At 43.4% G+C, this 72,089-nt stretch overlaps 1 pseudogene; it reads right to left on the bottom strand.

The window, feature by feature from the left end:
- Positions 1-33,455: 33,455 nt before the first annotated feature.
- LOC124616834 lies at positions 33,456-33,573 on the bottom strand (annotated as a pseudogene).
- Positions 33,574-72,089: the final 38,516 nt, after the last annotated feature.

The raw sequence follows: 72,089 nt of genomic DNA, 5'->3' as shown, positions 1-72,089 counted from the left end.
CAGGTTTACTTGACTTTTTTGCTTCGAATGACCAACCCTGTCATATCCCTGAATATTAAGCATCACTTCTGAAACACCCTCTATACCTACTGCCTGACAAGAAAAGCTGAGCATCCAAAACAGAAGGCGTGGTCCGATGCCAATGAAACTTGGTACACGTACACAGTCAGAGGCTATGTAAATCTCTGTGACTGGTAGAACGAGCACCCCTGAAGAGTGTTGTTTCCAGGTCTGGTAGGCTAGACAAGAGGTGTGAGCAGCGTCAGATGTCCAATGATCACTGTGAAGGACAAGAAGATCCCACGTACTTGTCTGAAACAACTTTATCAGCAAGTGACAGAATGTGAAAGTGGCCTCATTGTGGGTCTCCATTTGGGCAGAGTCGTATAGTATCCAGATCTGTAGGGAATTTGTATGTGACTGAGCCGTGCTGCGGCTCGCGTTGGTGCTGTTTGTATGTTTCCGCCCTCTGTTGGAGGCCAGACGGTATCGTTGAGTTGGCATGGTTGTGGTTGTTCGTCTTCTTCTCGTTTTGACTGGCGCCATTCGGTTTCGCAAGCGTTGCCTGTACGCTAGTAGCAGCAGCGGCGATTATCGATATGTAGTAACTGTTGCCCAATCTTTGGGGCGACGTCGTTGATTTCCGGGTCGTGTGAGTGGGCAGTTCGGTTGGGGACTCAAGAGAAGCCAGGTCCGCGCAGTGCCAGAACATGCCGGGACTGATTGCGGGATGCATGGACTGCTGGGCAGAAGAGCTGTGGTCACGAGGGTGCACGACCTCGTCGTAAACCGGATCCAGCAGGCTTTAAGATGAGTGCATTTCAACCCAAGTAGAGAAACCTCCACCATTGTGACATCTCGCGATTCTTCAGTGACTGGGTTTCGTGTTGCTGCTCGTATTTCGCCGAGGCGAAGAGCAGCGAGTGCTTGGGGAGGGCGGACCTGGTTAGCTTTCCTCTACTATTTACTCTGTAATTTTTCTTGCCTGGTGGCCGCTAACGCTCCAGTTACCTGGCCTGGTGGTAAGTGTATGTAACGGCAGTGTACATTTCCTCGCCTTGCCGCTGCTGTCCGGTAAGGCGTGTAGTTTTGACAACTTTCTTAATTGTAGGCGGTTTGGTGAGCCTTCTACTCCGGTGGTAGTGATTCCTTTCTCGTTCTAGGCACTCTAAGCACAGTATTCTGGGGACGTAGTGCAGACCTCCAGTTCCGGCTTTGGCGTATTGTTCCATCTTTGCATTTGGTTTATCGCACGTCAGGTAGCTTCAGCAAGATTATCATTAGTCATTCGTTAGGCTGCCACTAATCTGAGTTACCATCTTGTGAAGTGAATGCAACTCTTGGGTGCCTATCTCATCACTCGCGAAAGTGTTTGTTGCCGGACCTTCTCAGAGGTCGATTCCTGGTGCACCTTCTGTGGCCCCTTGATTCTTGTAAGACATGTTGTAAGTAGGCTGTTAAGGTTTATGTAAGTAGGCTGTTAAGGTTTTTCTGTTGGTAACGCCACGTAGCGCTCTGTATGAAAATCACTGACTGTGCTGTGTGCGATCTGTGCCTGGTTTAAAATTATTAATTTTTTTTAATTAATAATTTTAAACCAGCCACAGACTGCACACAGCACAGCAGTGATTTTCATACAGAGCGCTACGTGGCGTTACCAACATAAAAACCTTAAGGGGCTCCGGAACGCCCTATACTTGCAACGTTAAAATAACGCTTATATATTACATCTTTCCTCACAAAGTATTTGAGGTAAGAAGTTGAACTTTTTACAGATTATTTATTGGAATATGGGCTACAACTTAACACAGGGATTTTACAAACTTTTAGTTCAGTTATTAAAGATGATTTTTTTTCAATTGTAATGAAAATTCACAACACTTTTTTGCAATTTTTTATTTATATATTCAAAAATATACAGTTTTTTGGAAAAAGGCTGTGTTAAATTATGCAGAAGGTACTGTGTAACATTTACTGAAAGTTTGAAACAAATATGTTTGGAAGATCCTTAGAAAACATGTAATTAGTATGAGAAAATAAAAGTTTTGGGAATCGAGCGACAAAGATTGGATTAACTTTTTAGTGCATTCCAGGTCCATAGGATGGATTATCTTCATCCTCTGCAAACTCCTCCTCCAGCTTCCTCTTGTTCCTCCTCCTGTTTACTCTTGCTTGTATTTCTAGACTCTTTACAGCCCTGTCTGCAGCCCGAAGGCGTTCCACGTCTAAAGCAAGCATCGCTCGTTGTTGTGTTCGTAGATTTTGCTACCATTTTCTTCAGTTGCAGTTACTGCAACACTGTTCCAAAAGGTGGTCATGTATGAACACTTATCGCATTTCAGTTGTATTTCACTAGCAAGTCCTACGTGCTTTATTATGGAGAGTTCCAGACCAACTTCACTACAATGAATACATCTTACACAGTTTGAAAAAATTCCTTTGAGAACCGACATATCAAATATTTCATTCACATCCGATTCGCCCATAAAACATTCATAGTTTTCACTCATTGAACCAAGCTTCTTCTGTGAAGTATTTTCTTTCCCACTTTGACTGCTATGGGCAGGTGTACTTGAGAGGTTAGGTTCACTCACTTGGTTATCGCCTTTATTGTTTACAGTAATAACACACACCTTTGGCTTTCCAACATTTCTCCTTTTCTTAAATGCCTTCAGAGGATTTCTAATAACTTTACTTTTACTCATTATTATACTTCAACAAAACAGAGACTCAAGAAACAGAATTAATTACGAATATTTTCGAGATAACGACAGAGTAAATAAACATGAAACAATCGACAATCACACCAGCGATATATATTGAACCATCACAGGTTAGCCACAACACATACTTTATCTTACATCACTAAAATGTACCTGATGAACACGGACGTTAATAATAACACCATTTGACAGCAGTTTAACAGCGCCACAGTGGGTCACGCCCATGTAGAACACATTTCAAAAAAAAATTAAAAATAGTTGTAGTCTTCGGAATTGAATAAATTATATATCTATTAAAAGGTAATAGTCTGCAGATTCAGAAAACGCAAAAAAGTAAAAATTGAACTTTTCGTGATTTTGAGCCTTTCCGGAGCCCCTTAACAGCCTACTTACAATGTGTGTTCCAAAAGGAGGTCTGAAGGCCAGTAGTTGAGTATAACACTCCTTCAGTCCCCGCCTTCTACGGGTATAATCTGCCTCAGTACCTTTCAAGGAACTTATGAATTGGTCCATGTGTTTTATTATTGTATTATTTATTACAATACCTTGTAATGCCTATATTAAAGGTTATATATGTCTAGTTAATAGTTCTGGTCACCTTCTGGAATAAATCTAGCAGTGTTGTATTCAGTGGATGTTAAGGGTTGTGTTACAAAGTGTACCATCGTTTTATTTCACCCGTTTGGTGATCAGTTGCTGTTTTTTTTTTTTAACTTTGCTACAGTATTTGCTGTTTTACAACAGGTTTTTTAATTTGTTGCCATTCCTGGCGTGTAAGGCTTTCAGCCATAATTGTGGTCATTAGCCTTAAAATTCTAATTTGGTATTTGTATTTTAGGAGTAAGCCTTAAAACCCTATTTACTGCCATTCCTGATCCATTTGCTGTGTTGGCGGCGAGTTGCCTTTAATATTTCAATACCTGTAATTTGTAAGTTGCAGCGAGTTTTAAACAATTCTTAATTTATTGCCATTCCCAGCGTGTAAGGCCTTCTGCCAAGATCACAGTGGCTTGCTTTTCAAATATTATCTGGTGTATCTGTATTTAATCGTGATTTGCTAAATTGTAACTCACTAAAAACACAGTTGTTATTCCTTCATTAATAACGTGTGGTCTTTTTATTTATTGAGTCTGGAATTTCTGGTTTAAAATTAATTGTGTGTAACTGTAAAAGACAACCAATAGTAACTGATTACGGCCCCGTCCACAATCGTAACCGAATCCTGCCTTCCCTTGACCACCAGGTTTCAGTGACGGTGAATCCTATGTCGGACTGTATGGGACCATGGGGGCAGGGACACTAGCTGTCAAGGTTCCGGTTGGCCACTTGTGAGCTTCGCATCCCCATCCCATCTGAACCTGCCTTCCGAAAACAAGCAATGTACTCCTTGCAACATTCCGCGTCATCCAACGCCAATGGTCTTAGATTAATAGCAGTCACACTAGGGAATCTCTGCCGGCCGGTGTGGTCGTGCGGTTCTAGGCGCTTCAGTCTGGAACCGCGTGACCGCTACGGTCGCAGGTTCGAATCCTGCCTCGGGCATGGATGTGTGTGATGTCCTTAGGTTAGATAGGTTTAAGTAGTTATAAGATCTAGGAGACTGATGACCACAGATGTTAAGTCCCATAGAGCTCAGAGCCATTTGAATCATTTGAACCAAATCACCGCTCCATACGTAGTTCTGCTGTTAACACAAGCCGGCCGATGTGGCCGAGCGGTTCTAGGCGCTTCAGTCTGGTACTGCGCGACCGCTACGGTCGCAGGTTCGAATCCTCCCTCGGGCATGGATGGATTTGATGTCCTTAGATTAGTTAACTTTAAGGGGGGTAGGACGTCAAACAGGCCGACTTGGAGCAGGAGAGTCACCACAGGAGATTTTAATTTCCAGTGCCTATACTTTTACAAATAAATTCATAAAACTTTGACAGTATGACGAGGAATGATTCAGGATTCACACTCATAGCAGTGGAAGTTCAAAAACATAACAAAATAAATTTTTTTACATGTGAAATTTCATCATTTTTTCACTTACTATTGGCTGCATTTGTTGCTATAGATACACTTTTCTTCACAAGTAAGAGAGATTCTTTGATGAATTTTGCACAACATACAAACCATACTTGCAGGTGTATGAAACTCTAGAATTTTCCAACTCTATTAAAAACTATGGAAAACATAGAGGTAATTAACTACAAAATTTGATTTTTTTCTAAACATAAAGCATAAAACGTAACAGCTCATTCATTTTTTTCATAAATTAAATAGATTCTAGAGTTTCAGACACCTGTTAGTATGGTTTGTATGCTGTGCAAAATTTATCGAACAGTCCCTCTTACTTATGAAGGAAAGTGTACCTATAGCAACAAATGCAGCCAATAGTAAGTGAAAAAAATGATGAAATTTCACATGTAAAAAATTTATTTTGTTATGTTTTTGAACTTCCGCTGCTATGAGTGTGAATCCTGAATCCTTTCTGGTCATACTGACAAAGTTTTATGAATTTATTTGTAAAATTATAGGCACTGTGGTTCATGGTGTGGGTTCCTGTAGTCATGTCCTAGTTCATGAACCACGGGCAATGTATGAGTGGCCAAGTAAGTGGTCCCGACAGTCGGGATACCAGTTACTTTGGAATAAGGCTGGGCATGTCGGACATATTCTGAGTCGTGGTCACCTTTGTGCTCATACGGCAAAGACTACCAAATTCACCGGTTAGTCCCTCAGCCGTTAGGGGTAAAACCCAATGGGACTCGGGGCAAGTAAGGCTAGCAACCTGCTTCCCTGGTACTTTAAATATGATGCTGGCAACAATCAGAGCAAAATGCCTCGGACCTTTGGAGGTGACGGAGTCCCACCTCTAACTGACAAATCAGGGACTCCTAAGATACGACTTGGCAAACAAATGGTAATGAGATGGGGAGCTATTAATATCAATGGGGGCTACTCTGGGAAAAAGGTAGAGCTGGCAGAGGCTGCAAGTAAGATGGGGCTGGACGTTTTAGCTGTTAGTGACATTCGGGTAAGGGGTGAGAAAGAAGAGGAAGTGGGAGAATACAAGGTCTACCTGTCAGGAGTCAAAGCAGGAATAGCACAATGGGGTGTAGGGCTTTACATCAGGAAAGAAATGGAACCCAGCGTAGTTGCAGTAAGGTATTTAAATGAACGACTGATGTGGATAGATTTGACAGTGTCTAGCAAGAAAATTAGGATTGTGTCAGTATATTCGCATTGTGAAGGGACAGATCAAGATAAGATGGATAGTTTTTATGAGGCACTCAGTGATGTAGTTGTTAGAGTAAAGGACAAGGACAGTGTTCTGCTCATGGGTGATTTTAACGCCAGGATTGGAAATCGAACAGAAGGGTATGAAAAGGTTATGGGTAAATTTGGAGAGGATATGGAGGCCAACAGGAACGGGAAACAACTCTTGGATTTCTGTGCCAGTATGGGCTTAGTAATCACAAACTCCTTTTTTAAACATAAGAACATTCACCGGTATACTTGAGAAGGCAGGGGAACCAGATCTGTCATTGACTATATAATAACAGATCAGGAATTCAGGAAGGCTGTGAGGGACACACGTGTATTCAGGGGATTCTTTGATGACACTGATCATTATCTAATCTGCAGTGAAATTGGGATTGTGAGGCCGAAAGTGCAGGAGGTCAGGTCCATATGTAGGAGGATAAGAGTGGAGAAACTTCAGGATAAGGAAATCAGGCACAAGTACATAACAGCGATCTCAGAAAGGTACCAGTTAGTTGAATGTAGTCAATTACAGTCATTGGAAAAGGAATGGACAAGGTACAGGGACACAGTACTAGAAGTGGCTAAAGAGTGTCTTGGAACAGTAGTGTGTAAAAGTAGGAGGAAGCAAACAGCTTGGTGGAATGATACACTCAAGGCAGCCTGTAAAAGGAAAAAGAAGGCGTATCAAAAATGGCTACATACCAGAACCCAGGTAGACAGAGAAAGTTTTGTTGAAGAAAGAAACAAAGCCAAACAGATAATTGCAGCATCCAAGAAGAAATCGTGGGAAGACTTTGGAAACAGGTTGGAGACTATGGGTCAAGCTGCTGGAAAACCATTCTGGAGTGTAATTAGCAGTCTTCGAAAGGGAGGTAAGAAGGAAATGACAAGTATTTTGGACAGGTCAGGAAAACTGCTGGTGAATCCTGTGGATGCCTTGGGCAGATGGAGGGAATATTTTGAAGAGTTGCTCAATGTAGGTGAAAATGCGATCAGTAATGTTTCAGATTTCGAGGTAGAATGGGATAGGAATGATGATGGAAATAGGATCACATTTGAGGAAGTGGAAAAAATAGTCAATAGATTGCAGTGCAATAAAGCGGCTGGAGTGGATGAAATTAAGTCGGAACTCATCAAATACAGTGGAATGTCAGGTCTTAAATGGCTACACAGGATAATTGAAATGGCCTGGGAGTCGGGACAGGTTCCATCAGACTGGACAAAAGCAGTAATCACACCAATCTTTAAACATGGAAACAGAAAAGATTGTAACAGATACAGAGGTATCTCTTTAATCAGCGTTGTGGGTAAAATCTTCTCAGGTATTGTTGAAAGGAAAGTGCGAGTATTAGTTGAGGACCAATTGGATGAAAATCAGTGTGGGTTTAGGCCTCTTAGAGGTTGTCAGGACCAGATCTTTAGCTTACGGCAAATAATGGAGAAGTGTTATGAGTGGAACAGGGAATTGTATCTATGCTTTATAGATCTAGAAAAGGCATATGACCGGGTTCCTAGGAGGAAGTTATTGTCTGTTCTACAAGATTATGGAATAGAAGGCAAACTTTTGCAAGCAATTAAAGGTCTTTACACGGATAGTCAGGCAGCAGTTAGAGTTGACGGTAAATTGAGTTCATGGTTCAGAGTAGTTTCAGGGGTAAGACAAGGCTGAAACCTGTCTCCACTGTTGTTCATATTATTTATGGATCATATGTTGAAAACAATAGACTGGCTGGGTGAGATTAAGATATGTGAACACAAAATAAGCAGTCTTGCATATGCGGATGACTTAGTTGTGATGGCAGATTCGATTGAAAGTTTGCAAAGTAATATTTCAGAGCTAGATCAGAAATGTAAGGACTATGGTATGAAGATTAGAATCTCCAAAACAAATGTAATGTCACTGGGAAAGAAATATAAACGGATTGAGTGCCAAATAGGAGGAACAAAGTTAGAACAGGTGGACGGTTTCAAGTACTTAGGATGCATATTCTCACAGGATGGCAACATAGTGAAAGAACTGGAAGCGAGGTGTAGCAAAGCTAATGCAGTGAGCGCTCAGCTACGATCTACTCTCTTCTGCAAGAAGGAAGTCAGTACCAAGACTAAGTTATCTGTGCACCGTTCAATCTTTCGACCAACTTTGTAGTATGGGAGCGAAAGCTAGGTGGATTCAGGTTACCTTATCAACAAGGTTGAGGTTACGGATATGAAAGTAGCTAGGATGATTGCAGGTACTAGTAGATGGGAACAATGGCAGGAGGGTGTCCACAATGAGGAAATCAAAGAAAAACTGGGAATGAACTCTATAGATGTAGCAGTCAGGGCGAACAGGCTTAGATGGTGGGGTCATGTTACACGCATGGGAGAAGCAAGGTTACCCAAGAGACTCATGGATTCAGCAGTAGAGGGTAGGAGGAGTCGGGGCAGACCGAGGAGAAGGTACCTGGATTCGGTTAAGAATGATTTTGAAGTAATAGGTTTAACATCAGGAGAGGCATCAATGTTAGCACTGAATAGGGGACCATGGAGGAATTTTATAAGGGGGGGCTATGCTCCAGACTGAACGCTGAAAGGCATAATCAGTCTTAAATGATGATGATGATGATGATGATGATGATGATGAAGTATAGGCACTGGAAATTAAAATGTCCTGTGGTGCTTCTCCTGCTCCAAGTCGGCCCGTTTGACGTCCTACCCCCCCTTAAGTAGTTCTAAGTTCTAGGGCACTGACGACTTCAGATGTTAAGTCCCATAGTGCTCAGGGCCATTTTTTGTTAACACAATCACGCGAACATAAGCTGTACTTGGAGTGGTCTCACGATAGGGAAGCATAGCTGTTGATGAACGATGTCGCATTGTGTTCAGGGATGATACGCGGTTCTGCACTGCCTCGGATGAGTATCGCCGGCGATTATGGCAGCGTCCTGGTGAGAAATCCCATTCTTCCAGTAGTCTGGAGACGCACGGTGGCGTTACTCCTGGCGTCAACGTGTGGGAAGCCGTTGGCTAACGGCTGGCACCGATTAAGGGAACTCTTATGGGACAACGGTAAGCCACGAACATCCTGCGTCCTCACGTATTACCGTTAATGTGGAGTATCTGAGTAACATTTTTCAACAGGACGATGCTTGTCAGCAGATACCACGTGTCTCTACGAACTACACTCATGCTCATAAATTAAGGATAATGCAGATACATGGTGAAACAACGGTCTGGTGCGCGGTTTGCGGGTTTCCGGGATTTGACCATGCGGTGCATTTGACCTGCGGTCGTCATACGGTGGCGCTGGCAGCAGTCCACATACGTCCACATATGTCAGAGTACAGTGTAGCGAGTAAGTGTGCAGACGTTTTCAGACGTGCTAATGGTGACTGTGTGTTGAAAATGGCTCAAAGAACACATATTGATGACGTTATTAGGGGTAGAATACTAGGGCGACTGGAGGCTGGTCAGACACAGCAGGTCGTAACATGGGACCCTCCGTGTGCAACAAAGTGTGATCTCAAGATTATGGCAACGATTCCAGCAGACAGAAAACGTGTCCAGGCGCTACAGTACGGAACGTCCACAGTGTACAACAACACAAGAAGACCAGTATGTCGCCATCAGTGCTCGCAGACGGCCACGGAATATTGCAGGTAGCTTTGCTCGGGACCTTACGGCAGCCACTGGAGCTGTTGTCTTCAGACACACAGTCTACAGACGACTGAACAGACATAGTTTATTCGCCCGGAGACCTGACCCCTGGTCACAGGAGAGCCCGTAAAGCCTGGTGCCAAGAACACAGTACATGGTCATTGGAACAGTGGTCCCAGGTTATGTTCACGGACGAGTCCAGGTATACTCCGAACTGTAATTCTCGCCTGGTTTTCATCTGGCATGACCAGGAACTAGATACCAAGTCGTTAATGTCCTTGACCTGTATGAAGGTCGTGGTTTGATGGATCAGGTGTATCGGGACGTCATTTTGTCCGCCTTTTCAGGGGTGCCGTGGGTCCCACCTTCCTCCTGATGGATGATAACCCACGGCCCCACCGAGATGCCATCGTGGAGGAGTACTTTGAAACAGAAGATAACAGGCGAATGGAGTGGCCTGCCTGTTCTCCAGACCTATACCCCACCGAGCACGTCTGGGATGCTCTCGGTCGACGTATCGCTGCACGTCTTCAAACCCCTACGACACTTCAGGAGCTCCGACAGGCACTGGTGAAAGAATGGGAGGCTATACGCCAGCAGCTGCTCGACCTGCTGGTCCAGAGTATGCCAGCCCGTTGTGCGGCCTGAGTACGTGTGCATAGTGATCATATACCATATTGATGTCGGCGTACATGCGTAGGAAACAGTGGCGTTTTGTAGCACATGTGTTTCCGGATCGTTTTCTCAATTTATCACCAATACCGTGGACTTAGAGATCTGTGTCGTGTGTGTTCCCTATGTGCCTATGCTATTAGCGCCAGTTTAGTGTAGTGCCACGTTGTGTGGCACCATATTCTGCAATTATCCTTAATATATGAGCATGAGTGTATTTGCGTAAGGCTGATGTATTGCAGTAGTCAGCAATATCCCCAGATATGTCCCTTGAAGAACATGTGTGGGACCAACTAGGACTTCAACTCCCAGTGGGAGTATCTATGATGTCAAGGAACCATTACAACAGTTTTGGCCAACATGCCTCAGAAGGGGATGCGACAGCTAAATGACAACCTTCGCGACCGAATCCCTGCATGCGTGCAGGCCAGGCATGGGCCAGTCTCATTCACACCAACAAGTGGCTTCATACTGTCAACTACTTTGCAAATGTGACAAGATTTTGTAATCGCTGAAATAACGTCACACACACACTCAGCCCACAAAGTTACATTTAGTTTTCTCTTCCCGTTCTGGACGATTATTTTTTTTGTCAGACAGAGTACATGTACACTGATAGCCATAACTTTATGATCGCAGACCTCTGATACGTTGGATACCGCCTCGTGGCGCTGTGGGCACGTGACGCGGTAACTAAAGAATCAAAGCAGAGAAGACACGGACGATGCATCACCCTAGCGAAGATTATGGGCCGTAAATGGAAAATTCCATTGAGATAAGCCACTTTTACAAAGGGCAGATTATTATTACGCTGAGCCTGTGAACGAGTATCCGGAATCGGCGAAGCTGATCGATTGTTAATATGCTGTCGTGAGCATCTACGGAAAGAGGTAGGACAGTGATAGTACTACTCAGCGCTAAATGGTTGGACGTCCACGACTCTTCACTGAACGTGGATATCAGAGGCTTGTCTGCTCTGTAAAGGATAAATGGTGATCTGTGGCATCTCTGCCGAAAGAGCAGTATGCTAGTGCACACAAAAGTGTTTCAGAGAACACCGTTCTTCGTACGTTGTTGAACAAGGAGCTCCGCTGCATACCACCCCTACGTGTTCACCTGTTGACCCAGCGACATCGTCAATTACGAGTGCAGTGGCCTCGAGACAGCGGAATTCGACCGTCGGCCAATGGAAACGTGTCGTCTCTTCGGGTGAATCACGTTTTTGCTTCACTAGGTTGATGGTCATTTCCACAACCACCGTCATCGATGTGAACGGCAGCTCGAAACTTGCATCGCGCCACGAATGCACGCTGGGGGGAGCAGTAGTATGCGACGAGAGACATTTTCCTGCACTTGCATGGAAACTCTTGTAGTAATCGAAGAAACGCTGCGAACCGCCTGCATCCGTTCTTGCTTGATGCCTTTCCCGATCGGGATGTGATCTTTCAGCAGTATAATTTTCCTTGTCTCGGAGCCAGTACTGCGTTAGGGCGATTTGAGAAGCATTATAGTGAACACACGTTCATTTCTCGACAGCCAAATTCCCCTGATGTAAATCCTATAGAACCCATGTGAGCCGCTGTCGGGCGCCATCACCACGCACACAGAACAGCGGCCCGTTATCTACGCAGATTACATGACCTGTGTCTACACATCTAATGCCACACACCTCACACAAACCTACCAACAAACTGTCGGATTCCTGATACGCAGAATCGGTGGTGTATTTCATTCGAAAGATGGACAAACAAGCTACTAGGCAGGTGGTGATCATGTTTTGGCTCATCAGTGTAAAAAAAAAAAAAAAAAAAAAAAAAAATATTTTGAAACCATAACGTACATACTAGCATGTGGCTTTGAGAGAATAACTACAGGATGAGAAAAGTCATTATTGATAACCGATTGTACAAGCAACCTTCCATTTCTTCCTTTCTTGGGGCCTCTGTCCCGCGTCACGCGAGGTCGGCCGTGTTACTATTGATTTGGCAGTTTTAGTTGCAGAGGGTGGCCGGATGCCCTTCCTGCTGCCACCCCGAACCCCACGGAACGGAATTAGTGTATCCCAGCTGTCTGTGTGTAGTGTAAGCCATGGAATAGTGCGAACGTTTTCAATTGTCTGCCGGCCGGTGCGGCAGAGCGGTTCTAGGCGCTTCAGTCCGGAACTGCGCTGCTGCTACGGTCGCAGGTTCGAATCCTGCCTCGTGCATGGATGTGTGTGATGTCCTTAGATTGGTTAGGTTTAAGTAGTTCTAAGTCTAAGGGACTGATGACCTCAGATGTTAAGTCCCATAGTGCTTAGAGCCATTTCAAACATTCAGTTGGCTGTGAGTCGTGTAACTGAGGCGGAACATGGGTACCAGCCCTGTATTCACCTATCGGGATGTGGAAAACCGCCTAAAAACCACAGCCAGGCCGGCCGGCATACCGGCCCTCGTCGGTAATCCGCCGGGCGGATTCGATCCGGGGCCGGCGCCCCTACCCGAGTCCAGGTAGCAGCGCATTAGCGCTCTCGGCTACCCTGGCGGGTCCAATTGTACAAGCAACTTCTATGATGAAATTGTAACATTTGATATTTTTGCTAAAACTGTTAAAATGTGAGTTCCTAACAATTTTTTTTTTTTTTTGGTATGATAAGACCGGCGGCAAGATAAAGACATGAAAGAGACGACATACAATATCTGACTGCACAACGGAATGTGTGCTGCGTAAAAGCGTGCAAGCCTTCGCGGTGAACGCACGCAGTTGGTTCTACAGCGGTTAACCTTTCGGGCTCTTAATTCCTTATCGCTCCTGCCGCGTCGTACGCTTAATTGCTATCGTCATATTACGCGACTCCGCTTGCATAAACGCGACGCGAAATGCTCTCGTAAAACAATCTGTGATAAATGGTTCAAATGGCTCTGAGCACTATGGGACTTAACATCTATGGTCATCAGTCTCCAATCTGTGATAAACATGATAGCAGACAACACCAAATGTTATGAGCAGACGTGACTTCCCGAAGAACATAAACTGCTAACAGGATCTAATACAGTGCTTCTCAAAAACATTCATCCGATTTCACAAGGCTATACCTCCTGCCTGAATTCAGGTAGAAATTTGGGACGAATTTTAACTTTAAAAAGAAAACAAAAAAGACGACGACGATTGATTTTACAAGACTTATATGTTTTCCTTGCAAGGTTGTACAATATTTAAAGCTGAGAAGGAAGTAAACTGTTTTTGTTCTACTGATTTTTGTTAATTTCTAACTAGTTTTCGGCTTATTAGGCCGTCTTCACGAAACAAATGACTAGTTCTTACGTAACCAAACATTATAAGCAAAGATACAATCGACTTCCAGAGAATTTTGTGCACTAAGCGTGTATTTTAGCGTTCTAAATCACATTTACGCAATGGACAATATTAAACACACTAAATATTAAAATTCAGAATATTACAGTATTACAGATTATACAGTCACGATGCTACAATTTGTGAAGTCGTGGCGTTAGACAGTTCTCGACTAACGTCATGACCTCACAGACAACAGCATCAAGACCATATAATATGTAATACTGTAAGAGTTTGTGTTTTAATATTTATTGTGTTTAATATTGTCAACTGCATAACCTGCAATTTACAATATTAAAAAACACTTTTGGTGCTCTACAAAAATGAAGACAGTTTCTCAACCAATGGCACGAGTTCACAAACTTTAGCATTATAGCCAAAAACCTGTAAATTCTAATGCTGGGTGCTTTAATTATTTATTGCGTTTGATATTGTCCATTGCGTCAAATGTGTTTTACAACGTTAAAAAACAATTTTAGTGCACAACATTTTGTGCAAGTGGATTGTGTCTTTGCTTACCATGTTTGGTTACCTGAGAACTAGTGTCCCTTGCACAAGTCAGTTGTTTCCAACAAGCCGAAAACTAGTTGGAAATAGACAAAAATCAGTTGAATAAAAGATACTAAAAGGTATCAGATAGATTACATAATGGTAAGACAGAGATTTAGGAACCAGGTTTTAAATTGTAAGACATTTCCAGGGGCAGATGCGGACTCTGACCACAATCTATTGGTTATGACCTGTAGATTAAAACTGAAGAAACTGCAAAAAGGTGGGAATTTAAGGAGATGGGACCTGGATAACCTGAAAGAACCAGAGGTTGTACAGAGTTTCAGGGAGAGCATAAGGGAACAATAGACAGGAATGAGGGAAAGAAATACAGTAGAAGAAGAATGGGTAGCTTTGAGGGATGAAGTAGTGAAGGCAGCAGACGATCAAGTAGGTAAAAAGACGAGGGCTAGTAGAAATCCTCGGGTAACAGAAGAAATATTGAATTTAATTGATGAAAGGAGAAAATATAAAAATGCAGTAAATGAAGCAGGCAAAAAGGAATACAAACGTCTCAAAAATGAGATCGACAGGAAGTGCAAAATGGCTAAGCAGGGATGGCTAGAGGACAAATGTAAGGATGTAGAGGCTTATCTCACTAGGGGTAAGATAGATACTGCCTACAGGAAAATTAAAGAGACCTTTGGAGATAAGAGAACCACTTGTATGAACATCAAGAGCTCAGATGGAAACCCAGTTCTAAGCAAAGAAGGGAAAGCAGAAAGGTGGAAGGAGTATATAGAGGGTCTATACAAGGGCGATGTACTGGAGGACAATATTATGGAAATGGAAGAGGATGTAGATGAAGACGAAATGGGAGATAAGATACTGCGTGAAGAGTTTGACAGAGCACTGATGGACCTGAGTCGAAACAAGGCCCCCGGAGTAGACAACATTCCATTGGAACTACTGACGGCCTTGGGAGAGCCAGTCCTGACAAAACTCTACCATATGGTGAGCAAGATGTATGAAACAGGCGAAATACCCTCAGACTTCAAGAAGAATATAATAATTCCAATCCCAAAGAAAGCAGGTGTTGACAGATGTGAGAATTACCGAACAATCAATTTAATAAGTCACAGCTGCAAAATACTAACACGAATTCTTTACAGACGAATGGAAAAACTAGTAGAAGCCGACCTCGCGGAAGATCAGTTTGGATTCCGTAGAAATACTGGAACGCGTGAGGCAATACTGACCTTACGACCTATCTTAGAAGAAAGATTAAGAAAAGGCAAACCTACGTTTCTAGCATTTGTAGACTTAGAGAAAGCTTTTGACAATGTTGACTGGAATACTCTCTTTCAAATTCTAAAGGTGGCAGGGGTAAAATACAGGGAGCGAAAGGCTATTTACAATTTGTACAGAAACCAGATGGCAGTTATAAAGGTCGAAGGGTATGAAAAGGAAGCAGTGGTTGGGAAGGGAGTAAGACAGGGTTGTAGCCTCTCCCCGATGTTATTCAATCTGTATATTGAGCAAGCAGTAAAGGAAACAAAAGAAAAATTCGGGGTAGGTATTAAAATCCATGGAGAAGAAATAAAAAATTTGAGGTTCGCCGATGACATTGTAATTCTGTCAGAGACAGCAAAGGACTTGGAAGAGCAGTTGAACGGAATGGATGGTGTCTTGAAGGGAGGATATAAGATGAACATCAACAAAAGCAAAACGAGGATAATGGAATGTAGTCGAATTAAGTCGGGTGTTGTTGAGGGTATTAGATTAGGAAATGAGACACTTAAAGTAGTAAAGGAGTTTTGCTATTTGGGGAGCAAAATAACTGATGATGGTCGAAGTAGAGAGGATATAAAATGTAGACTGGCAATGGCAAGGAAAGCGTTTCTGAAGAAGAGAAATTTGTTAACATCGAGTATAGATTTAAGTGCCAGGAAGTCATTTCTGAAAGTATTTGTATGGAGTGTAGCCATGTATGGAAGTGAAACATGGACGGTAAGTAGTTTGGACAAGAAGAGAATAGAAGCTTTCGAAATGTGGTGCTACAGAAGAATGCTGAAGATTAGATGGGTAGATCACATAACTAATGAGGAGGTACTGAATAGGATTGGGGAGAAGAGGAGCTTGTGGCACAACTTGACCAGAAGAAGAGATCGGTTGGTAGGACATGTTCTGAGGCATCAAGGGATCACCAATTTAGTATTGGAGGGCAGCGTGGAGGGTAAAAATCGTAGGGGGAGACCAAGAGTTGAATACACTAAGCAGATTCAGAAGGATGTAGGTTGCAGTAGGTACTGGGAGATGAAGAAGCTTGCACAGGATAGAGTAGCATGGAGAGCTGCATCAAACCAGTCTCAGGACTGAAGACCACAACAACAACAGCAGTTGAATAAAAGCAGTTTACTTATTGTTCAGTCTTATATATGCAACTGTTACCGAGAAGTGACGGAGGACTTCATAAATATCTTCAAACTTGTTTTATATCCTAACGGCACATTTCCGGACGTGAGTTCCTTATCAAAACTTCATCTGCTAAGTCCCCTTTACAACCCCAATGAGTCTGTAATAGGAATTGTGAAACACCCTGTACATATTATAACATGTAGTGACGGAACTGGAGTCGCCACTCTTTTGTGGAGTCACCGTTCCATTTTCTCCGCACGGCTAGATGGAGCCCACTCAGATCTAGCCCCAAGAATAAACCTTCGACAGGAACTGAGATCGTACTCCTCAGTTTCAAACGAAAAGAATGCCGGCTATTCCGTGACAACGGAGCTCTGACCGTTTAGCAGTCACAATAAATTGTTTAGCTGTCATGCGAGCAGTCTTGAGCGGTCGTCGCACAGTGGGTACCACTGCCCACTAACGAGACTCACGAGGGTGGGGAACACCAAGCGATCACGCGGGTAATCGATGTGTCGACCGGTTGTCGTCGCGTGTCGTACTGCCCCTGTTCTGCCACGTAGATAAGAGAACCGACATCCCTGATAACAGCAACATCGCCGTTTATCTGTCTGCTCTTCGGCCTGTAGTACGCGCCCACAGCCGAGGAGACCACGCAGCCGTCTGCCCAGAAAAAGTGAATAGAAGGGCTGGGCAAACTGTACTCTCGTTCTAATGGGCTCGAGATTTCCTGATGCCGATATAGTATCGAGCTTGTTCGAACAATCACGTATTGACTCACGCGGCGCAAGTGCGAAGGATACGCAAAAATTTACGAACAAGCCATAACAATGAGCTATGGCGCCGCTTAAAATCTATTTCGTGGAAAAATGGAGGCAATAGCGCTAAATCCCACCACTGCAAAAACTCCTTTCTGTTTGAACAAATTTACGATGACTTCTCATACAGTACCGATAATGTATGGGTGTATAAAAATTTATGCTGATTTTTAAGTTAACAGACAAAGACAAATATGTTGCCCTCCAAAAAATACTTTACTGGACCCAGTATAGTATTTTATTTGTTTATGAGAAACGGCGATGATTTACTAAGTAAATTACAAATGAGCAATTCAACTCCTGTTCACATATTCGAATAACAGGCAAAAGTGTTACCAGATTTAATCAGTCTGAAAACGAGACGACTACATTCAGATGAAACAATCAGGAAAGTAATTATGAATTAAATGCCGAACAAACAAAATAGGTCGCAACAAAATGACGATTTTTTTATTGTTGTTGTTGTTGTTGTTGTGGTCTTCAGTCCTGAGACTGGTTTGATGCAGGATTTTTTATTGCTAGAATGAATTACAGCGGCAAGACCCGTCTTGGAGCTAATACCATCAGACGTCACCAGATCGCGGGACGAACTAAAACTTGAGCGTTGGACAGAATCATGATTGCGATCTTTTATTTATTTATTAGTCGCAGTTGTTACGTATGACCTGCACCCTGGAAGATATTCCATAATTGTTTTTATGATTAAAATTTTTATTATTAAAATCAATAGTGCATCAAAAACGCTAACTCAGGTCGTTGCGATAGTACCAACAAAAGACACTAGATGGCAGGCCGATCAAAAGATCAGACTGTTCGCCTCGCGTTCAAACACACCCCTAGTGAATAGATTTACGCATCGTGTTATGTTTTATCTAAAAGTTGTTGGAACCAAATTACATCCTAAGAGACATAAACAGATGTCGGAGACTGTCTGGAATTTATCAGTATCGAACCTTTACTTCTTTACTTCAAATCATTAACATTATTAACTCAAGTGCCATATAAAAGTTCTTAAGAGCTCTTATATCACCGGTAATTACGAAGTTCGGTGGCAGGAGGAACAAGACTTCTGGTCAGGTGACTACAGGGTTATAAACACACAATCAAATATGGGTAATGCAGGAGTAGGTTTAATAGTGAATAGGAAAGTAGGAATGCGGTTAAGCTACTACAAACAGCATAGTGAACGCATTATTGTGGCAAAGATAGATACGAAGCCCACGCCTACTACAGTAGTACAAGTTTGTATGCCAACTAGCTCTGCAGATGACGAAGAAATTGAAGAAATGTATGATGAATAAAAGAAATTATTCAGATAGTGAAGGGTGACGAAAATTTAATAGTCATGGGTGACTGGAATTCGGTAGTAGGACAAGGGAGAGAAGGAAATGTAGTAGGTGAATATGGATTGGGGCTAAGAAATGAAAGAGGAAGCCGACTGGTAAAATTTTGCACAGAGCATAAGTTAATCATAGCTAACACTTGGTGCAAGAACCATAAATAAGGTTGTATACATGGAAGAATCCTGGAGATACTAAAAGGTATCAGATAGATTATATAATGGTAAGACAGAGATTTAGGAACCAGGTTTTAAATTGTAAGACATATCCAGGAGCAGATGTGGACTCTGACCACAATCTATTGGTTATGATCTGTAGATTAAAACTGAAGAAACTGCGAAAAGGTGGGAATTTAAGGAGATGGGACCTGGATAAACTGACTAAACCAGAGGTTGTACAGAGTTTCAGGGAGAGCATAAGGGAACAATTGACATGAATGGGGGAAATAAATACAGTACAAGAAGAATGGGTAGCTCTGAGGGATGAAGTAGTGAAGGCAGCAGAGGATCAAGAAGGTAAAAAGACGAGGGCTAGTAGAAATCCTTGGGTAACATAATATATAATGAATTTAATTGATGAAAGGAGAAAATATAAAAATGCAATAAATGAAGCAGGCAGAAAGGAATACAAACGTCTCAAAAATGAGATCGACAGGAAGTGCAACATTGCTAAGCAGGGATGGCTAGAGGACAAATGTAAGGATGTAGAAGCGAGTATCACTAGGGGTAAGATAAATACTGCCTACAGGAAAATTAGAGAGACCTTTGGAGATAAGAGAACCACTTGCATGAATATCAAGAGCTCTGATGGAAACCCAGTTCTAAGCAAAGAAGGGAAGGCAGAAAGGTGGAAGGAGTATATAGAGGGTCTATACAAGGGCGATGTACTTGAGGACAATATTATGGAAATGGAAGAGGATGTAGATGAAGATGAAATGGGAGATACGATACTGCGTGAAGAGTTTGACAGAGCACTGAAAGACCTGAGTCGAAACAAGGCTCCCGGAGTAGACAACATTCCATTAGAACTACTGACGGCCTTGGGAGAGCCAGTCCTGACAAAACTCTACCATATGGTGAGCAAGATGTATGAAACAGGCAAAATACCCTCAGACTTCAAGAAGAATATAATAATTCCAATCCCAAAGAAAGCAGGTGTTGACAGGCGTGAATATTACCGAACTATCAGTTTAATAAGTCACAGCTGCAAAATACTAACGCGAATTCTTTACAGACGAATGGAAAAACTAGTAGAAGCCGATCTCGGGGAAGATCAGTTTGGATTTCGTAGAAATGTTGGAAGACGTGAGGCAATACTGACCCAACGACTTATCTTAGAAGCTAGATTAAGGAAGGGCAAACCTACGTTTCTAGCATTTATAGACTTAGAGAAAGCTTTTGACAATGTTGACTGGAGTACTCTCTTTCAAATTCTGAAGGTGGCAGGGGTAAAATACAGGGAACGAAAGGCTATTTACAATTTGTACAGAAACCAGATGGCAGTTATAAAGGTCGAAGGGTATGAAAAGGAAGCAGTGGTTGGGAAGGGAGGGAGACAGGGTTGTAGTCTCTCCCCGATGTTATTCAATCTGTATGTTGAGCAAGCAGTGAAGGAAACAAAAGAAAAATTCGGATTAGGTATTAAAATCCATGGAGAAGAAATAAAAACTTAGAGGTTCGCCGATGACATTGTAATTCTGTCAGAGACAGCAAAGGACTTGGAAGAGCAGTTGAACGGAATGGATAGTGTCTTGAAAGGAGGATATAAGATGAACATCAACAAAATCAAAACAAGGATAATGGAATGTAGTTGAATTAAGTCGGGTGATGCTGAAGGAATTAGATTAGGAAATGAGACACTTAAAGTAGTAAAGGAGTTTTGCGATTTGGGGAGCAAAATAACTGATGATGGTCGAAGTAGAGAGGATATAAAATGTAGACTGGCAATGGCAAGGAAAGCGTTTCTGAAGAAGAGAAATTTGTTAAATTCGAATATAGATTTAAGCGTCAGGAAGTCTTTTCTGAAAGTATTTGTATGGAGTGTAGCCATGTATGGAAGTGAAACATGGACGATAAATACTTTGGACAAGAAGTGAATAGAAGCTTTCGAAATGTGGTGCTACAGAAGAATGCTGAAGATTAGTTGGGTAGATCACATAACTAATGAGGAGGTATTGAATAGAATTGGGGAGAAGAGGAGCTTGGGGCACAACTTGACTAGAAGAAGAGATCGGTTGGTAGAACATGTTCTGAGGCATCAAGGGATCACCAATTTAGTATTGGAGGGCAGCGTGGAGGGTAAAAATCGTAGAGGGAGACCAAGAGTTGAATACACTAAGCAGATTCAGAAGGATGTAGTTTGCGGTAGGTACTGGGAGATGAAGAAGCTTGCACGGGATAGAGTAGCATGGAGAGCTGCATCAAACCAGTCTCAGGACTGAAGACCACAACAACAACTACGCATGCCGTCCTGCCCCAACCGAACGACAAACAAACGGTAGTTAAAACGTGTCAGAATGAGTTGGACAGTTCTTTTATATTTCCTTTTATAATCGCAGCGCAGACCTACTTCTGTTTTGCCGTTGATGATACACTAAAATAAACTTAGTTTATCTTTTGATCTGCCAACGAAACTGCATAAAACTAGGACTTCATTTACTGACGTTGAATTGTTTCCCGGCAATGCCGGCAACATAAAATTATCAGAGCGTGAAACCCCGATAGTATTTTAAGGCAACGGTAATTCAAAGCTATCGGCTCAATACATCGATTTTCTATTCCTTTTTAAAAGAAATCTGTCCAGCTTTTTCTTTTACGTAATCTCGTGGTGTAATGATACTTCCGCCACATACACCCACAACTCGACGTTGATCACCTGCCATATGAAAGTAGTGCATCAGTGGTCAGAATAATTCGAAATCCAGTGATAATTGAAGAAATTGATTCATTTAACATATATTCCGTACTGTGAAAATCCGTTCGTGGCATAAATAATTTTCGGAGAAGTTTAGTAAACTACTAGGTAGGCTGCACGTATTCTTCAACAAATAACCAAACAGTAAAGGATAACTATTGCAAATAAGTTAGCTTCTGGCTGCAAGGCTTTCAACCAGAGGCTAATTTATTTATAATTTCAGCTCATCGCACAAGTGTGTTTCCGCTTTCTATCACGATGGTAAGTTTAAAAGGACAACCACTTTTTGTAAATTGTGGTTAACATTTTAGTTAAAAGGAAGAAAACAAGCACTTTCACTCTTCAGATTAGAATCGTTCTTTGAAACTTCGGACCTGCTTATCTTGTCGCATTAACATTCTATAAAGATTTTCATGGCGGCTGATCGCAGTAACATATTTGACAAAAAATGTTTACCCATTTGAAATAAACTGAACATGTTCCGGCCTAACGACTAGCGCAGGCACTAAGACGAAGACGCACGAGCGGAGAAGGCTGTGAGACGTCAGCAAATAGTTCGCTGACTAGAACCGTACCACGACAGGAGCGGCCTCTATCCAAAAAAATATAAGCGCCCGGCCGGACAGTAAAGGGAGAGTAAGTAGAAGACGCACACTAGTAGAGCCGTCACCCTAACTGTTACACTGAGGCTTTTGGCTCCTATTAATTGCTTTTATGGACATTGTATATAGCGAAGGTTACTGATTATTTGCATGTCGCACATCGCTTGCGACAACTCGTTGGAAACCAGTGTTGATTATTGTCAACCTACTTTATTGTAATACAAATCATTAATGTGATTTGCTTGAATTGTCGTATAGCTAACCATGAAAGCAGCATCCTTTAGGCACCCTAAAGAGACAAGTGGGCAGGACCCCACAGAACGAAATAAGTACTTGTATTTTATTATCCAGCCGACAAAAAAAGTGAATTTACTCAAGTTATGTGAAACGTATCAAACGCTAATCAACGTAATGATCTGTGACAATTAGATACAATATTAGTAATATTCTTGGCTGATTATATACAACATAAGAAAAACGAGTGGCTAAATAATTTAATCTTCTTCATAACTACAACGTTACTGACAATAGAGGCTATCAAAAATGGTTCAAATGGCTCTGAGCACTATGGGACTTAACTTCTGTCATCAGTCCCCTAGAACTTAGAACTACTTAAACCTAAATAACCTAAAGACATCACGCACACCCATGCCCGAGGCAGGATTCGAACCTGCTACTGTAGCGGTCGCGCGGTTCCAGACTGTAGCGCCTAGAACCCCCCTTTTTTTTTAATTCCACAAAAACAGTAACAAAAATGGCTACAATGAAATGACGTAAATAAGGTGACAGATAATTGCAGGCTCGGCCACCCCGGCCGGCTAGAGGCTATCGCCAATACGACAGTTAACAGGTGTGAAATTTGTAAGATTTTTTTAGTCGGTGACATTCCGTAAGATCTTCGCTATGTAACAGCTCCATCTGGAGGTAAAAATGGTGTAAGTAGTGTGGTGTCACTGCCAGACACCACACTTGCTAGGTGGTAGCCTTTAAATCGGCCGTGGTCCGTTAGCATACGTCGGACCCGCGTATCGCCACTATCAGTGATTGCAGACCGAGCGCCGCCACACTGCAGGTCTAGAGAGACTTCCTAGCACTCGCCCCAGTTGTACAACCGACTTTGCTAGCGATGGTTCGCTGACAAAATACGCGCTCATTTGCCGAGACGATAGTTAGAATAGCCTTCAGCTACGGCATTTGCTACGACCTAGCAAGGCGCCAGTACCAGTTACTATTGATACTGTAATAATGTACCGTCAAGACCGACGTTCACCATTTACGGATTAAAGTTAAGTATTCCACCAGCTACGTCCGTTTTTTCTAAATTCTAGTTTCCTTGTCCTGTTCCCTCCTCACGCCAGCCTGCGTGAGCTAAAACGCATGCCTTTCGGCCTCCTCTAGTAACCCGGTGTTGGCTCTCCTGCCAACCACAACAAGTAATTCTACATCTGCTTGATTACTCTGCTATTCACAATAATGTGCCTGGTAGAGGGTTCAATGAACCACCTTCAAGCTGTCTCTCTACCGTTCCACTCTCGAAAGGCACGCGGGAAAAACGAGCACTTAAATTTTTCTGTGCGATCCCTGATTCCTCTTATTTTATCGTGACGATCATTTCTCCCTATGTAGGTGGTTGCCAACAGAATGTTTTCGCAATCGGAGGAAAAAAGTGGTGATTGAAATTTCATGAGAAGTTCCCGTCGCAACGAAAAACAACTTTGTTTTAATGATTGCCACTCCAATTCACGTATCATGTCTGTGACACTATCTCCCCTATTTCGCGATAATACAAAACGAGCTGCCCTGCTATGTACTTTCTCGATGTCATCTGTCAGACCCACCTGATGAGGATCCCACACCGCACAGCAATACTCCAGAATAGGGCAGACAGTCGTGATGTAAGCAATCTCTTTAATAGACCTGTTGCACCTTCTAAGTGTTCTGCCAATGAATCACAGTCTTTGGTTTTCTCTACCCACAATATTATGTATGTGATCGTTCCATTTTAGGTTATTTGTAATAATAATCCCTAAGTATTTAGTTGAATTTACAGCCTTCAGATTTGTGTGACTTATCGCGTAATCGAAATTTAGCTGATTACTTTTAGTACTCATGTGAATAACGTCACACTTTTCCTTATTCAGGGTCCATTGCCAGTTGTTTTGATCATCTGACGATTTTACAAGACTGTAAATGACAGAATCATCTGGAAACAATCTAAGACGGCTACTCAGATTTCTCCTATGTCGTTAATATAGATCAGGAACAATAGAGGGCCTATAATAATTCCGTGGGGAACGCCGAATATTACTTCTGTTTTACTCTATGACTTTCCATCTATTACTACGAACTCTGACCTTTCTGACAGGAAATCACGAATCCAGTCGCACAACTGAGGCGATACTCCGTAGGCACGCAGTTTGATTAGAAGACGTTTGTGAGCAACGGTGTCGAAAGCCTTCTGGAAACCTAAAAGTATGGAATCAATTTGACATTCCCTGTCGATAGCACTTCATGAGTATAAAGAACTAGTTGTGTTTCACAAGAACGATATTTTCTGAAACCGTGCTGACTATGTGTCAATAAATCGTTTTCTTCGAGGTACTTCATAATGTTCGAATACAGTATATGTTCCAAAACCCTATTGCAAATCGACGTTAGTGATATAGGTCTGTAATTCAGCTGATTACTCCTACTTCCCTTTTTGGGTATTTGTGTGACTTGAGCAATTTTCCAGTCTGTAGTTACGGATCATTCTGTGAACGAGTGTTTGTATATAGTTGCTAAATATGGAGCTATTGTATCAGCATACTCTGAGAGGAACCTGACTGGTATACAATTTGGACTGTAGGCCTTGCCTTTATTAAGTGATTTAAGCTGCTTCGTTACTCCGAGGATATCGACTTCTATGTTTCTCATCTTGGAATTTGTTCTTGATCGGAATTCAGGAATATTTACTTCGTCTTCTTTGGTGAAGGAGTTTCGGAAAACCGTGTTTAATAACCCTGCTTTAGTGGCACTGTCGTCAGTGACTTCACCGTTGTTATCACGCAGTGAAGGTATTGATTGCGTCTAGCCACTGGTATGCTTTATGTATGACCAGAATCTCTCTGGGTTTTCTACCAGATTTCGAGACAGAATTTCTATTGGTGTCAGACAGATGTCACTAGGACAACGAATCTCAAAGGTGTTCGTATAGTCTTGCTACCTTATGAACCCAGTAAATTGATAGTAATATTATTAAATAAAGTAATAAATAGTTGACGAATTCTCTTCCAAATTTATTGGTTACCTTACGAGAAGTGAGTCTCTCTCTCTCTCTCTCTCTCTCTCTCCAGTGGAAACGAATTGCAGCGACACGTTGTCGTTAAATCGCTAGGTGACATCAGCTATCGAGAATACTGTTTCACAGAGTGGTTCACTGCAATGGAAACTAATGATTTAGGTCGTTGGTGCGTATTGAAACTCCGTAACCACTGCGTGTATACTTTTGGGAGGACAATATCAATCTCAAAAGATACCAAACTGGCCATTCTTGTCAGCTATCTACATGCTGCTGTTTATTTTAAAAATCATGATTGCCTTGTTTAACATAAGCCCAAAGAGTTTTGCTGGTGTTCGTTCTTTTGAGATACGTACAGTTTCCGTTTGTTGTTTTCTTTTTTTTCCTTCAGTTTTCACATCATGTTTCCTTAGAATGAATACATTTTAGTCGTGAAACTATACATACAGACTTTCAATGGACCAGCAGTCACAAAATACCCACACAATATGTAATAGCATAAACTTTCATGTCAAGACACATTTGGCAAAAGTACGGATCTTAATAAATGAAAGAATAACGCAAGACACTACCACGAGTGCTGCAGTTCATCTCGAGCTCCATGTACCCCTGTAGGCCACAAGTGACGTGTGTGTCGGAGGGAACGACTGCCCGCCCCCCCCCCCCCCCCCGTCTTGTCCTTGTCGCGAATAGTTCGCGGGCCGGCCGTTGTGACCGAGCGGTTCTAGGCACTTCAGTCTGGAACCGCACGACCGCTACGGTCGCAGGTTCGAATCCTGCCTCGGGCATGGTTGTGTGTGTTGTCCTTAGTGTAAGTTAGTTTAAGTAGTGCGTAAGCTTAGGGACCGATGACCTCAGCGGTTTGGTCCCGTAAGACCTTACCATAAATTTCCAATTTCCTTCAATGCTTGATGTCTTCGCCGGCTCCGATGGCATCTTCCGGCAGAATAACCGTGCATGTTACAAAGCCAGAATCTTGCTCTTGTGGTTTGGGAAGAATGCGTTGAGCACTAACAACGATGTTTTGGCCACCAACTTCGCCTTATCTGAACTCGATGGAACATCTCTGGGACACTATTAGGCACCAACTTCGGACCACAAACTATCAACGGTATCTGCGTGACCTGTGCAAAAACATCTGGTGCTTCACACCTCCGTAAGCCTACGAAAGCCTTGTCGAAACCATGCCACGGAGAATCGCTGCTGTATTGTGTTCCAAACATGTACCAACACGGTATTAACAACTATACCTTCAACTTTTTGGCGTTTCAGTTCGTCGCAACGATGCTGGCACTTCGGAACTTGCAGTCTATCGGAAACCGACAAATATGGATTTATATTTAAGTTCAAATAGCTGTCACCATTATTTCCACACGAGAGCAGTCTTTGGGATGAGTTTCTACACTAAAAGGAGACCATATGGCAATCGGATTTTTGTAACTTTTTTATATTTATGTCTCTAAATTTCAGTACTAAATATCAATCGCCCAAAGCAGTTCAATGTATCTCTCAAACATTCCCCATAAAATCGACTTTTTAAGTTTTCCGAGAGACTTTAATACCCAGAAGTAAAATCAAAATTTTCGGCACACTGTATGGCTCTCTAGTGTAATGCTATCCTGTCACGCGGATGTCCTGCGTTCGATGCCTGACCGATTCAAATTTTTAACGAAAGGTGTATATGCTACGAGCATTTCCGTGAGGTGTAAAATACATAAAGACGGGGAAAAAATCAATAGCGCTCAAGAACGGTAACCACTGGTTCGAGTCTTGTTTCGGTCATCATTTTTTTAGTTGCTTTAAGTCCAAGTCGGAAAACCACATAAACTTAAAGATAAAATTCATCAAATATACGCTACTTAACATATATCTAATTCTCGTTTTTATAAAAATTGCATTTCTTCTTATTTCTAATTACATACAATGCACACAAAATTACAGCTTTCATTGCAAATACAAATTCTTTAACTGCCGATCTTTTACGAAAAGTTGTTTAAATTACGGAAAAAAATACAATTTATTTTACATTCTTATATCTTTTACGCTCCACGGAAGTGCTCGTCGAGCATGCATTTTGTTCAAAAGTTTGCACCTGCTGAGAAGCGAACCCAGGATCACTACAGGGCAGACGAGCATTCTAACAAACAGCCACGTTGCCTATCGAAGAAAAACTTCTAATTTTGGGGTATTAACGTCAGTCCGACATCTTCAAAGTCGATTATATACACAATTTTTTGGAGTTTCATCGCGCTGCTTTGGGTGACTGATATTTCAGTTCTGAATTTCAACCACCATAAATATAAAAAAATATAAAAAAGCCAATTGCCTTATGATATTTAAAGCCAACGGGTATTTCCCATGGCAGATACGAAAGGTACCACGAATGAAATCAAAGGTGTGCACGATGAATGCTAAAGAAGACATAGAAACATTTAAATTCATGGCTTTCCTACCGATTTTGGGAACGCTACCTGCGAAAACAGGACGGATCCTCAGGAAGCACATAATAAAAGTGATTTTTCGCTCTCTGCCGAAGACAGCAGCACTCTTGGATTCCGTTAAAAATTATCCGATGCCTCGAAAAGCTGGGTTTTACAGCATACCTTGTAAGTACGACTTTTCAGATACTGGACACACGACTTGTATAGTCAACGGAAGATGTACGGAACACAACAGATACACCCGGCTCTTGTAGCATAACTAACTGGCTGTCGCAGAGCTCTCTATTGATAACAGTCACTCTAGACTGTACGAAAACATGGAAATTTTAGCGTCGACTTCAACTTTTTTGCACTCGATAATGAAAGACGAGGTTGAAATGCGTTTTAATTAATACATATAGTGGTTTCAGCTGGAATAAGTCACGGATTCTGATGCTTTCTTTAAATATGCATAGACGTCACCATAGGGCATATCACAGTGATACATCGAGGTCCCAGCGTGGATCGACGGCGTAACCACTGATCTAGTTCATATTTTTATTACTTCGGCTTTTAGCACGACACTATTTAACCACTATAACTGAAATAATACGACGTTTAGAACAATGTACATATAACCTGTGTGAAACACGCTGTGGAGAGGAGACATTCGTAATGCGATTTCATAATATGCAGGGTTATTACAAATGATTGAAGCGATTTCACAGCTCTATAACAACTTTATTATTTGAGATGTTTTCACAATGCTTTGAACACACATACAAAAACTCAAAAAGTTTTTTTCGGCATTCACAAATGTTCGATATGTGCCCCTTTAGTGATTCGGCAGACATCAACCCGATAATCAAGTTCCTCCCACTCTCGGCGCAGCGTGTCCCCATCAATGAGTTCGAAAGCATCGTCGATGCGAGCTCGCAGTTCTGGCACGTTTCTTGGTAGAGGAGGTTTAAACACTGAATCTTTCACATAACCCCACAGAAAGAAATCGCATGGGGTTAAGTCGGGAGAGCGTGGAGGCCATGACATGAATTGCTGATCATGATCTCCACCGCGACCGATCCATCGGTTTTCCAATCTCCTGTTTAAGGAATGCCGAACATCATGATGGAAGTGCGGTGGAGCACCATCCTGTTGAAAGATGAAGTCGGCGCTGTCGGTCTCCAGTTGTGGCATGAGCCAATTTTCCAGCATGTCCAGATACACGTGTCCTGTAACGTTTTTTTCGCAGAAGAAAAAGGGGCCGTAAACTTTAAACCGTGAGATTGCACAAAACACGTTAACTTTTGGTGAATTGCGAATTTGCTGCACGAATGCGTGAGGATTCTCTACCACCTAGATTCGCACATTGTGTCTGTCCACTTCACCATTAAGAAACAATGTTGGTTCATCACTGAAAACAAGTTTCGCACTGAACGCATCCTCTTCCACGAGCTGTTGCACCCGCGCCGAAAATTCAAAGCTTTTGACTTTGTCATCGGGTGTCAGGGCTTGTAGCAATTGTAAACGGTAAGGCATCTGCTTTAGCCTTTTCCGTAAGAGTTTCCAAACCGTCGACTGTGGTACGTTTAGCCCCCTGCTTGCTTTATTCGTCGACTTCCGCGGGCTACGCGTGAATCTTGCCCGCACGCGTTCAACGGTGAAACGCGTTCAATGAGTCCACTGGACACGAGAGACAGCAAATCACTTAGTTGTATGAAAGCCGTTAAGTCAGCTCCTGCAATGGTGTTAACGGCCATCGTTCCTTTTGGATGTATATATATTTGCGTGAGCTATAATCTTGCGCTCGTGGTCTGGCGGTCGCGTTCTCGCTTCCCGACCACGGTGTCCCGGGTTCGATCCCCGGTGGAGTCACGGATTTTCATGTGCCCCGAGATGACTGGGTGTTTGTGTTGTCCTCACCATTTCATCATCATCGTGAAAGTGGCGAGATTGGGCTGAGCAAAGTTTCGGAATTTGTACGGACGCTGATAACCGCGCAGTTGAGCGCCCCAAAAACCAAACATCCTATAATCTTACCTAAGGAATATGTTGTTCTGGGCGAATGACCAAGAGCTGGGATAGTACAGATTGTCTGACATCACAAATTGTGACGTCATCACATTAACAGTAAGGTATACTCGATATCCCGATCCGATGTGAGTGGGCGGGGAAGGATCCATGATTGAAACGGGTCCGCACAAGAGATGATATTATTTCCTTGCGTGTTTAAACTTCAAAAACCACGGCCGTTCAGGTCTGTGTGGCTGTACTAGTATACCTGCGTAGCTATTATCCCGTATTTGTTGCCTATAATCCATTTGTTGACTGTAGTCCATTTGTTCTGCTTCTTGTTTGAGATACAAAAGGTAGTCTCTGTATGGGCGTTAGCTGTTCACAAGGTCTCCCGCTGTTACTCGCATCTGCTGCTGGTTAGTCTGCCGTACAATGCGAGACTCAGAGGGCCAGAGACACGGGTTCCCAGGTAGATGCCGTGTTTCTTGACTTCCGCAAGGCGTTCGATACAGTTCCCCGCACTCGCTTTGAAACAAAGTAAGAGAATATGGACTATCAGACCAATTGTGTGATTGGATTGAAGAGTTCCTAGATAACAGAACGCAGCATGTCATTCTCGATGGAGAGAATTCTTCCGAAGTAAGAGTGATTTCAGATTTCAGGTATGCCGCAAGGGAGTGTCGTAGGACCGTTGCTGTTCACAATATACACTCCTGGAAATGGAAAAAAGAACACATTGACACCGGTGTGTCAGACCCACCATACTTGCTCCGGACACTGCGAGAGGGCTGTACAAGCAATGATCACACGCACGGCACAGCGGACACACCAGGAACCGCGGTGTTGGCCGTCGAATGGCGCTAGCTGCGCAGCATTTGTGCACCGCCGCCGTCAGTGTCAGCCAGTTTGCCGTGGCATACGGAGCTCCATCGCAGTCTTTAACACTGGTAGCATGCCGCGACAGCGTGGACGGGAACCCTATGTGCAGTTGACGGACTTTGAGCGAGGGCGTATAGTGGGCATGCGGGAGGCCGGGTGGACGTACCGCCGAATTGCTCAACACGTGGGGCGTGAGGTCTCCACAGTACATCGATGTTGTCGCCAGTGGTCGGCGGAAGGTGCACGTGCCCGTCGACCTGGGACCGGACCGCAGCGACGCACGGATGCACGCCAAGACCGTAGGATCCTACGCAGTGCCGTAGGGGACCGCACCGCCACTTCCCAGCAAATTAGGGACACTGTTGCTCCTGGGGTATCGGCGAGGACCATTCGCAACCGTCTCCATGAAGCTGGGCTACGGTCCCGCACACCGTTAGGCCGTCTTCCGCTCACGCCCCAACATCGTGCAGCCCGCCTCCAGTGGTGTCGCGACAGGCGTGAATGGAGGGACGAATGGAGACGTGTCGTCTTCAGCGATGAGAGTCGCTTCTGCCTTGGTGCCAATGATGGTCGTATGCGTGTTTGGCGCCGTGCAGGTGAGCGCCACAATCAGGACTGCATACGACCGAGGCACACAGGGCCAACACCCGGCATCATGGTGTGGGGAGCGATCTCCTACACTGGCCGTACACCACTGGTGATCGTCGAGGGGACACTGAATAGTGCACGGTACATCCAAACCGTCATCGAACCCATCGTTCTACCATTCCTAGACCGGTAAGGGAACTTGCTGTTCCAACAGGACAATGCACGTCCGCATGTATCCCGTGCCACCCAACGTGCTCTAGAAGGTGTAAGTCAACTACCCTGGCCGGCAAGATCTCCGGATCTGTCCCCCATTGAGCATGTTTGGGACTGGATGAAGCGTCGTCTCACGCGGTCTGCACGTCCAGCACGAACGCTGGTCCAACTGAGGCGCCATGTGGAAATGGCATGGCAAGCCGTTCCACAGGACTACATCCAGCATCTCTACGATCGTCTCCATGGGAGAATAGCAGCCTGCATTGTTGCGAAAGGTGGATATACACTGTACTAGTGCCGACATTGTGCATGCTCTGTTGCCTGTGTCTATGTGCCTGTGGTTCTGTCAGTGTGATCATGTGATGTATCTGACCCCAGGAATGTGTCAATAAAGTTTCCCCTTCCTGGGACAATGAATTCACGGTGTTCTTATTTCAATTTCCAGGAGTGTATATAAATGACCTTGTGTATAACATCGGAAGTTCACTGAGGCTTTTGCAGATGATGCTGTAGTATATCGAGAGCTTGTAACAACGGAAAATTGCACTGAAATGCAGGGGGATTTGCAACGAATTGACGTATGGTGCAGGGAATGGCAATTGAATCTCAATGTAGACAAGTGTAATGTGCTGCGAATACATAGAAAGAAAGATCCCTTATCATTTAGCTACAATATAGCAGGTCAGCAACTGGAAGCACTTAATTCCATAAATTATCTGGGAGTACGCATTAGGAGTGATTTAAAATGGAATGATCATATAAAGTTGATCGTCGGTAAAGCAGATGCCAGACTGAGATTCATTGGAAGAATCCTAAGGAAATGCAATCCGAAAACAAAGGAAGTATGTTGCAGTACACTTGTTCGCCCACTGCTTGAATATTGCTCACAAGCGTGGGATCCGTACCAGATAGGGTTGATAGAAGAGATAGAGAAGATCCTACGTAGAGCAGCGCGCTTCGTTACAGGATCATTTAGTAATCGCGAAAGCGTTACGGAGATGATAGATAAACTCCAGTGGAAGACTCTGCAGGAGAGATGCTCAGTAGCTCGGTACGGGCTTTTGTTGAAGTTTCGAGAACGTACCTTCACCGAGGAGTCAAGTAGTATATTGCTCCCTCTTACGTATAACTCGCGAGGAGACCATGAGGATAAAATCAGAGAGATTAGAGCCCACACAGAGGCATACCGACAATCTTTCTTACCACGAACAGCACGAGACTGGAATAGAAGGGAGAACCCTCCGCCACACACCGTCAGGTGGCTTGCGGAGTATGGATGTAGATGTGGAACGTGATTTGATCCAAGCGAATTCCATAACGTGATAAGTACCGTTTGCCTGATACTAGTGATCTACTTTATCTTCGGTTTATTTACAACTTCACTCGTTCCAGTTACGGTACCTAATAGCTTTTAGTACATTTTGCGAGTCAGTGATTATTATTGCTTTGGAAATTGGTACAGGGCTTACATATTTTACCGCCTGCAAAACAGCGAACTTTTCAGCGAGAAATATGGCAGCACCATCTGGGTGTTGATGCTTCCTTTCTTCGGCAGTCTGTGGTCACGAATAGGCGCATCTCGTATAGCGTTCCATATCTGTTTCTGATCCATCGTTACAAACATGAGCATACCTGCCTACTTCTTAGCGAAGTAAAAAAAACTCCTCCCGAACAGGCCATGAAGGCCCAACAGTACCGACCGGCCGCCGTGTCATCCTCACCCACAGGCGTCACTGGACGCGTATATGGAGGGGCATGTGGTCAGCACACCGCTCTCCCGGCCGTATGTCAGTTTCCGAGACCGGAGCCGCTACTTCTCAATCAAGTAGCTCCTCAGTTTTGCCTCACAACGGCTGAGTGCACCCCGCTTGCCAGCAGCGCTCGGCAGACTGGATGGTCACCCATCCAAGTGCTAGCCCAGCCCGACAACGCTTAACTTCGGTGATCTGACGGGAACCCGTGTTACCACTGCGGCAAGGCCATTGGCTACTCTTAGCGAAGTAAGACATAGGTGAAAAATGTCCATATCCGTTTCTCTTGCCGGAACAATCAACATGTGTAACAGAATGAACTGTGAAGAGCTGTGATAATGTTAGACGTCGTAGTCTCCTGACCTTCATTGCTTACATATTCCGCCCGCACAATCATATTCCGCACATGAAGACGCTTCATTCGAACCCAAACTCGATAACATAAAGTCAATGTTGTATGAATCATGTAAACGATATGCAAATAACTGATAAATCGCAAGTGTGCACCATTGTTGAAATACTCGAGGCTGGCGTACACACATACATTCCAGACACGACGGTCACAGGAGCTTTTAGTTCGAGAGAGGCAACCGCACGCCAGGAGGCCAGTCCCAACCCATCTACGTCGGCCGGTGGACGGGCCGCCCGTGGAGCGGACAGCATTTGCCAGAGGGAAAGGAGGAACGACCCCGTGTTCGGCTTAAAAGCAAATTCTGCTACACTGTGTGGGAGCGGCCAGCCTACGCATTCTTTACACATAGCACACAGTTTCAGAGATTTTCACAGGAAGACAGCAAACGCCAAACGCCGATACTACAGATTTCCGGATTGGTCACCTTAAACAAAACGTCATTCTCCCTGTTTAGAAGAGCAATGCTGATTGGCAGATGATATGTCTGATGCCTTGAGCTGAAGGAGTAATGGAAGAGACCGAAAGATATACCCCTTCATGTCTGGTGTGGAGAGGCGCCGTTCCGTTGTCGCTCGTGGAGCGAGGAACAAGTCTCTCCTCAGTACTTCACTGGGAGAGCACCTCTGTCGAGAGTGAATTGAAGTGTGGCTCTCTATACTGAGTCCTTGCGATTAAGCGTTGTTCACTGTGTTGGCCAACACACTTATTGTGTGGTGTGAACGGACATAGTTAAACGCCTGTGAGCGAATTTTTGAGTGGCATCGCGGTGGACTGGTTATCTGACCGGTGTACCACGCCAACAGCTAGACTAGGGGTGAATAGGAATCCTTGACTTCATCAAGGTGTAGAGAGAATTTGATTGGCGAAGGTCAATCCAGATAAAATGAGAGTTATCTTATTTGTCAGCAGCGAGCAGCGTAGACAGCAGTCATCGCAGCTTACGGTACTGTGCACTACAGCTATTGCGAACCCCATATTTCCTCCACAACAGTACACTTCACTGCATTTCACACGTGACAGCCTCGACCGTACCTAGCAACATTCTAAAGGATAATTATTCAAGTTGAGTAGGCGCGTCTCTCAGCCATTCTGCCAAGTCAACAACAATTATAACTTTGTATAGAAATTTCATTAGCGAATCCTATCCTTGAGAGGTAACTTCACATTCCGAAAAGAACCGGGATATAACTTTTTCAATTCATATCTAAAAGTGCCATATCGATTTCTCAGAATTTTTGCAAAATAAATAATAACTTTCGTTAGTTTCATGCTTTTCTTATACTAACTAGCACTACTCCAGTACCCAAGTAACCCACTAGTTACGTAAGAAATTTTGTGAATTTTTGTGTCATTTTCTTACAGCGGACGACTCCAGAAGATATTTATTGCTGAAAGTTTTTCAGGCATTTCCCTTTAGAACATTAGCAGCGTCTGTCTGACTTCTGTAGTAGTGTGGGGGTGGAAATTGCATCTTGCAGGAGCCAAAGGGTAAAGGGTTCTAACATTCTGCGTGGTGTCTGTTGTTCTATATCGTGTCTCCCTACCACTTTCGCGCAACGACGCTCTGGGCGTGTTTTTTAGGGAATTGACTAGTTTGAACCTGGGACCTGTTGCTGGTAAGGAGACGCCAGACCACACATGACATGTAGAATTCAGACGATTTCAGTGAAACTAGTGATGATATAATCAAATACTTAATGATTCCAGCGTCAGCTCCACCGCACTCCCTGTAAAAGAATGTTAATACTAACTAAATTTAGTGGAAGGGGTTCAAGGCTTTCCTATTTTTAGTTAGCTGGTAAAATAACGTCTAAAAAGAAGTTAAGTTTACCATTGGAAATTTTATTCCACTCACAAAACATTGTTTATAAGTTGCACTATTGATAAAAGGAAATGTTTTAATACAGGATGGTAAAAACCAACTGCGTTCAACAAAAATGTGAACGAATATTCTCTGAATGGGTTTCCAAGTTCTACAATGGATCGAAGGATGACCTATGCCATATCACATCTATAATGTAGGTTTAAATTAAGTTTCACAAAAGAGAAAACTATCAAAATGGTCTACAGTGACCCTCAATTATCTTTAATTACTTATCTAACTTGCAAATTACAGTGGCTGATGTGGCTTCTCAATAATTATATAACAGAAAAATCATCGCGTTTCAGATTTTTACTTCAAGTGGCAAATGTGAACACCATGAGCTTTAATTGACGATCGACACTAGTATTACGCAAAAAGGGGGTGTAACAGATGAGACTTCTGCAGTTCTGAGTGAAGCTTTATGCGCTGTTATGCGGCATCGCGTGCGTTCATTACCTTGTCGGTGTTCGTCAGGGGGCGGCTGGCAGCACAGCTCCGCTCACCTCGCCGTCTCGGAAGCAACTCCCTCCTAACTTCTCCTTACTACAATTTACCGAAGTTGGTTTAAAAAAACTATCTGGCTGTGTTTTCATCTGACCAGTCAGGGTCTCAATGTTAACCTTAAGCTCCGCCTACAAAAATTCTGTCTATCCAATGAGAAACGTTATACTTTTCGTGGTGGGGCAATGTTTTTAAAGTTTGCAACGTAACAGAGACGCGAAAAAGTCTCACGCTAAAACTTGCAGCTGGTGTGGTCCTTCTTGTGTTATCGTAAGATCTATACTGTTCTTCTGGAGGGCTCTAGCTTTTAACATGGGCTGGGGGGTGGTCCTAGCAGTTAGCTGGCTACGTGAGTGTCCGTCCCTTATCGTAGGGCCTTCCAGCTTAACACGGTTCTGCTCTCGGCTTCTGTTCTCGTTTCTCCCCTCGGAACTGCGTCTGTCTCACGGGGGGAAGGTATGACATGCATTTAGGCATTCTTGTGTTAGTCTGTGGTATTCCATTTGCTCACTCGTTACTCGTATTACTTTGGTTAATTTAATGTCACTATTTATTCGGAGCTGTGTGACATACTACTGGATTTGCTTATCATGTCAGGGTTTTCATGGAAGGTGTTGGATTTGCCTGACACCTTACAGGGTACATCTCAGATTAATCCGGTGCGCAGAATAACAGAATAGCAGACCCACTCCCACGCTCACAATAATTCATACTGGAACTTTGGAGGGACTTCAGTTCTACTACTTTGCAAGTACCGACGACAGTTTGAATATGAGGTTCCGAGCCCATTCTAGAACGAAAGAGAACACCAAGGAAATTAGCTAGCAATGCGTTTGCTACTTTGTGAGCGTAAACTTGGACATTGCGTAAACAGCTTGGTACAGTGCGTTTCGCGAAAGGTATAACAACCAATTTTTGCGGAGGTGTCTGCAACCGAAATCTGCGGAATGTTTGATCCAGTATACACATCACCTTTGAGGAGACACACAGCCTGGTCGAAATAGTTAGTCGACACATAAATGGAAACATCGTCTGCAAACCAGAGAATTTCTTTCAGGAGGAGGCTTAATTCACTCCAGCTCGGTAGTGTGAAGTGCAAAAAGTTTGGGTCTGAGCATTGTTTCTGCGGGAGACGAGTTGTAATAAGACGTGGTCCTACCACTTTATACCGAAAGCGAACCCAGATATGTTTTTCAGCGAGGAAGGTGCTAATTCCAAGATCTAATTCAAAAAAATGTTCAAATGTGTGTGAAATCCTATGGGACTTAACTGCTAGGGTCATCAGTCCCTAAGCTTACACACTACTTAACCTAAATGATCCTAAGGACAAACACACACACACCCATGCCCGAGGGAGAACTCGAACCTCCGCCGGGACCAGCCGCACAGTCCATGACTGCAGCGCCCTATCCCGCTCGGCTAATCCCGCGCGCCGAGATCTAATTTATACATATGCTTATTTCTGCGCTGCCGATCAACGTTACTGGCGCCCATGACCGGCCGCCGCATGAGCAGTGGGGCGGTGGGCGAGTTAAAGAGGACGGAGCGAGTGCTGTAGCGTTAGTCTTTCTGCCCACTCTGAAGATGGCCGAAAGGTATACCGCCGAAATAATAGAAGTAGTACAATTTATGTGGTTGCACGCATGAAACGCATTGGAGCAATCATTGCGCCGCAAAAACATGAAGATGCACAGCTGGTCATTATCTTTGGCTCAACAGCAGAAAGTGACAACGGTCAGTTCCTGCCAAGTGATAGATTGCAGAAATCTATTAAGCATTAAACGGATTGCACGTAGACCGTGAAGTATACGGTGTGTTGAAAAAATTTCGGAATATGCGTCATTTCACGCCAGTGGTGTGATTGAGCGAAATTCGGTTGGCACCCTGGCATACGCCTGTGTTTAATGTCTAACTGCCAGAAGTTTTATTCTTGTATGTCTGTTAGTTTTTGTTCAGTGTTGTACTGAGTAGAACGTTGTGTAACACAGTTTGCGAATTTCGGGATGGCAGGGGTAGAGGAGCAACGCGTCTGCATTAAATTTTGCGCGAAACTCAAGAAAACCTTTACAGAGACGAACCAAACGGCGCAAAAAGCCTACGGTGATGAGTGATTAAGGTGTACTCGGTGTTAAGAGTGATTGACACGGCCGGACGGAAGTTAAAGACGACCCTCGGACAGGACGCCCTTCGCCGACTACCGACGACGCTCGTGTCAGGAACGTCAATGAAATTCTGAGTGCTAATCACAGATTGACTGTCTGAAATATTGCAGAAGAATGTAACATTTCAGTTGGATCATGTCATGAAGTCCTGACACAGCAGCTTGTAATGCATCGTGTTGCCGCCAAGTTCGTCCCACGGGTCATGAGTCAAGACCAGAAAGTCCTTCTCGCCTCGCAATCTGCGAAGAGCTTTTGGATCGCGCAATGAGAACGAGAAGTTCCTTAAGAGAGTCATAACTGGTGATGAGTGCTATGCCGGAGCCAAGGTAGCCCCTGAGGGCCGGCAACCCATATTAAATTACAGAGGACGAGGTTGTCTATGTCCAAGGCGTACCAAAAGCACCATGGTAAACACCGGCTATTTACTTACAAAATAATGGAAACAGATATTCCGAGTACTACTTCCCGCCGAGGGAGCTCTAGCCACGACCTGCAGTAAGCATCACTACGCCAAAACGTGATTGGCTGGAGACATCTATTTAGAGGCTAGAACCAGCCCCAAAGTTCAGTTCACTCCGGATGCCGACCTCGTGTACTTCGACCGCTGAATATTACATCTTCGTCTCTGAATTGGACTTTAGTAGTAGTAGTAGTAGTAGTAGTGTGTGTGTGTGTGTGTGTGTGTGTGTGTGTGTGTGTGTGTGTGTGTGTGTGTGTGTGTTACCACGAACCTTTGTGGAAAATCAAAAGTGAACTTTTGTTTGCCTCAATTAGGAGAATGTTTCAAATGACTCTGAGCACTATGGGACAACATCTTAGGTCATCAGTCCCCTAGTACTTAGAACTACTTAAACCTAACTAACCTAAGGAAATCTCACACATCCATGCCCGAGGCAGGATTCGAACCTGCGACCGTAGCGTCCCGCGGTTCCGGACTGCAGCGCCTAGAACCGCACGGCCACCGCGGCCAGCCCTCAATTAGGAGACTTTTACTGGCATCGCTATTGTTAAATTTTGTTTGTTGTTCAGTCATCAATCTTGCGAACTTACATCACTAAAAGTTGTGTTTGTGAAACATTGCGCATTGGCCGGCCGGAGTGGCCGTGCGGTTCTCGGCGCTACAGTCTGGAACCGAGCGACCGCTACGGTCGCAGGTTCGAATCCTGCCTCGGGCATGGATGTGTGTGATGTCCTTAGGTTAGTTAGGTTTAATTAGTTCTAAGTTCTAGGCGACTGATAACCTCAGAAGTTAAGTCGCATAGTGCTCACAGCCATTGCGAATTGTCAGTCAGAACAATGTGACGTGGATCTACGGTTATGATGTTGCGACTAAGATTCAATCTTCGCAGGATCTCCGAGAACAAAAAAAAAAAAAAAAAAGCTCGTCAAGTCATGTCAAATGTCATGCTGATAGTTTTCTTCGACTTTGAAGGATTAGTTCATCATGAATTCGTGCCATAAGAGCGAACTGTTAATTGACGGTACTACAGGACGTGTTGCCACACCTGCGAGAAAAATTGAGAGGGAAACGGCCGGAAATGTGGCGAAACAATTCGTGGCTCTTGCATCACGATAATGCACCTGCACATTCATTCCTTTTGGTGTGTAACATTTGCAGAAAGGAACGAAATCACTGTGCTGTCTCATCCTCCATACTCTCCAGCGCCCCTGCGAACATTTTTCTTATTTACAAAGTTGGAAACTCCGTTCAGAGGTCGAAGATTTGCAATAATAGACGAGATAAAAGAAAATTTGCAAACGGCGCTTCGCACGACGCAGCATGACGCGTATCGAGATAGTTTCCGGAAGTAGAAACGGCGTTGGGAGCGGTGTATCTATTGTTGAGGAGAGTATTTCGAAGGAGACCATGCACAATAAGTAAAAGGTAAGCGTAGAAAATTTTGTGGACAAAGTTGCGGAATTTTTTGAACAGACATCTTCTGAAACCACCGAGCAAGGTGGCGCAATGGTTAGCACGCTGGACTCGCATTCGGGAAGACGACAGTTGACACCGGCGTCCAGCCACCAGATTTTGATTTTCAGTCATTTCCCTATATCGTTCGAGGCAAATGCCGGGACGGTTCCTTTTAAAGGGCGCGACCGATTTCCTTACCCATCCCTGACAGAATCCGAGCCATTGTTCCATCTCTAACTACCTCGATGTCGTTGTTTTTTTTTTCAATCGTATTGATCAACTAGGATCACGTTAACAACTTCAGTTCCTCTTCTTCCTTTGTTGTTGTTTCCTATTTTTCCAGTATTCCCTCATTTTCTCCCCATTAAGTCTCTTCCTTTCTTCTCTCCATGTTGTTAGCGATTTTTTATTTCTTCTGCTTTGAAAGCCTTCCAAATTTAGTATTTTGTTTTTAAAACGGTTTCTTTCTGCTATTTCTGATTCTTTGATGTTGTTTCTTTCAAGATCTTTTCTTACTTCTGTAATCCATGCTATTGTCGATTTCTTCTTCCAGAAATATAGGAGTAATTGTTTTGTTAGTCTATTTCCATCCATTCGGTAGAGATGTCCAAAAAAGGTTATTCTTCGTTTGGCCATTACTTCAGATATTTTCTCTATATTTTTGTAGATCTCTTCATTACTTCTTATTTTCCAACCATCTGCAGTTTTCATTGCACTCATTATTTTTCTAATAATCCTTCTTTCCAGTACCTTTAGTTTGTCTATCTTATAGTTCATCGTTAGGCATTCAGATCCATATAAATATTCTGGTCGTACCACTGTGGTGTAGTGTTTTAGTTTTGTTTTTCTAGATATACGTTTCTTGTTGTAAATATTTTTGGTCAAACCATATGCTCTTTCCATTTTGTTATTTCTTACATCTATTGCAGATTTTTCTAGTCCATTCTGTTGTATAGTTTCTCCAAGATATTTAAATTTATTTACTCGCTCTATTTTACCTATTTGTGTTTCTATGTATTTGGGTGCATTTTTATATTTGTTATTTATTCAAGATTTATTGAAGGCTTGGTATAGCATAGTCATATATCTAACAACAAATGAAAGCATAAGACGCACTCGGTACGGTAACCGTTCTTGGTGAAATGAAATGATGGTATGGCATTGTTGGCCGGGGGGAGTTCCGGATACAGAGAGGAATGAGTACAGCGGATCGGTCTAAAGACACGAATACATCTCAGGCCCGTAAATAACACGAAGATATGTGTTGCAAAAAGGCAACACTGAGGCTGTCCATTACACTCACAAGGCACGAATAATACCGATTTCTTTAAAATTACTGAAATTTTGACGGTAAGAAGTAGTTTTCTAATTGCTATCCAGAAACGAAGTGAACGATGAAAAATTTCGTTGCTGTTGGTGAATCCTATCGTATTTAAAATTTAATAGGATCCATTGTAGAACCTATTATTTGCTTAAAAGGTGCCACTCTGTAACCGGGATACTGTAACAGCTACATTTAATACTGTCCATCCTTATTATGAAGTGTAAATAACAGCTATATAATGTATTCTGTATGGATGCATCGATAATTGTATTACTTTATAAACTTCTCCGTAGCAAAGGCGATGTGGTGTCACACTGCAGAACAATTTGAAATATGTTGAAGCTCATTTGTATGTCCATTAACTGAATAAGAGAAAGTGAATAAGCATACGGTATTAGCCTTGGTTATAAACAATCGTAATAATTTTGAATACTGAACATAAATTTCCTAGCGTTATGATTTTAAATAAAACTTCTTTAACAACGATTTTTGAAAGAGAAAGGAATAAAGGCTGATGTGTTTCTTTCCTTAGTTCGTGCGTGTTATGAAGTTCTTTAAATAAATTTGTCCCAACATTAAAAAAATACAAATTACAAAAATTTAACAAACCAAAATAGAAAACGTTCCCGAAACGCGACATTCAGTTTTCTTCATTGCCAGGGCACGCGAATTCATAGCCGGATATTACCTTGTTTAATATCTTCCAAACTTAAGCAACAGCTTTCCGAAATCAGGCATCGACACCGGCACATACCTACTTCACCAGCGTTCGACATAGTGGACACACTACTCAATGACATTATAAACTTCGGAATCCCGAGACGCTTTTTAATACGTTTGTTGTTTGATTCTGTGACTTCGGTTAGACACCATTCAGTCATTGCTGCGTACTAATAATATCTTTGTTCATTCAGTACCCTCTTCTTTTAGTGTTGCTTGGCTTTTCCTGTTCATTATAGTTTACTATTAAACTTTATATCTTTATCCTTCCATTAAATACAAATCCGAGTATCTTCTTGTCGATTTCAATGTTGGGTTCAGACAGCAAGGACTTGACTGGCATTGGTTACAGAATTTTATTCTTGATAACAAATGCTAAAAACTTGTTACTCGCCTCACTATATTTTCTGCTCTGAAATTGTATATGGTTCGTATTACCCTGTGTAGTATCTTCACAATCACAGGCTGCTGTTTGCTTTATATGCAATCGATGTAAATGATCTAGAAATGTCCCATCATTGAGCGTTACTCTGCTTAATATGGATGTTGCTTGTGGGGGTCCACAAACGTACTCAAACCAAGATCATTTCGGAATTCGTGGTTGTATTTGAGCTTAGTCGCCTCCTTTGTACTGTGAGCTCTGCGTCCATTCTTCTTACCAGGACTGGAATGCCGTTTTCCGAATAAGTTGTCAATATTCCGTATAGAGAACTTTTATGTATAATGGTGTTCCGTTGCTCGTAGCCTGCTTTCCCAACTGACCTGGTTTTTCATTGCCTGGGATTCCATAATGGCCTTTCACCCACATAAAGGCAATTTGTTTCTGTGTTCTGAGACATTCATAATACTAATAACGAACTTGGAGTAGGTACTGATTTGTGGTTTTTGAGATTTTTATATTTGATTTTGCTTGAAGTACACTTTGATAGTATTACTTAGGATGTGTATTCCTCATTCGTACACCACTGTATCGCTTTTAACACTGCGACTGTTTCTGCCATATAGGTGGAAGTAGTTGCTAGTAATTTATATTTTTGGGTCATCTGTAGTTGTGGACTAAATATGGCATATTCTGCGTTGTCCTCTCCTGCTGTCTTTGATCCATCTGTGTATCTGAGGATTACCCATCGTTGTATGCCGGAATGAAATCAAAAGTATTTCCGCCCCAATTTGTTGGGAATTTGTACAGGCGCTGATAACCGCGCAGTTGAGCGCTTCACAAACCAGTCATCATCATCATCGTCATCCAAATCTTTGACCATACGTATGATCACCGGTCAACGTTGTTGTGACAATATTCTTCTTCCCCATGTGTGTTTCTCGCAGAAGTGCATCCGGCCCTCGTTTCACATCTATCGATGAAAATGTGCGACCGCATCGAACAGGGCAGGGTAGGAGCTCTTGAAACGAGAGGATATTCGACGAATGGACAGGTCTTCCCATTCTCCCGACTTAAACCCCAAATGAGCACATGTCGGATGTGTTGGAGAGAAGACCTGCAGCACGGCCACACGCACCAAGGGCCATCGAGCAGTTGTCAGCCGCGCTGGTCGAGTAACGGACAAGCCGTGTGGCCAGCATGAGAGCACGTTACAGGGCATACACTGCAATCCGTGGTGATATATGTCCTTCCGTTTGTAATGTACAGGGGACCATCACAAATCGCGGTGACTTCAGCACAATTGTTGTCTTCGAACAAGAGTATCATTATTCCTCATCTCATCGGGTATTTCTTTCAGTAACCTTCTGTACTATACTGGTGCAGTTCTTTCATCACGTGAAAGTTACTCTCACCTGAGCCGTGTTGCGGCTCACGTTGGTGCCGTCGGTAGGTTGGCATCGTGTAATAGGGATAGTGGCGTCTCGTTTTCTTCTTGTGTTTACTGGGGCCACTACGTTAGCTAGTATTGTCTGTCCACGAGTGGCAGCAGCTGCGGTTATCTATATCTAGTACAGTGGTACTCTTTTTGGAGGGACGTCAAGTGTTTCCCAGGTCAGTGTGCGTCCGGTAGTTCGGCTGGGATGGAGCAGCAGTGAAGTCCGGCAGTGCTGGGACCGCTCGCGGCACGCAGGCACTGCCAGATCGAGGGGCTGTAGTTGCAAAAGCGACATCCCCATTCTCCACTGGACCCAGGACATTTGAGTTGAGTGAACATTAACCCAGCAGTGAAACCTCCACTATTTTGAGATCACACCATTTGTTCGCATGTTGCTGCTCGTAGGGTCGCTGAGACGAAGAGCGATGAGTGGAGTGTTTGGAGTTGGTGAAATAAATTAGCCATCCTCCACCTTTTATTATTAATCATTGCATTCATTGTGTTTCTTGATGAAGTTCAACCAGCCGTATTTTTCTGCCTAGTGGCCGCTAACGCCCCAGTAACCTGCCCTGGAGGTTAGCGTATTTTTGCGGCAGTGTACCTTTCCTAGCCTTTCCGCTGCTGTCCAGTAAGGCGTGTAGTTCGACAGACTCCTTGACTGTGGTTCGGATATTTGTTTCTTTTGGACTACTTTAGTCGTAGTGTCTCCTTCTGCTTCTGGATGTTCTAAACACCGGATTCAGAAGACGCAGTGATGTCCGCCGGTTCCGCCTTGCCTGGGTCATTCCATCATTGTGTTGGTTATCAGACGTTAGGCAGATGTTGCAAGAGTGTTGACCGGCGTTTAAACTGTCACTAGTTTGAGTTGCCATCCGGGTAAGTGGTTACAACTCTTGGGTACCTGTCGCATCGTTTATGATGTTGAGCGACTTTCCCAGGTCGATCCTTGGAGCGCTGTGTGAGGCCCAATTCTCTCTTAATTTGGTCAGATTTAATGATTGTCAATAAGGCCTGCACCTCTTAATACAGTTTGTCTAAACAATTTTTAATTAGATATGGAATCAACAGCCAAATTTGATAATTGTTCCTTATTGTTAACGTTATACGCAATTGGTTCCAAATAAAAGTGTACGTGATTTAACAAACAAACAAAACTGAGCAACCAACGCTAAATGAGTAAAACCCCGTCCACACCGAAATCTGCCTTTCCCTACGTACCACGTCTCATCGCCCTTACGTTCTGCACGTATTCTGCATATTATTACACTGAAGCGCCAAAGAAACTGGTATAGGCATGCGTACTCAGATACTGAGATACATAAACAGGCAGAAGACGGCACTTGGATCGGCAACGCCTATATAAGACAAGTATCTGGCGCAGTTTCTGGATCGGTTGCTCCTGCTGCAATGGCAGGTTGTCAAGATTTAAGTGAGTTTGAACGTGGTGTTATAGTCGGCGAACGAGCGATGGCACACAGCATCTCCGAGGTAGCGATGAAGTGGGGTTTTCCAGTACGATCATTTCGCGAGTGTACCAAGAATATCAGGAAAAGATTAAACATCAGATCTCTGACATCGCTGCGGCCGGAAAAAGATCCTGCAAGAACGGGACCAACGACGACTGAAGAGAATCGTTCAACGTGACAGAAGTGCAACGCTTCCGCAAATTGCTGCAGATTTCAATGCAAGTGTCACCGTGCGAACCATTCAACGAAACATCATCGACATGGGCTTTCGCAGCCGGGGGCGACCCATGTGCCCTTGATGACTGCACCACACAAAGCTTTACGCCTCTGTGGGCCCGTCAACACCGACATTGGACTGTTGATGACCGAAACATGTTGCCTGTTCGGACGAGTCTCGTTTCAAATTGTGTCGAGCCGATGGACGTGTACGAGTCTGGATACGAGGTCAAGAATTCATGGACCCTGCATGGTCAGGCTGGTGGAGGCTTTGTAATGGTGTGGAGCGTGTGCAGTTGGAGTGATGTGCGACCCCTGACACGTCTAGATACGACTCCGACAGGTGACACGTACGTAACCATCCTGTCTGATCACCTGCATACATTCAAGTCCATTGTGCACTCCGACGGACTGGGCAATTCCAGCAGGACACTGCGACACCCCACACGTTCAGAATTGCTACAGAGGGGCTCCAGGAACACTGTTCTGAATTTAAACACTTCCACTGGCCACCAAACTCCCCAAACATGAACATTGTTGAGCACATCTGGGATGCCTTGCAACGTGCCGTTCAGAAGAGATCTCCACCCCCTCGTGCTCTTACGGATTTATGGACAACCCTGCAGAATTCATGGTGTCAGTGCCCTCCATCACTACTTCAGACATTAGTCGAGTTAGTGCTACGTCGTGTTGCGGCACTTGTGCGTACTCGCGGTGGCCCTACAGTCTCTTTGGCTCTTCAGTGCGATATTGGTGACTTCTTAGGGATCGGTGGTTCTTCGTCCGTAGCTCGTGGTCTTGTGGTGGCGTTATCGCTTCCCGCGCATGGGGTCCCGTGTTCGATTCGTGGCGGGGTCAGGGATTTTTGTCTGCCTCGTGATGACTGGGTGTCGTGTGTCCTTCATCATCATTTCATTATCATTGACTCGCAAGTCGCCGAAGTGGCGTCAACTAAAAAGGACTTGCAATACGGCGGCCGAACTTCCTTTCAGGGGTCTCCTGGGCAACAATGCCATACGATCATTTCATTCTTTTTGTTGTTCTTTGATACATCTGCATCTACATTTATACTCCGCAAGCCACCCAATGGTGTGTAGCGGAGGGCACTTCACGTGCCACTGTCATTACCTCCCTTTCCTGTTCCAGTCGCGTATGGTTCGCAGGAAGAACGACTGCCGGAAAGCCTCCGTGCGTGCTCGAATCTCTCTAATTTTACATTCGTGATCTCCTCGGGAGGTATAAGTAGGGGGAAGCAATATATTCGCTACCTCATCCAGAAACGCACCCTCTCGAAACCTGAACAGCAAGCTACACCGCGATGCAGAGCGCTCCTCTTGCAGAGTCTGCCACTTGAGTTTGCTACACATCTCCGTAACGCTGTCACGCTTACCAAATAACCCTGTGACGAAACGCGCCGCTCTTCTTTTGATCTTATCTATCTCCTCTGTCAACCCGACCTGGTATTGATCCACACTGGTGAGTAATACTCAATGATAGGTCGAACGAGTGTTTTGTAAGCCAGCTTCTTTGTTGAGGGACTAAATTTTCTAAGGACCCTCCCAATGAATCTCGACCTGGCACCCTTACCAACAATCAATTTTATATGGTCATTCCACTTCAAATCGTTCCGCTCGCATACTCCCAGATACTTTATAGAAGTAACTGCTACCAGTGTGCTTGACGGAAAGCTGGCGGGAATGGGGAAAGGGGGAGGGGTGGCAGGAAGAAGCACTGACAACCGCCTCCCGCCCCCCCCCCCCCCTCCCGCCTGAACCGAACCCTAGACGCTACCTCTTCAACGATTGACGCCGTGGAGTTAATGCGGCATTCTCTTTGCCGTCCTAGTGGAGGAAGCACGCATCAGAGAAATTAACAGCGCGTACCCTGCAAGAAAGTGCTGTATCTCAACTGATTATCCACGGACGAAAGAGCTGGCGTCAGAACTTTACTCCAGGGTTATTAGTAAAAAAAACTTTTCCCGAACTCAGGTGTGGAACGCGATTCTCAGAGCTGTGCCGGATCCACGAATTTACGGCGGAACGGCGAGAGCCGCTAAAGAGTTTACGGAAGACTGGCGGAGCAGTTTTGCTCGTCGCGAAGGTGTGTGTGGTGGTGGCGGCCGCTTCGTTGCGAATGTTAATGTCTCCGCCTCTTACTCGGCTGCAATTAAGACTCGCCCGCCGAAATATTAAAGTCTGGAAGACGGGCGCCAAGTTTCGACAAAGAAGCCCCCGCCGGAATGACATTAGCCGGCCTGTGTAGTTCCGGGGTCGCCGCCGCGGAAACAGCGCCGCCCGTGGCCGCCGCCTGGTGATATCTACGTCACGTCGCGAGTTTTATGGGAGCGCCGCCCGGCGGCTCCCGTGCACCACCGCCGGGCTCTTCTCATGTAAATGATAGCCCTCGCCTCGCCTGCCAGGCCCCGGGCCGTACTTTGACTTGCAGCCGCGGCCGTGCCACCGAGGAGGAATCTCCCTCGCTACAAAGCTATAATCGACTGCATCGCAAACTTCAAACGGTTTTAGAAACCTCAAAAGCCGGGGCTAATTTGACTTGAAAATGCGGCCGCCCCCGCCTTCCGCCGCCGCCGGCCGATCGCGGGGCAAATCCTCTCTGTGGCTGCGGTCCGCGGCCCGGCCGGCCTTCGTTTGGTTAACAAATTCAATGCCTGCTTTGATAAATTGGAACGGATTCTGGCAAGAAAAAAGCTGGCACAACATCGCCCTCGGCTACGGGAACGTCTTTCCTGCTCCCGATCGAAGCGAGGTTTTCTTCGGCTTTGTACTGAATCATAAACGCTGGGTAATGAAATCGGATCTCTGTAAAGTTATTGGCAGTATTGGTAGTCCTCCTAACTGCAAAGAGATTGCAAATTTCAGTCTGTCAGATGTCAGTCGACCGTTCTTCAGTCGTAGTTACGGACGTCAAACCGGCCGACTTCGAGCAGGAGAGGCACCACAGAACATTTTAATTTCCACTGTCTACACTTTTACAAATAAATTCATAAAACGTTGTCAGCATGACCAGGAAGGATTCAAAATTCACACTCATAGCAGTGGAAGTTCGAAAACATAACGAAGTAATTTTTCTTACATGTGAAATTTCATCATTTTTTTCACTTACTAATGGCAGAATTTGTTGCTATAGGTACACTTTTCTACATAAGTAAGTGAGATGGTTCGATGAATTTTGCACAGCATACAAACCATACTTAAAGGTGTATGAAACTCTAGACTTTTCCAAATCTATTAAAAACTGTGGTAAAAATTGAGGTAATTAACTATAAAATTTGTGTTTTTCCTAAACATGAAGTTTAAAATATAACAGTTCATTCATCTTTTCATAAATTAAATAACTTCTAGAGTTTTATACACCTGTGAGCATGGTATGTATGATGTGCAAAATTCATCGAAGAATCTCTCTAACTTATGAAGAAAAGTGTACCTATAGCAACAAATCTAGCCTTTAGTAAGTGAAAAAATGATGAAATTTCACACGTAAAAAAAATATTTTGTTATTTTTTCGAACTTCCACTGCAGTGAGTGTGAATCCTGAATCCTTTCTGGTGATGCTGACAAAGTTTTATGAATTTATTTGTAAAAGTATAGACACTGGAAATTAAAATGTCTTGTGATGCCTCTCCTGCTCCAAGTCGGCCCGTTTGACGTCCTACCCCTCTTAAAATATTTAACAGACAAGTGAAACATAGACCAACGATTAAAAAACTTCTAAATCAAAGCGACTTATTGTGCTTTAAATCCAAATTTGATAATCAAATATCGAGTGAGGTGTCGTAGTGGTTAGCACGCTGGCCTCGCGTTCGGGAGGACGACGGTTCATACCCGTGTCCAGCCATCCAGATTAAAGTTTTCCGTGATTTCTTTAAATCGCTACAGGCAGATACTGGGATGGTTCCTTTGAAAGAGCACGGCCGATTATCTTTACTACACTTGACACAATCCGACCTTGTGCTCTGTCCCTAATGTTCACGATGTCGACGGTAAGTTAACCTCAATCTTCCTTCAGGGTGTCAAATCTAACACTTTCCAGCATCTAATTTCCAAATTTATTTTATTTGGCTTCCAGTTTCGACGATTTACTACGTCATCTTCAAGCGCCGCCGGTACCAGACTGAAATAGATAACCGAGAAAGGTGGATGGTGCACGTCTTACACACAGTGGTAACACGCAATAACATAACAATAGCAACCAGAACAGAAAGTTACATAAAGTTCCAGATAAATTAAGGAAAAAAATAAGTTGCACACTTAAGCGTGTGAGCAAAGTACACTACTGGCCATTAAAATTGCTACACCACGAAGGTGACGTGCTGCAGACGTGAAATTTAACCGACAGGAAGAAGATGCTGTGATATGCAAATGATTAGATTTTCAGAGCATTCACACAAGGTTCGCGCCGGTGACGACACCTATAACGTGCTGACATGAGGAAAGGTTCCAACTGATTTCTCATACACAAACAGCAGTTGACCGACGTTGCCTGGTGAAACGTTGTTGTGATGACTAGTGTAAGGAGGAGAAATGCGTTCCATCACGTTTCCGACTTTGACAAAGGTCCTATTCTAGCCTATCGTGATTGCGGTTTATCGTATCGCGACATTACTGCTCGCATTGGTCGACATCCAACGACTGTTAGTAGAATATGGAATCGGTGGGTTCAGGAGGGTAATACGGAACGCCGTGCTGGATCCCAACGGCCTCGTATCACTAGCAGCCGAGATGACAGGCATCTTATCCGCATGGCTGTAACGGATCGTGCAGCCACGTCTCGATCCCAGAGTCAACAGATGGGGACGTTTGCAAGACACCAACCATCTGCACGAACAGTTCTATGACGTTTGCAGCAGCATGTACTATCAGCTCGGAGACCATGGCTGCGGTTACCCTTGACGTTGCATCACAGACAGAAGTGCCTGCGAGGGTGTACTCAACGACGAACCTGGGTGCACGAATGGCAAAACGTCATTTTTTCGGATGAATCCAGGTTCTGTTTACAGCATCATGAAGGTCGCATCCGTGTTTGGCGACATCGCGGTGAACACACATTAGAAGCGTGTATTCGTCATCGCCATACTGGCGTATCACCTGGCGTGATGGTATGGGGTGCCATTGGTTACACGTCTCGGTCATCTCTTGTTCGCATTGACGGCACTTTGAACAGTGGACGCTACATTTCAGATGTGTTACGACCCGTGGCTCTACTCTTCATTCGATCCCTACGAAACCCTACATTTCAGCAGGATAATGCACGACCGCATGTTGCAGGTCCTGTACGGGCCTTTCTGCATACAGAAAATGTTAGACTGCTGCCCCGGCCAGCACATTTTCCAGATCTCTCACCATTTGAAAACGTCTGGACAATGGTGTCAGAGCAACTGGCTCGTCACAATACGCCAGTCGCTACTCTTGACGAACTGTGATATCGTATTGAAGCTGCATGGGCAGCTGTACCTGTACACGCCATCCAAGCTCTGTTTGACTCAATGCCCAGGCGTATCAAGGCCGTTTTTACGGCCAGAGGTGGTTGTTCTGGTTACTGATTTCTCAGGATCTATGCACCCAAATTGCGTGAAAATGTAATCACATCTCAGTTCTAGTATAATATATTTGTCCTATGAATGCCCGTTTATCATCTGCATTTCTTCTTGGTGTAGCAATTTTTATGGCCAGTAGTGTAACATCCTGTACTGGTTGGTATTATTATGTTATTACATATACAAGACTTGCACCACCCCATTCTTTGGTTATCTACTTTAAACTGGTGCTATTGCTGTCTGTACACGGGGCCTCAAGATGGGGTAGTAAATTGCCGCAACTGGTAGCCACCTAAAATAAATGTGGAAAACAGACGCCTGAAAGGTGTTTGATTGGACATTCTGTAGCCAACAGACGAGTCCCGCAATCATCTTTGAAAAGATAGACGTACAGAGACAATCTTCCTTCCTTTATTTAATAACAAAATAACTATCACCCCATGTTTTTTCACAAAAAATACGGGGTGACAATTATCAAACTAAATGAAATAAAATCGTCGCAACACCTGAATGGTATGCAAAGTGCACGGTTGGCCGCGGTGCATGATGGATATTAGTATGTGCATGGTTTGGATTAGCCCACTTTCATTTGGATAGGTTCTTCAATAAGCAAAATTGGAGGGGTCTCTTCACCCTCAACAGGCGACTGTATGGTATGCAGTGTCCAGCTACGGAATAATCCCTGCGATATTCCTTGATGGCACGGTGACTACCGAACGGTGCGTGTAGGTTTCGGAGGATGATTTCATCCTCTGATTTCAGATAGGTATGTTTCATGCAAGACGGAGCTCGACCGCATCGAAGCAGGAGAGTGTTTGATGTCCAGAAGGAGCACTCTGGGGACCGCATTCTGGCTCTGGGGTACCCAGGTTTGGGCCTCGATTGGTCACCGCAATCTTCGGATCTGAACACATGCGACTCCTTTTTGTGGGGCTATATTGAAGACAAGGTGTAGAGCAATAGCCCCAAAACCACTGCTGAGCTGAAAACAGCCATTTAGGAGATCATCGACAACATGACCCGCGGAAGTGTCGGAAAATTGATGCTCTCGATAACCTCGACAGCGTCGACGTTCCGACACTTCAGCGGGTCATGCAGAATTTCGTTATTCGTCTGCGCCACATCATTGCCAAGGATGGCAGGCATATCGAACGTGTCATAACCTAAATCCGAATATCTGTAGTGACGTTTACATGTTGAATAAAACTTGTGCACGCCGTAGTTTGTACTAATTTACGTTTTTTTTCATATAGTTCGCCCTGTAGTTGTATCGCCCCCTGTTTATTCACAAGTCACATTTAGTATTTTAGAGAATCCATTTTAACGACTTTAGATATGCGTATTTCGCATACCCTCTAAATTAGTGATGCTGCTCATCAGATTTGAATTGGCGAACCGTTAACCGTTACTCTTCGTACTGTGCAGCTCACCTCGCAGCATTTCCCACTCTCCTGGAGAATTGACCACCCGCTGTTTCACAAGTTCTGCAACCCTCCAAGTTATCTCTTCTCCCTGAATTTTGACTCCCTTTTATAACTTCTCCTTGGCTACCTTCACAGCTTGCCCACTGTGGAGACCGGTAAACGTTAGGGATAGGCTAAAATTCCGTCTCAGTCCTGTTTCAAATACCGTTGCCCTTTCTGTGGTGTCACCGCCAGACACCACACTTGCTAGGTGGTAGCCTTTAAATCGGCCGCGGTCCGTTAGTATACGTCGGACCCGCGTGTCGCCACCATCAGTGATAGCAGACCGAGCGCCGCCACACGGCAGGTCTAGAGAGACTTCCTAGCACTCGCCCCAGTTGTACAGCCGACTTTGCTAGCGATGGTTCACTGACAAATTACGCTCTCATTTGCCGAGACGATAGTTAGCATAGCCTTCAGCTACGTCATTTGCTACGACCTAGCAAGGCGCCATTATCATTTGCTATTTATCTTGTGATGCATGTACCGTCAGACCGATGTTCACCAATTATGGATTAAAGTTAATTATCCCAACAGATACGTACTATTTTTGCTAGTCTCATATCCCTGACCTGTTCCAGACCTCACGCCAGCCTGCTTGAGCTTAAACGCGTGCCTTTCGGCTACCCGTCACTGTGGATTGGCTGTCTTGCCAGTCCACAACACTTTCTCGACTGTAGGCTCTTATACCTGCAGTCTGGTTTCTGTAGAACTTGTGAATAACCTTTCATTCGCTGTATTTTCAGGCTACTACCTTCAAATTCCAAAGAGTGGATTTAGTCAGCACTGGCAGGAGCTTTCTCTAAACCTGAAAACGCTATAAATGTGTTATTGTCTTACTTAAACCTATCATCTAAGTTTATAGTAATTATTACCCACGTGTTCTTACATTTCTTCAGAAACCTAACTGATTTTTCCCAAGGTCAGCTCCTACCAGTTTTTCCATTCTTCTGTAAATAACTCGAGTCGGCAGTTGTAACCGTCTACTAATAAACTGATAATTTGGTAATATTCACACCTGTCTGCACATGCCCTCTGTGGGTTAAGAGTTTTCACATTCTTCTTGAAGTCTGAAGGTATTTCGCTACTTCCAGTGCTCTGTCAAATGATGCCCGCAGTATCATATCTCTCACCTCACCTTCCCCTACTTCCTCTTCTCTTTCTAGTAATTATTTGCAATTTTGTTTCCACTACATAGAGCCTCTATGTGCCCCTTCCACTTTTCAACATTCCCTTCTTCTGTTGTGTTCCTCTCCCCTTTTTCAGTCAATGGTTGACTAACGTACCCTTCGAAACTCTCAACAACCTCTGGTTCCTTCAATTTATCCAGATACAATTTCGTGCTTTATGTAATTTGTCCCTTTTAATTTGCAGTTCATAACCAACAAATTATGCCAGGACTCCACGTCTACTTCTCCATCTACAACCATACTCTGCAAATCACTATGAAGCACACAGACCAGGATATTTCCCAGTTATTAGGACTTCTACTCTTTCCATTAGTCTTGTCTTCGTGATCCCTATCGGAGCAAAACATACAAGGTTGTCGTATATTCCTAGATTTATCTCTTAAACTTGGTTCTTAAACTTTCTAAGTAGGGTTTCTGGTGACAGTTTGCATCAGTTTTCAATAACTGTATGACAATTTAGTCTCTACAGCATCTCTGTAACACTCTTCGTCAAACGAACCTGTGACCAACCATGCTGCCTTCTTTAAGTGTGTTCAGTATCCCCTTTTAGTCCTATCTCATACGAGTCTGAGCTATATTCTAGCATGACTCACATGACTGTTTCCTAAACAACCTCAATTCTGCCAGTGAGCCGGAACTTGTTACCTGCTTTCCATTTCATGTCCCTACAAATTGTTACTACTCGGTAATATATATGAGTTGACCGATTCCAGTTGTGAATGGTTGCAACCTATCCACCTCTGGAAATGTCTCTCAGTTCAAAATGTGGTTTAGAAATCGTATCTTACAGTTATGTAATCAGCGCTAAACGTTCCGGTGTTTCCAGCTCTCTTCCGTTTATACAATCCTCTTCATGATTCTCAAATCAAGTGTTATCAATGAGTAAATTGTTCTTTGTGCAGAATTCTACCAGGCGGCTTCCTCCTTCATTCCTATCCTCCAGTCCATGTTCTCCTACTCTCACTCAATCATCTTTGGTCTTTCGACTTATCCAAGTCCTGTCTTCTTAAATTTCTACATTTTTGCATTTTGTTTGGTTTTAGCTTACAGATCATAACCCGTAAATTAAGACCAGAGTCCACAACTGCCCTCGAAATGCCATACAGTTTAAAATCTGGTTTTGAAATTTCTGCTTACCATTAAGAAATTAATACGAAACCTTCCAGTGTCAGCATGCCTCTTCCACGTATACAGCCTCCTTACATGATTCTTCAGTCTAGTGACAGCAGTGATTAAATTATGCTCTGTGCGATGTTCTATCAGGCAAGCTGCTTTTACATTTCTTTCGGCCAATCCAAATCCTCCTCCTATTTTCCTTATCTACCTCTTCCTACTATCGAATTCCTGTCCCTCATCACAATTAAACTATCGCCTCAGTTAATTCTTTCAGTATCTTGACTACGATAATGCCTTCACTATGCCGTTCAAAGTAGTTTATTCATATTCCAATTTTCTTATTCACTACCAGACCTATTCCTCCATTGCCACTATTTCATTTTGTAATGATAAACCTGTGCTAACATGGCCAAAAGTCCTGTTCTTCTTGCCACTCCAGTCCAATAATTCCCACTATATGTAACTTGAACCTCTCCATTTGCCTTTTTAATTATCTGATCTTCCCACCCAATTAAGAGGCCTAACATTCCAATCTCCAACACTTGGAATGCCAGTTTTGTTTTTACTAATGACGACATCCTCCTGATTAGTCACCCACAGGGATCCGCTTGGGGGCTTAGCCAAGAAGCTGCCATCATTATACATAATAGAGCTGCAAGCGACAGGGGAATCTAACGGTTGTAGTTTCCTCTTGCTTTCAGGTATTTTGAGTACCGTTCATGGTAAGGCAGTGTTAGCTAATGTCACGAAGGGAGATCAATCAATCATTCCCACTATTGTCTCTGCAAGTACTGAAAAGGCTGCTACTCATTTTGAAAAACGTGTGTGTTGTGCCCTCTCCGATATTGCTGCACCTATGATACAGCTATTTGTGTCGTTAAATGCAAGCCGCTCAACCTTGGCAAAAGGAATGGGTGTCTCTGAAGGAAGATTAGGGTTCAACTCCTGTTATTAGAGGTGGTGAGCGAGACCGTTTTGGTGAAGGAAATTGAGTGTTTCCTTTCACCGGAACCAACCCTTCTTTATGTTATTTAGGCAAATCACGAAAAACCTACATGTGTATGACGGAATGGTGCTCTGAACCGCCGTCGTCGTGAGTAAAAGGCCAGTGTCTTGCCAGTGTCCCACTTACTGTTAGTTCAGTAGGCAGGAAGATTTCCGTGATGGATTCACAGTCATTGAGGTGGAGGCGATTAAAGTAACGCTTGAAACGTCTATGGGATATTTGTGAATGGTGGAGGGAAGTTGGGACGTGTTGATAGAGACGCTGCAGCAGGCCACGCTTCTATAGAATGGCAGGTACAGTAGAGTGTTTACAGATACGATCCATCAGCACTGAACATACACTGATCAGCCAGAACATTATGGCCACCGACCTACTTTCGGTATAAACACGTCCATACGATAGCAGCCTCACCTGGCGAGGAAAAAAATGTTCAAATGTGTGTGAAATCTTATGGGACTTAACTGCTAAGGTTGTCAGTCCCTAAGCTTACACACTACTTAACCTAAATTATCCTAAGGACAAACACACATACCCATGCCCGAGGGAGGACTCGAACCTCCGCCGGGACCAGCCGCACAGTCCATGATTGCAGCGCCTGAGACCGCTCGGCTAATCCCGCGCGGCCTGGCGAGGAATGACTGCTAGTCAGACACACGCACATGCAATATCAGTGAGCGTGCTGCCCGTATGTAGAACGGTGAAGATACGCTATCTGTATGATTTTGACCGAGGACAGAATGTAAGGGCCCGGAGGCTCGGCACGAGCATTTCAGAATCTGCGCGACTTGTCGGCTGTTCGAGAAGTGCTGTTGTGAGTCTCTTCAGTACGTGGCGAGACCAAGGTGAAACCACGTCCACACGTCGAGGTATTTGGCGGCCAACCCTCATTACAGATGACGGACGTCGTAGGCTGGGTGTACTGGTAAAACAGGACAGGCGATGAACTGTGGCGGAACTAGCATTGGATTTTAATGTTGGGCAGAGTACAAATGTGCCTGAACACACAGTGTGCCGAACACGCCTAACAATGGTCTTCCGCAGCCGACGACCCATGCAGGTGGCAATGTTAACACAACTACATCGGCACTACGATTGAAATGGGCACGTGACTATCGGCAGTGCACATTGGCACAGTGAGAGCGTTGCATGGTCTGTAGAATCTCGATACCTCTTTCGTCATACCGTTGGGAGGGCGCGAATCCGTCGTCTTCCAGGGGAACAGCTCCTTGACACATGTACTGCGATACGGAGACAAGCTGGCGGGGGCTCCCTTATGATCTTAGGAACATTCACGTGGCCGTTCATGGGTCCAGTGCAGCCCATGCAAGACACCTTGACGCACAAGGAGTGTCGTGCGCTGGCTGCAGATCACGCACATCCCTTCATGACGATCAAGTTTCCTGACGGTATTGGCATTTTTCAACAAGATAATGCGCAATATCACAAGCCAGGAATCAGATGGACTGGTTCGAGGAACACAGAGGCGAGTTCCAATTCTACATCTACATCCATACTCCGCAAGCCACCTGACGGTGTGTGGCGGACGGTACCTTGAATACCTCTCAGTTCGCCCTTCTATTCCAGTCTCGTATTGTTCGTGTAAAGAAAGATTGTCGGTATGCCTCTGTGTGGTCTCTAATCTCTCTGATTTTATCCTCATGGTCTCTTCGAGAGATATACGTACGAGAGAGCAATATACTGCTTGACTCCTCGGTGAAGGTATGTTCTCTAAACTTCAACAAAAGCCCGTACCGAGCTACTGAGCGTCTCTCTTGCAGAGTCTTCCACTGGAGTTTATCTATCATCTCCCTAACGCTTTCGCGATTACTAAATGATCCTGTAACGAAGCGCGCTGCTCTCCGTTGGATCTTCTCTCTCTCTTCTATCAACCCTATCTGGTACGGATCCCACACCGGCGAACAGTATCCAAGCAGTGGGCGAACAAGTGTTCTGTAACCTACTTCTTTTGTTTTCGGATTTCATTTATTTATGAGTCTTCCAGTGAATCTCAGTCTGGCATCTGCTTTACCGACGATTAATTGTATATGGTCATTCCATTTCAAATCACTCCTAATGCCTACTCCCAGATAATTTATGGAATTAACTGCGTCCAGTTGCTGACCTGCTATATTGTAGCTATATGATAAAGGATCTTTCTATGTATTCGCAGCACATTACACTTGTCTACATTGAGATTCAATTGCCATTCCCTGCACCATGCGTCAGTTCGTTGCAGATCCTCCTGCATTTCAGTACAATTTTCCATTGTTACAACCTCTCCATATACTACAGCATCATCTACAAAAAGCCTCAGTGAACTTCCGATGTCATCCACAAGGTCATTTATGTATATTGTGAATAGCAACGGTCCTACGACACTCCCCTGCGCGGCACACCTGAAATCACTCTTACTTCGGAAGACTTCTCTCCATTGAGAATGACATGCTGCGCTCTGTTATCTAGGAACTCTTCAATCCAATCACACAATTGGCCTGATAGTCCATATGCTCTTACTTTGTTCGTTAAACGACTGTGGGGAACTGTATCAAACGCCTTGCGGAAGTCAAGAAACACGGCTTCCGCAAGGCGTTGATGTGCTGGCACCCCACCCCGCCAGATCTGAACCCGATCAACCACATCTGGAATGTGGACATACTGTCTGTTAGGAAGGTGGTCACGGTGTTACTACGGTCGCAGGTTCGAATCCTGCCTCGGGCATGGATGTGTGTGATGTCCTTAGGTTAGTTAGGTTTAAGTAGTTCTAAGTTCTAGGGGACTGATGACCACAGATGTTAAGTCCCACAGTGCTCAGAGCCATTTGAACCATTTTTGTCACAGGGTTCTGGCTGATCACTGAAAATGAGAGATACTCCCATACCATAAGAGAAAAGCTGCAGGAAATGACGACAAGAACTGAGATTTTATTGCAGAGAAATGAGAAATAGAAAAAAATTAAATACTGTTATGAAAAAATGTTTTAAGTATATTTATTTATGTCGTTTAATGGTATACAACATCCAACTTGAGAATACACAAAGTAAATTTGTTTCTTGAATATGCCTTGCAGGTGTGCTCCATGGTTTCGTAAACATTCCTGCAGTGTCTTAGATAGTGCACTGTTGAAAGTAACATTTTAACAAGAATTTCAGCAACAGCTTCTCGGATCTTAGCTTTCAGTTCTTATCTATTCAACACGTTTGAGAATTAGTTGAAACGTGACTGCAAACTTGACCGCAAGTCTAATCAGCAATCAGTTATCAAGGGACCGGATAAAAATGTCATAGCCTAGTAGATTGTTCAGCACCCACATGTTCCAACTGTCGGACATCGGGAAGTAAGTCATCAATCAGCAAAAATATGGCAGTCGTGTGTTCCCGTACTTTCTCCAAGAGGCATTTTTCGTTAGACAGCTGATGGATCTCTCGGTTGCTTGCCCAACACAGAGGGCCGAAGCTCCGCTTTAAACACTTACTACAGTCTGAAGGCCCCTAAATTTAGTAAGGCACGTCGTCCCCCGTGCAAGACTTCCATATAGGAGGGCGGGTTGTACTGTCACCTTGAAGAATCTAATCTTCGTCGACGATCTCTATATCTTTAATAAGATATAGAGACATTAGAGCTTCATGTTGAGCGTGGACTTCTTCTTTTCCTTGACCTGGTGCGCGAGAAGCAGACCTTTATCCATCCACATACTCTGGTATTTCGTCGTTACTTTCCAAGGGATTCGTTCGTCATTGATCTTTAATTCCGTGTACAGGACTGGTCGCTTCTTGATAAACAGGATCGCTGCCTCCTTCGTTGGGTTAACCGTGATGTTATTCTGCATCGCCCAGGATTCTAATAAGAGAAGAAATCGTATGCTGCCGGATCAGAGGCTCCTGAATGCTATAGCATGTCACCGCTTCTAGGTATTAAACGGTTGCCAAACAACCGGCGTACAGCAGCCACCTGTATTCTTGCTGAATGTGGAGGTTGATTAGCCTTGCTGAAACCAACCACTGTCAGTAAATTGTGGAAATGTCTGCAGTTAGTTTTTGCACAGCAAAGGTTTCGATCACGGCGACGCACCGATCCGACGTGACTGTAGTCCCAAAGCCATTGTTATCATGAGAAACATAAGGCCCTATTATGCCATATGATGACAAAGCATCCCATACGGATCTTGTTTAAAGTACATTGCACACAGGTGTAGCTGAGAAGGATTTTCTTGTGCTCAATAACGACAATTTTGTTTGGTAACAAATTAGGTAAAATGGAAATGAGCTTCGTCCGAAGTACGCGAATTATCATCGTTATCCTGTACCTTTTCAAGCATTCGTTCACAGAATTGTCGTTGCATTAGATGATCGTTGGGTTTCAGTTCATGGACGATAAGCAGCTTGTTTGGATTGTAATGCTATTCCTGGACCAACGTTCTTCCAACACTGAACTATTCAACCGTAAAAACAATGCATCACGACCGGTTGAACGATGTGGGTTTCCTCTGACACCAAATTGTCTGGCGTGCGAACGGTTCCTACAAGGCCTGGAAGTATCTGTCTTAATGCTGAACGTCTTTCCTCAAAATTACATACCCATTTGTTAGTTCCATGTGCTGATGGTACGTGATGGGTTGTCTGAAACTGAAGTAATGGCGAAATTCTCTACGTGAAATCTCAACACTGTCAATGTTTTTGTAAAAAGCGTGACATGAAGATGTGACAAGACGTCTGTGGTCATAAAAACAGAAAAATAATAGCGTTTAGGAAACAAATTATTTAGTATACAGAATGTAAAAGAACTATGCATACAAAATTGTACAGTGTTTAGTCGAAATAAATAGAAAAAACTTTTTATATGACAAAAATGTGACAAGTGCATCGTTTCCCCGCTAGGAGTATTTTGACAATGAACTTCCCTCGCTCGGTCTAGTTTTCATAGTTTTTTTTCATTGTCTTTTTTGAAAGCAAAAAGGGGAGATTCGAATTTGATTAACATCACAACTACATTTCACCGCTCAGAAGAATAAGTTTTCATTACTGCTAGCAGTGCCCAAGTTACACCATTATTGTTTATTTTATGTTGTCTTTACATGAAAGTTTCTACTGATGTTTGCAGGTTACTGATCGCTGATTATATTGTGAGTCAACTGACATGCATCTCATTTACGGGAGATGCACGAAGTAACAATATAGTAGCGAGACGCCTCTATGAAGAACGATTTCAAGGAAGGAGATTATCACATTATATCATGGCCGTCTTCGAGAAACAATTCTACGAATTTCTTTTTGTGAAGAAGAGATGAAGGGCCTGATGTACGAGACACTGATAGTCACTCCAAAATTGTTGGTTCCATTATTTATGAAACACCATGTTGTTTTGGGCGTTTCAGACAATCATTAGCACTCTTATACCAGTTCTGCATTAATGTAAACGGAGAATATTTCCAGTAACATCTCTGAAAAAAGATTTATCACCTGCCAGTTTGAACAACGCTTCCCAACATTACTAGCGACAAAATCTTCATGGCGCACCTGTAACATTTATGTCGCATAACAAGTTTTTCTTTGGTCTCCTCTGTAAGCTCGAAAAGTTTCTGTACAGCGTCTTCTTACGCCCTATATAAGACAACAGCAATGAAACAAATGATACAGAACTCCCATCAACACAATAAAAACCTCATTCTTTTTCACAGCTTACGTAAAAATCAGGGGGGCGCAGAAAGCTATGCGCAGAAAGCAACGTGTTTTCTCAGTTGTGCGCATGACGTCACGGTGGAAGCAGCTGTGCCAAACAGTACACAGTTCGAATTGTGTGTGATTGTTTTGTGTTTGAAAGAGTATTTTGATTGAGTTCTTTCTTCTGAGGTACTCAGTCAACAGCGGAAACATTCGGAATTCGGGAGTGTTAACGGTTTTTGCTGTAATTGATATTTGATTCGGAACTGAAATAGTTAGCGATAGTGGACAGCGGGATCAACATTGTGTTCGCCAGCTCTATAGTTTATGGTTCGTCCTGTGAAATTCTTATTGGACAATCTACAACTGAGTGAGAAAATTAATTTTTACAATGCCAGGCTGTGCTGTAACCGGCTGTTTTTCCTACAACTGGAGCACAAAGGGAACTGACGTAATGTATCACAGTTTCCCGCGTAATGAAACATTACAAAAACTATGGTTGTCGAAATGTTGAGGGAAAGACAGTGTAAATGTTGCGCATGCAAGAATATGTTCTCGCCATTTCGCAGAAACAGATTACTTAAGGGATTTACAGTCTGAATTGCTTAATTTGCCCCGAAAAAGAATGCTCAAGCCAGATGCAGTTCCTTCGCGCAATTTGCCGTGCGGTAGTGCGACTGTCAATGTGTCACCCGCAACAGAAGACAGAACCAAACGGTATAAGAAACGAGAACTACATAAGAAATCTCTGGAAACTCTGGAAAAGCTGTCACCAAATAAGAAACATCATAATAAGAGCACATGTACAGATGACAGTTTTTTTTTTTTTTGAGACACAGATAAAGTTACTTTGATGAATACTATAGCGGCTTTAGAAAGAAGGAATGCTGTTCTTACAAACAAGTGTGTGCAACTTCGAGCTCTTAAGTAAATTCATTTCAATGCGATTAAATGAATAGTTTCTGAGTTATTTGAGCCGAGGTTTCGAATTTCAAGTGTGTGTCAGTGTGGTTGTGATCTGACATTTTACCGATGTGTGAGGCATAAGCTGCGAAAGAATATAACTCATCAGTTTTAACTGTAATATTTTAGCAGCAGAAAAGCAGTTTAGACATCTCATTTCTGGTATAAACAAAATCTTCCGCCAAAAACTTGGCGCAAACGCGCATGCCGTGTCGTCTGCTTGTGAGCGCTTGCTTCCACGCTGACGTCACTAGGCCAGCCAATGGCAGAGCAGAGCGCTTACTGCCCAACCTTATTATTTAGTAACCTTGGTAAAAATATTCGACGGAACCAGCAGAGTAAACTCTTTTTCAAGATACTGTAATAGATATACGAAGAGTATTTTAATCACCTAACATGAATGTTTTTTATCTTTGTATTTATGTTCGCAGAATAGCTTTGTTGGCTTGTTGCCATGGTAATAATCTGTGACTGAGTAAACACAATGCTTCAAGCGCACGATGTAGTTTTCTTTGTGTCATTTGTAGCCCGCCAGCGGTGACAATTTCTGACCTTGAAACTCGGCAACAGGAGGACTGTGGAATACTACGCCTCTCGCCACTAACGGGAGACTGAGTAAGTACGGCATCACGAACGATATCAGTTTCTGCTCTTACTGCTGAGAAGACAATTACTACGGCCTGATACGCTTATTGTTGTCGATAAAGAAATATTGGGAAGCGCTTTAAAAAGTGATCAGCTGTTGTAGGCATTCAGCTTAAATATTTGTTTGTCAATTGTTGCACGCCGTGAGCACAAACATCTCTGGTTGTTATCGATTCACTTTCGTTACAAGCGGTGAAATTTCCCCATGACGCCACCTTTGTCGTATTACTACAGCAAGTACGCATTCAAGAACAGGAAAACGTTCGAAATTGTCTTCCTGACACTATGTTATTCATGTAAGCTCTATAATTTTTAGTATATAAAACAGTTGTTGCCCACACACAACAGAAATAATGAATAAGACGCTCTCGTAAACAGTAATGTACTGATGTTTTCGGCTACTTAAAAAGGCGGCAGGCCCCGCCCACTCTAGCCTGTATACAGAGAGAGTGGCCATAGGTGAAGTTGCCCGTGATTGATTGATTAGCTTTGGCAGAAAAATGGCGCCAAATGTCTCTCGTTCTTCCTATGTTCGCCGTGCTTTTGAGTTGAATTGAAGTTCAGAGGACTTTTGGAAACGATTAAAAGGTATTTGAATTATTGAGAGACTTGTTATGCTTGGGCATGCATGTTCGATTTAGTTGTATATCGTTTTTAGTACGTAATTAGCGTTTGCGATCATAAATACGAGTTGAAATAATGAAGCGTTTTGTGATGAAGTCGGTAGGCCTACATGTTTGAAGTAAACACGTCAGTAATTGTACAGTATTGTTTTTGACATCTGTAATTCGTTCTGCAGACGTTCGTAAACGATGCCAGGTTGTGCTGCATTTGGTTGTTCCAATAGAGGCGAAGGTGGATTTCGCATGTTAACATTCCCACGCAATGAAGAAAGACGAAAGCAGTGGGCAGTCGCAGTCAACAGGGCTGACATATATCAAACAGGAGTCTTGTGGAAACCAACCAAGTACTCTTATCTATGCGAAGTAAGTCGTTTTTGCTTTTTACTACATGTAAAACAACTTGCAATATACATAGTTAAATTTGAAAACAGATCTGTAAATTGACTGTGTGAAAATTATTATAACACATTATTCTTACAAACAAAGGCATTTAACGAATGATTTCGCCGTATTGTCTTGTGCTTTTGATTCGGTGAGTGTGTACTCCACTACTCCACTACTGGCCATTCAAAAGTCCCGCCTGCAGTTTGGCAGAAAAATGGCCGCCGTATCGTCCGGTTGGCCAGTCTCTCCCTATACAGGCTCTCTAGTGCTACCTCCCTCATTTTTTTTTGCCTCCATATCTAATACGAGCAGCATGACACTCTCTGGCGCGAAAGTTGTTACCGTTTGACAACTGGAGCGACGCTAGCGCTCCAAGCGGTCAGAAAGCAAACATTCACATGCGTCGTAAGGATAACGTCTGTTTTTAATTATTTCTTACTTAATTTACAAGACAGTTGTTATAGTTTTGAGTTACATGCTTTAGTAAATTATCAAGAGACATGAACTATCATGAAATATACGTAAGAACCGCTCAATCACACTGATTCAATGACACAATTGTTATTACTCTAATAGGCCCTTTCTTTGCAATTAAAATTTTTTGTGGAGTCTAATGATTCGCACATTCTTACACTTAACTCGTTTTTATAATACAAGAATATTTTTAAATGTAATACTTCTGCTACGAAAACGAATGTGTTGAAGATTCTTGCCATTGGTGGGTCAAGTTCAGTAACAATTGTGGAATTGTTTCTTCTATGTTAGGAAACAGTTTTATTGATTTTTCCATCTTTTTGATTTGCAGCTCCTTGTATTGGCCGTGTTTGCAGCTAAAATTTTTTGGATGTGAGGTTCGCCAGTTACGCAAAACACCGTTTTTCTCAGTACCCAAACATGTTTCGGCACCACTGTGCCGTCATAAGCGGGTTTCCGTTTTTATTTATTCTTTACATTTGGTGTGCATGAATTACTACAGTTAGCTTGTCATGTTTTCTTGTGGAAAGCACTTCCATTCTCTGCATCATGCTGAGATATTGTGATACATGCGTAATGATAACAAGTATTATCCACAAATAACGTAGTAAAACACTTTTCACTACACCAGAACACAGTGTGATTGTGGTTTGTGTGAACAACGTAAAGAATAAATAAAAACGAAAACCCATTGATGATGGTAATGGTAATGGCTCTGAGCACTATTGGACTTAAAATCTATGGTCATCAGTCGCCTAGAACTTAGAACTACAGGGCTATTATAAATGATTGAAGCGATTTCATAAATTTACTGTAGCTCCATTCATTGACATATGGTCACGACACACTACAGATACGTAGAAAAACTCATAAAATTTTGTTCGGCTGAAGCCGCACTTCAGGTTTCTGCCGCCAGAGCGCTCGAGAGCGCAGTGAGACAAAATGGCGACAGGAGCCGAGAAAGCGTATGTCGTGCTTGAAATGCACTCACATCAGTCACTCATAACAGTGCAACGACACTTCAGGACGAAGTTGAACAAATATCCACCAACTGCTAACTCCATTCGGCGATGGTATGCGCAGTTTAAAGCTTCTGGATGCCTCTGTAAGGGGAAATCAACGGGTCGGCCTGCAGTGAGCGAAGAAACGGTTGAACGCGTGCGGGCAAGTTTCACGCGTAGCCGCGGAAGTCGACGAATAAAGCAAGCAGGGAGCTATACGTACCACAGCCGACGGTTTGGAAAATCTTACGGAAAAGGCTAAAGCAGAAGCATTTCTTAAACAGGAGATTGGAAAACCGATGGATCGGTCGTGGTGGAGATCACGATCAACAATTCATGTCATGGCCTCCACGCTCTCCCCACTTAACCCCATGCGATTTCTTTCTGTGGGGTTATGTGAAAGATTCAATGTTCAAACCTCCTCTACCAAGAAACGTGCCAGAACTGCGAGCTCGCATCAACGATGCTTTCGAACTCATTGATGGGGACATGCTGCGCCGAGTGTGGGAGGAACTTGATTATCGGCTTGATGTCTGCCGAATCACTAAAAGGGCGCATATCAAACATTTGTGAATGCCTAAAAAAACTTTTTGAGTTTTTGTATGTGTGTGCAAAGCATTGTAAAAAAATATCTCAAATAATAAAGTTATTGTAGAGCTGTGAAATCGCTTCAATCATTTGTAATAACCCTGTACTTAAACCTAACTAACCTAAGGACATCACACTGATGATGGCACAGTGGTGCCGAAACATGTTTGGGTACAGAGAAAAACGTTGCTTTGCGTAATTGGCGGACCTCACATACAAAAAAAATTTATTGATTTTGACGATTTATTGTCACGCCTGTGTGGTTATTTGATACGTTGAATAATGTAGGTATTACATCCCATGTACGTTCCTTCCGTTCCTCATACATTGATTTGGCTGGAAGTGTAGCGAACAAAACTGCGCTTTGTTGAGTAGACATACGACGTCTTTTTGCAAAAAATCAGGTCTTAAAGTGTTTACTGGAAATTTTTTTGCTAATAAGGGAGAAAACATTATTCAAATGTCTGTGCACTTAAAGACAATGGTAAACAAACGGCACTGTAATGTACCTTTTCGTACCTCCCATGGTCCTTAGGAAACTAAGGCTCAGTTGCTGGTGAGGTGTACCTTCAGAAGCTTCAGACATCAATTTTACCTGCCATCCGAGACTAGTATGGAGACGGAAGAGTTTACTTTCAACAAGATGGTGTCCCAGCACACTACCAAAATCGTGTTAGGGCGTATCTCGACGAAAATCTACCAGGAAGATGGATAGGCCGTAGAGGTGCTGTGGAGTATCCACCACGTTCCCGAGACCTAACTCCTCTGGACTTTTACCTGTGGGGAACACTAAAGGACGTCGTTTATCGACAAAAGCCACGCACATTCGATGAACTTCGAGAGTCCATCGTACATTCATGTGCAAATATCCAAATGACCACGTTGCAGTCAGTAGTTCGTGCTGCAGTTCGGCGGCATTGTTTGTGTGTGGGTGTTAATGGTGACCATTTCGAACACCTACAGTGATATCTTTAAGTTGGGCTTTAAGCTACACTTTCACCAAAAATGAGACAACTCCGTCAATTAGTTGGCAAGTTATGGACTTTTGAACAGTGGATACATTTTTTTGGACCCTTCTGTATGCCGGGTGAGTCACTCTTATCTCTGACATCAATTCCACTGAAGTACTTGGTGACGTTTTCTATATTATTTTTCCAAGTGCAAGATCGACTAACACGAGATAGTTTATCTCCTCGACACCTTCTGCGTTGCACAGGAGCTTTCTATCTGCGGTAACCAGATTCTTAAATATTCGCAGCTTTATCAGCCAGCTCTTGAAGTCAAAAAATGGCACCTACAAATCTTCGGCGAATCCGCCCACCTTGCACTTGAGTTGCAGGACCACATAGACATTATCGTCTTTGCTAACTGCTCTCGAAAATCTGTTTCTTCTATGCTTCAGGGATTAGGCGGTTGCTTGCACTAGATTCACACTTCAATCGCTTACATTCCTCTATCTTGCTGTGTGTATCCCACAATCAATTTACTCTGAAGAGATCTTTTCATTTCTACACTCGTTGATCCCCCGGCTATCATGTTGTCCTTGTCTTACTGCTTCATCCCTCTGTCTGCCTAGCAAGTGCAACTTTGGACAGGAACGTCACTGTAGCTACATGTAAATTTGATTTGGGAGGAAACCCAGCTTTCAAACTCGTATAATAACGTAGGAGTGAGCAGACTGTTGAATTGTTCCTTTCGTCCGTCCTCGGAGTGCCCGTGACGTTGCGGGAAGTTCCATGCGCGATCCAGCATTCTTACCGTTGTGCGGAGCGCGAGACAAATTATGGGACGTATCCTTCCGCAGATCTATCCGGAATCATTTGAGGGCGAACCTAGATCAGATCTCTGCACTGCTACACCACTAAATCAGTCAAAGATCGCCAGCCTCGCTGTGACTCACTATTATGTTAGTCTAAACAAGGACCACCGTCGCTGTCACTCAAGGGACAGGGTTAAACTTGTCCATTCTCCTAATCACTAAGAGAAGCCCTGTATCAATCTAACAACTTTAAGATTCCGAAATTTCATAACTAATTTAGAAAACATCCGACGGTAACAGTTCCGACACCACATCCACCTAACTGCTACAATTTGTTCCAATAATCCGTGAAAAAACAAAAAGAGGATACACAGTTCAAAGGCAAAAGTCACAAAAAACTGCCACACTTCTAGTTTCTGTGAAAACCAATTGATAAAGGGGCAGTAAAATTAAAACGAGACATGTGGAAAATAGTAATGTTAATTACTTCAAAAATGACTGCCATAACTGTTAATTCATTTATCCCACTGTGAGACAAGACGCTCAATGCCGTCATGAGAAAATGTTCGCGGTTGTCTACGGAACCAAGACTGCATCCAGGTGTGCGCCTCTTCGTCCGACGCAAATCGACGGCAACTCGTCTTTCTTCAGGGCGTCAAAAATTTAGAAATCCCAAGGGAGAGATCGGGAATATATGGAGGTATCTCACAACATAAATTGTCTGTGATGTAATTCTCATGATATCCGGGGTCTCAACACTCAAAGATCGGTAGCAAGCACTTGGTCGATATGTGATTGACTCCTTCCAACTAAAATCTCTTCTGTTTCTCTAATCAAAATATTCCTTACTGTAAGTCAGTTCTAACAAGGGAACCTCCCCATCGCACCCCCCTCAGATTTAGTTATAAGTTGGCACAGTGGATAGGCCTTGATAAACTGAACACAAATCAATTGAGAAAACAGGAAGAAGTTGTGTGGAACTGTGAAAAAATAAGCAAAATATACAAACTGAGTAGTCCATGGGCCACATAAGCAACATCAAGCAAGTGTGCTTAGAAGCGCCGTGGTCCCGTGGTAGCGTGAGCAGCTGCTGAACGAGAAATCCTTGGTTCAAGTCTTCCCTCGACTGAAAATTTTACTTTCTTTATTTTTGCATAGTTATTATCTGTTCGTTCGTTCATTGACATCTCTGTTCACTGTAATAAGTTTAGTGTCTGTGTTTTGCGACCGCACTGCAAAACCGTGCGATTAGTAGACGAAAGGACGTGCCTCTCCATTGGGAACAGAAAACATTTGATCGTAAGGTCATAGGTCAACCGATTCCTCCACAGGAAAACACATCTGATATATTCTATACGACACTGGTGACGGCATGTGCGTCACATGACAGGAATATGTTGTCGACCCACCTAACTTGTACACTTGGCGAATGGGTAAAAAGATTCTTCTACCTTGCCCGATTTAGGTTTTCTTGTGGATGTGATAATCACTCCCAAAAAAGTGATGAAAACATAAGAGTTTGTCACATAAACTGAAAATAAAAAATTAAAATGTACACTTGATGGAAGATTTGAACCTAGGACCTTTCGTTCCGCAGCTGCTCACGGTACCACGAGACCACGCCGCTCCTGCGTTCCTACCGTCCTTATTGTTGCTTATCTTCCCTTGAACTACTCAGTTTGTACATTTTGCTTATTTTTTCACAGTTCTACACAACTTCTTCCTGTTTTCTCAATTTTGATCTGTGTTCAGTTTTTCAAGGCCTATCCACTGTGCCAACTTATAACTAAATCTGAGGGGGGTGCGATGGGGAGGTTCCCTTGTAAGGACAAACACGTTCCATAAGAACATATAATTGTTACTGAAGTAACTAAAATACATCAATAAAAGTAAATGGTTCAAATGGCTCTGAGCACTATGGGACTTAACATCTATGGTCATCAGTCCCCTAGAACTTAGAACTACTTAAACCGAACTAACCTAAGGACAGCACACAACACCCAGCCATCACGAGGCAAAGAAAATCCCTGACCCCGCCGGGAATCGAACCCGGGAACCCGGGCGTGGGAAGCGAGAACGCTACCGCACGACCACGAGATGCGGGCAATAAAAGTAAAAGTCTTAAGTCAAAATAACGGGATTCGGACACCTGGTTTCTTCCATAAGACCATATTTTAACTATCACGATTTAATTATAACATTTACTTTCCAAAGGCGTCGTGCCTTGTTACGGTTTCGGAAGGTCAGTTCTCCAAGGTCCAAGACTGTGAAAACTAACTTGATCTTCTTTGAATTGATCTTAACGCTAAAAAAGGGTGGAGAGTCATACTTTTTCTGTCAATCAATGTGGAAGTTGAGACAAGGCCGATCTAGAGTTCGTATCTGTGTTAGCAGAGGCTGTTGGGACCTAATAAATTACTTTATAACTAATAAACTAATAAAACTTATGAATAGAGAAAAAATTATGGGTCACACCGTCGCAATTAAATAACAGCAGTTAACTTTCCGTTGGTTTCGATGGAATTGGTTTATTACTTCCTTGGGTACAAAGGTCAGAAAAAACACAGGTCAGCTACAACTTGGTGTATTTATAAACTTACAGGAATATTTAACCGCCGGGCGGTGTGGCCGAGCGGTTCTAGGCGCTTCAGTCTGGAACCGCGCGACCGCTACGGCCGTAGGTTCGAACCCTGCCTCGGGCATGGATGTGTGTGATGTCCTTAGGTTAGTTAGGTTCTAGTAGTTCTAGGTTCTAGGGGACTGATGACCTCAGATGTTAAGCCCCATAGTGCTGAGAGCCATTTGCACCATTTGAAATATTGAACAGTTGTGTATACTCGTATATCGATAGTGTGTTGTGACTGCAAAACTGTAAACACTCATTCTACCGTGACGACAGGGAAGAAGAGTGACATTTCATCAATTTATTATTTTTATTAACGTGACAGTAAGAGATACAGAACGGCTGCTGCAAAAATCTTAAGTTATCGAATAATGACTGGTCGATGAAACTGATAGGGATTAAATGTTTGTTTTATCAACACACTTGTTTAAATCGTGGAATCATAAATGTGGTCAGAGTTTCGGAGAACACATTCGACGTGACTGCAGTTCCGACACTTAATTTTTCCCGTCCGTTTCTGAGTTTATTGTCTATCAAGGTAGATAAGACATGCGCTCTTGTCGTCAGTGAGATGCGACAGCCGGTAAGGCAACAGTCTTGGATAATGGTCGGTGAAAACCGTTTCATAACCCTGTTGTTTGTTGTTCTTCTTCATAGATCTAAATATGAATTTATATTGCAGCTGTAACCGACAGAATGACTGAGTTACCGGTTGGCGTTCGAACTAAGATTCCTGTAACCTGAGCTGAACTGTCCGCCACGTTTTCCCCAAAGTATAAGACATTTATACTTGTTTGCATATGAGTAATGATGCGAGTGGTGATTTCTAATACAATGTATTGAAGAATTCGTCGTAAATAGGCGTGGCTGCTCAGCTCTACACTGCACTAGTCATTGCACAAACGGTCTTCGCATGTTTAGATTTCCATTTTACCCAAAAAAGTTGCTATTCCTTTTTAAGAAATTACTGAGTATCCACTCATTTATAGCAGAGTATGTGTATTGAGCATAAGCTTCACTGTAAAGGCAGAAATACACAAACGAAATAAAATACGTTAAAAATGGTTTTCCGTGTCACAGTGTTACAGATACTAGTACTGTAAAGGCACTAACTCTACAGGCTGTCCATTCAATAGAAGCAGCAGAATCACATCTTGAATGGCTAATTACCAAAATTATAGGCATCAACTTTATGGAAGCAGAATCTAAGCTACTGTAACGCAGCTGCTCAGCTGTGCTTGAAGATATGCATGTGACAGAATTGAGTGTTTTAATGGACATTAGATACCTTCTTTTTGGCAACATGTGT

This window comes from Schistocerca americana, chromosome 5 (assembly GCF_021461395.2).
Source record: "Schistocerca americana isolate TAMUIC-IGC-003095 chromosome 5, iqSchAmer2.1, whole genome shotgun sequence".
In the NCBI taxonomy this organism is placed as follows: domain Eukaryota; kingdom Metazoa; phylum Arthropoda; class Insecta; order Orthoptera; family Acrididae; genus Schistocerca; species Schistocerca americana.
This window is presented reverse-complemented; position numbering and strand designations above follow the sequence as displayed.